Genomic DNA, 60,948 nt, shown 5'->3' on the forward strand with positions numbered 1-60,948 from the left:
TGACAATGCTGACAAGCTGACCCTTATCAAAATGAACAAGGGCTAGATTGAGCCAGACTGTTATTTCGGGAGGTGTATTCACATGCACCGCTTCACACCCACACATGGGTATACGCTTCCTCATTTTGGCTGTTTTATGTTCTTCTCTTTATCCTCAGCCTCCACCACAACTATACCACCAGGGTGACCGTGGTCCGTGTTGCCATTATTGAAAGTTCCTCCGTCCTTATTTTTGTCAGCTTTTGCTTGGAAGGCATAAGCAAAGACTGTGGGAGACCCACTCCCCAATAATGGGAATAATATTTTTAAGATGCTGTACTGTATGGCTCTTGTAAGAGGCATTAAAAGCGTCTTGTTATACCACTCTGACCTCCACGTCTCTTGTAAGGGGCAATAAAAGCGTCCTGTTATACCACTCTGACCTCCACGTCTCTTGTAAGGGGCATTAAAAGCATCTTGTTATACCACTCTGACCTCCAAGTCTCTTCTGAGGGGCATTAAAACTGTCTTGTTATACCACTCTGACCTCCACGTCGCTTATGAGGGGCATTAAAAGCGTCTTGTTATACCACTCTGACCGCCACGTCTCTTGTAAGGGGCATTAAAAGCGTCTTGTTATACCACTCTGACCTCCACGTCTCTTCTGGGGGGCATTAAAATCGTCTAGTTAGATGACTCTCACTTCCACGTCTCTTCTGAGGGGCATTAAAAGCGTCTTGTTATACCACTCTGACCTCCATGTCTCTTGTAAGGGGCATTAAACCGTCTTGTTATACCACTCTGACCTCCACGTCTCTTCTGAGGGGCATTAAAAGCGTCTTGTTATACCACTCTGACCTCCACGTCTCTTGTAAGGCGCATTAAAAGCGTCTTGTTATACCACTCTGACTTCCACGTCTCTTGTAAGGGGCATTAAAAGCGTCTTGTTATACCACTCTGACCTCCACGTCTCTTCTGAGGGGCATTAAAAGTGTCTTGTTATACCACTCTGACCTCCACGTCACTTCTGAGGGGCATTAAAAGCGTCTTGTTATACCACTCTGACCTCCACGTCTCTTGTAAGGGGCATTAAAAGAGTCTTGTTATACCACTCTGACCTCCACGTCTCTTGTAAGGGGCATTAAAAGCGTCTTGTTATACAACTCTGACCTCCACGTCTCTTCTGAGGGGCATTAAAACCGTCTTGTTATACCACTCTGACCTCCACGTCACTTGTAAGGGGCATTAAAAGCGTCTTGTTATACCACTCTGACCTCCACGTTTCTTCTGAGGGGCATTAAAACTGTCTTGTTACACCACTCTGACCTCCACGTCTCTTCTGAGGGGCATTAAAAGAGTCTTGTTATACCACTCTGACCTCCACGTCTCTTGTAAGGGGCATTAAAAGCGTCTTGCTATACCACTCTGACCTCCACGTCTCTTGTAAGGGGCATTAAAAGCGTCTTGTTATACCACTCTGACCTCCACGTCTCTTCTGAGGGGCATTAAAAGCGTCTTGTTATACCACTCTGACCTCCACGTCTCTCGTAAGGGGCATTAAAAGCGTCTTGTTATACCACTCTGACCTCCACGTCTCTCGTAAGGGGCATTAAAAGTGTCTTGTTATACCACTCTGACCTCCACGTCTCTTCTGAGGGGCATTAAAACCATCTTGTTATACCACTCTGACCACCTCCACGTCTCTTCTGAGGGGCATTAAAAGCGTCTTGTTATACCACTCTGACCTCAACGTCTCTGGTAAGGGGCATTAAAACCGTCTTGTTATACCACTCTGACCTCCACGTCTCTACTGAGGGGCATTAAAAGCATCTTGTTATACCACTCTGACCTCCACGTCTCTTGTAAAGGGCATTAAAAGCATCTTGTTATACCACTCTGACCTCCACGTCTCTTGTAAGGGGCATTAAAAGTGTCTTGTTATACCACTCTGACCTCCACGTCTCTTCTAATGGGCATTAAAAGTGTCTTGTTATACCACTCTGACCTCCACGTCTCTTCTGAGGGGCATAAAAACCGTCTTGTTATACCACTCTGACTTCCACGTCTCTTCTGAGGGGCATTAAAAGCATCTTATTATACAACTCTGATGTAACATACCTGGTGGCTTCCTTGCATAGTGGTCCATCTCCCACTGTGCAAGAGCGCGCACTTGATCTCCAGTCCAGTCTGCTAGCCTGGCTTCCCTCCATGCTGTCTGTTTGATTCTGTGTCTGCTGCTTAAGGGCGGCGCCCGATCACTTCCTGCTTTTTGTACCTGCTGCAGGCACACCCCTTGTGCGTCCTCAGCCTATTGCTGTCTGTCATCTGGTATTTAAACCAGCTGCTCCAATTAACCCATGCCTGAGCATTGTGTTCTGTCAGTTGGCTTCTGGTCACTGATATGCCAGGTCCCGTTTATGTTTCCTGCCTTCGGTATCAGTTCCCGTGTCTGAACTGTGTCCTGTCTGTATTATCTTCTAGCCTGTTGTCTTTTGCCTATCCTGGAGGCTGTATTTCCAGGCCTGTGTGAACACGCTCCTACCTGTTCGTTCCGCCTTCTAGGGGCCGCATACCTAGACCCGCTCCTGTATCTTGCTGTTGTGTCTGTTCTTGTCTGAATACTCTCCTAGCCTGTTTTGTTTTTCTCTATGTCCGTGCCTTCCCTTTTTCTGCAGAGTCTGAACTCGTACCTAACTTCTGCTCGTTGTCTCTGTACTTCCGTTTGTGAGTTTGTGGTCCACTCGCTACTTCTCTGCAAGTACCCTGTGGGTATCTGGTTCTGCCTTTCCCTTCCTGTCTGTTCCGTGTGAACTGAGCCCTGTCCCCTCCGCTCTGCCTTGCTTGCCGCTTCGGCGGTTCTTACTTGCTCAGCCCTGTCAACCGCGTCTGCGGTTTCACTTTGCTCAGCTTTGTCTACCGCGTATGCGGTTTTGCTCTGCTCAGCCTTGTCTACCGCGTCTGCGGTTCTGCTCTGCTCAGCCTTGTCTACCGCGTCTGCGGTTCTGCTCCGCTCTGCCTTGCCTACCGCATCTGCGGTTCTGCTCTGCTCAGCCTTGTCTACCGCGTCTGCGGTTCTGCTCCGCTCTGCCTTGTCTACCGCGTCTGCGGTTCTGCTCTGCTCGGCCTTGACTACCGCACCTGCGGTTTCGCTTTACTCTGTTTGTTTACCGCATCTGCGGCTCCGAATTTGTCTCCCAGTCTGTACTGGACCTTACCCAGCCTGCGCTCTAGTCTGCCTGTTCCTGTATTCCCCGGTGTGGGTCAACAGCCGTGTCCGAAGTCTGACCTGGAGTAGACCCTGGTCCCTCTGCTCGGTTCCTCCCTGGTGCATTGGCGTCGTATGCCGTCGTGCGACCTTGGTCGGATCGGGCAGATACTTAGTTACGCCCCTCCAGACACTCTCCGGTTCATGGCACAGTGGAACCACTAAACACGTGTGCATTACAGCATGCTCAGGCCATGCTTCCTGTTGAGCCCCACGGCCTTCGCTCTTTGAGACGTTTTCCAGCGAATACGTGCATTAAAAATAAATTAAAAAAAATATTTATATATATATATATATATTTTTCTTTAGCTGAGTTCCAGGCGAATTACGCAACCGTCCAGATGGATCTTTCTGCACTCGTTCCTGCGGATCCGCCATGGTACTATGGGGATCCAAGACAGAGTCGTGCATTTGTGGAGCAATGCATGCTACACTTCAAGTTCTATCCTCTTTGTTTTCCCACCGATCGGGCTAAGGTGGGATTCATGATGTCTTACCTAGCGGGTGATGCCTTGAAATGGATCACCCCCCTATGGGACGCACAGGGTCCTATCGTCCTGGACATAATGGCCTTCCTGGTGGCCTTTCTAATGGTCTTAGATGATCCTAACCCGTAGGCTCCTGCTGAAGCTTCACTTCCCAATATTCCGGAGCAGCCCCGATGGGTAATGTGTGTGGGTAGCGCACTAGTCCTCCTGCCCGAAGAGACTACTGCCCATCCAGAATCCACACAGGATGACTACGCTCTTCAGAATACTTTTCCCAACCTCAAGAGGCAGTCCAGACGTGCTAGGCATAGAGGCAAGCCGTCACGCCTGGGTCTGTCCTCCCAAAGACCTCCTGATCCCAACCTTGAATTCCCTGCTGAAGCTTCATTTCCCTGTATCCCGGAGCAGCCCCTACGGGTAATATGCGTGGGTAGCGCACCTGTTCTCCTGCCCGAAGAGACTTCTGCCCACCTAGAATCCTCCGGGATACCACCTGATGACAAATGGAGAGACTTCCCTACACCCGGTACCCGATACTTTGTCCGCTCCGTCCTGTGAGCCTGACAATGGGTACCTCAAAGCGGTAGTTAACCCCGAGTTTCTACACCCCTCCAACCAGGCGGAGGACCTCCAGTTGTCTCCAGAACCCTTCGGGGTGCTACCTGGTAGCAAATGGACAGAGTCTTCCCTATACTCTGTACCTGATACCTCGCCCGCTTCGTCCAGTGAGTCTGACCTAGTGTACTCCGAAGCAGAGGTTATCCCCAAGTCTCTACACCCCTCCGACCAGGCGGAGGACCTCCAGTTGTCTCCTGAACCCTTCGGGGTGCTACCTGATAGCGAATGGACAGAGACTCTCCTATACTCGGTACCTGATACCTCGCCCGCTTCTTCCAGTGAGTCCGACCTAGTGTACTCCGAAGCAGAGGTTACCCATGAGTCTCTTTACCCCTCCGACCTGGCAGTGGACCTCCAGTTGTCTCCTGAGCCCTTCGGGGTGCTACCTGGTAGCGAAAGGACAGAGACTCTCCTATACTCTGTACCTGATACCTCGCTCGCTTCGTCCAGTGAGTCCAACCTAGTGTACTCCGAAGCAGAGGTTACTCCCGAGTCTCTACACCCCTCCAACCAGGCGGAGGACCTCCAGTTGTCTTCAGAACCCTTCGGGGTGCCACCTGGTGGTGAATGGACAGAGACTTTCCTATATCCTGGATCTGATACCTCACTCGCTTCTCCTAGTGAGTCTAACCTAGTGTACTCCGAAGCAGAGGTTATTCCCGAGTCTCTACACCCCTCCAACCAGGCAGAGGACTTCCAGTTGTCTCTAGAACCCTTCGGGGTGCCACCTGGTGGTGAATGGACAGAGACTTTCCTATACTCGGCACCCGATACCTCGCCTGCCTCGTCCAGTGAGTCCGACCTAGTGTTTTCTGAAGCAGAGGTTACCCCCGAGTCTCTGCACTCCTCTGACCCGGCAGAGGACCTTCAGGTGTCTCCTGAACCCTTCGGGGTGCTACTTGATAGCGAATGGACAGAGACTCTCCTATACTCGGTACCTGATACCTCGCCTGCTTCATCCAGTGAGTCTGAACAAGTGTACTCCGAAGCGGAGGTTACCCCCAAGTCTCTGCCCCCCTCCAACCTGGCGGAGGACTTCCAGTTGTCTTCTGTACCCTCTGGGGTGCCACCTGAAAATATGTGGAGAGAGACTTCCTTGTGTGCTGTTCCTGGTACTCCACCCGTTTCGTCTGTTGCTGAGGATGGCTGGATAGGAAGTAACATCCTAGCTAACCAGATGAGACCAGTTTTTCCTGTGGACAGTGGAAGTGATCTCCTCGAAGTGAAGGATTGGTCCTCGAATTCCCTGCGGAACATTCTGGCAGGCCTGAAGAAGAGGGGGCGTAAGGGGGGGTACTGTAACATACCTGGCGGCGTCCTTGCATAGTGGTCCATCTCCCACTGTGCAAGAGCGCGCACTTGATCTCCAGTCCAGTCTGCTAGCCTGGCTTCCCTCCATGCTGTCTGTTTGCTTCTGTGTCTGCTGCTTAAGGGTGCGCCCGATCACTTCCTGCTTTTTGTACCTGCTGCAGGCACACCCCTTGTGCGTCCTCAGCCTATTGCTGTCTGTCATCTGGTATTTAAACCAGCTGCTCCAATTAACCCATGCCTGAGCATTGTGTTCTGTCAGTTGGCTTCTGGTCACTGATATGCCAGGTCCCGTTTATGTTTCCTGCCTTCGGTATCAGTTCCCGTGTCTGAACTGTGTCCTGTCTGTATTATCTTCTAGCCTGTTGTCTTCTGCCTATCCTGGAGGCTGTATTTCTAGGCCTGTGTGAACACGCTCCTGCCTGTTCGTTCCGCCTTCTAGGGGCCGCATACCTAGACCCACTCCTGTATCTTGCTGTTGTGTCTGTTCTTGTCTGAATACTCTCCTAGCCTGTTTTGTTTTTCTCTATGTTCGTGCCTTCCCTTTTTCTGCAGAGTCTGAACTCGTACCTAACTCCTGCTCGTTGTCTCTGTATTTCCGTTTGTGAGTTTGTGGTCCACTCGCTACTTCTCTGCAAGTACCCTGTGGGTATCTGGTTCTGCCTTTCCCTTCCTGTCTGTTCCGTGTGAACTGAGCCCTGTCCCCTCCGCTCTGCCTTGCTTGCCGCTTCTGCGGTTCTTGCTTGCTCAGCCCTATCCACCGCGTCTGCGGTTTCACTTTGCTCAGCCCTGTCCGCCGAGTCTGCGGTTTTGCTTTGCTCAACCCTGTCCACCGCGTCTGCGGTTTCGCTTTGCTCAGTCCTGTCCACCGCGTCTGCGGTTTTGCTTTGCTCAGCTTTGTCTACCGCGTATGCGGTTTTGCTCTGCTCAGCCTTGTCTACCGCGTCTGCGGTTCTGCTCTGCTCAGCCTTGTCTACTGCGTCTGCGGTTCTGCTCCGCTCTGCCTTGTCTACCGCGTCTGCGGTTCTGCTCTGTTCGGCCTTGACTACCGCACCTGCGGTTTCGCTTTTCTCTGTTTGTTTACCGCATCTGCGGCTCCGAATTTGTCTCCCAGTCTGTACTGGAACTTACCCAGTCTGCGCTCTAATCTGCCTGTTCCTGTATTCCCCGGTGTGGGTCAACAGCCGTGTCCGGAGTCTGACCTGGAGTAGACCCTGGTCCCTCTGCTCGGTTTCTCCCTGGTGCACTGGCGTCGTATGCCGTCGTGCGACCTTGGTCGGATCGGGCAGATACTTAGTTACGCCCCTCCAGACACTCTCCGGTTCATGGCACAGTGGAACCACTAAACACGCACACGCCAGTCAGTCCGGGCGTGTGCATTACATCTGACCTCCACGTCTCTTGTAAGGGGCATTAAAAGCGTCTTGTTATACCACTCTGACCTCAACGTCTCTTGTAAGAGGCATTAAAAGCGTTTTGTTATACCACTCTGACCTCCACGTCTCTTCTAAGGGGCATTAAAAGCGTCTTGTTATACCACTCTGACCTCCACGTCTCTTCTGAGGGGCATTAAAATCGTCTTGTTATACCACTCTGACCTCCACGTCTGTTCTGAGGGGCACTAAAAGCATCTTGTTATACCACTCTGACCTCTACGTCTCTTGCAAGGGGCATTAAAACCGTCTTGCTAAGCTACTGGGACCTCCACGAGTGCTCGAATGGGCATTGCTTTTCCTCCTAAATTTGGAAGCTTTTGCTTGGAAGGCATAAGCAAATACTATGGGAGACCCACTCCCCAATAATGGGACTTATGTTTGTAATATGCTGTACTGCATGGCTCTTGTAAGGGGCATTGCAAGTTGCTCTGTCCTAATTTTTGGAAGCTTTTGCTTGGAAGGCATAAGCAAATACTATGGGAGACCCACTCCCCAATAATGGGACTTATGTTTGTAATATGCTGTACTGCATGGCTCTTGTAAGGTGCATTGCAAGTTGCTCCGTCCTAATTTTTGGAAGCTTTTGCTTGGAAGGCATAAGCAAATACTATGGGAGACCCACTCCCCAATAATGGGAATAATGTTTGTAATATGCTGTACTGCATGGCTCTTGTAAGGGACATTAAAAGCATCTTGTTATACCACTCTGACTTCCACGTCTCTTGTAAGGGGCATTAAAAGCGTCTTGTTATACTACTCTGACCTCCACGTCTCTTGTAAGGGGCATTAAAAGCATCTTGTTATACCACTCTGACCTCCACGTCTCTTGTGAGGGGCATTAAAACCGTCTTGTTATACCACTCTGACCTCCACATCTCTTCTGAGGGGCATTAAATGTGTCTTGTTATACCACTCTGACCTCCACATCTCTTGTAAGGGGCATTAAAAGCGTCTTGTTATACGACTCTGACCTCCACGTCTCTTGCAATTGGCATTAAAAGCGTCTTATTATACCACTCTGACCTCCACGTCACTTGTAAGGGGCATTAAAAGCGTCTTGTTATACCACTCTGACCTCCACTTCTCTTCTGAGGGGCATTAAAAGCGTCTTGTTATACCACTCTGACCTCCACGTCTCTTGTAAGGGGCATTAAAACCGTCTTGTTAAGCTACTGGGACCTCCACGAGTCTTCGAACGGGCATTGCATTTCCTCCTAATTTTTGGAAGCTTTTGCTTGGAAGGCATAAGCAAATACTATGGGAAACCCACTCCCCAATAATGGGAATAATGTTTGTAATATGCTGTACTGCATGGCTCTTGTAAGGGGCATTGCAAGTTGCTCCGTCTTAATTTTTGGAAGCTTTTGCTTGGAAGGCATAAGCAAATACAATGGGAGACCCACTCCCCAATAATGGGAATAATATTTGTAATATGCTGTACTGCATGGCTCTTGTAAGGGGCATTGCAAGTTGCTCCGTCTTAATTTTTGGAAGCTTTTGCTTGGAAGGCATAAGCAAATACTATGGGAGACCCACTCCCCAATAATGGGACTTATGTTTGTAATATGCTGTACTGCATGGCTCTTGTAAGGGGCATTGCAAGTTGCTCCGTCTTAATTTTTGGAAGCTTTTGCTTGGAAGGCATAAGCAAATACTATGGGAGACCCTCTCCCCAATAATGGGACTTATGTTTGTAATATGCTGTACTGCATGGCTCTTGTAAGGGGCATTGCAAGTTGCTCCGTCATAATTTTTGGAAGCTTTTGCTTGGACGGCATAAGAAAATACTATGGGAGACCCACTCCCCAAAAATGGGAATAATGTTTGTAATATGCTGTACTGCATGGCTCTTCTAAGGGGCATTGCAAGTTGCTCTGTCTTAATTTTGGAAAGCTTTTGCTTCGAAGGCATAAGCAAATACTATGGGTGACCCGCTCCCCAATAATGGGACTTATGTTTGTAATATGCTGTACTGCATGGCTCTTGTAAGGGGCATTGCAAGTTGCTCCGTCCTAATTTTTGGAAGCTTTTGCTTGGAACGCATAAGCAAATACTATGGGAGACCCACTCCCCAATAATGGGAATAATGTTTGTAATATGCTGTACTGCATGGCTCTTGTAAGGGGCATTGCAAGTTGCTCCGTCTTAATTTTTGGAAGCTTTTGCTTGGAAGGCATAAGCAAATACTATGGGAGACCCAGTCCCCAATAATGGGACTTATGTTTGTAATATGCTGTACTGCATGTGTAGCACCCTGAGGATTCGGCTGCTACAGGGGTATTGCACCTCAACCCAGAGGTGTGGTATTCCACTCCCGGGTAAGGATGGAGTGTGGAACTGAGCTTAGTAGGCTGCATGCACTACATACATCCCATTTCCGGGGGACAGAACTATGGTACTCCCACCAGTAAATGTGCAGGTACGACAGCGTCTGTCCCTGGCTGGAGTGGGAGGGGGGTGGAACATCCCAGTAGTGTAGGGGCAGATAGGGGGAGTAGTCTGGGTAAAGCTAGGAGCTCATTGGGTGCTGGTCACCTGGGCTCACACATAGAGGGAGTATATAAGGTGGGCACCATCTTAGATCAGGGTCAGTCAGTCTGTCAGAGAGCCTGAGGAGAAGCCGAGCAGAGGAGCTGAGCCAGGAGGGCTGACAGGGAGCTGTGGCTCCGGCTGGGCCCAGCTCCAGGGCTGAGCCTGCAGTGAAGCAGAGGAGAGAGGAAGAGAAGAAGGACCCAGAGAAAGAGTCAGAAGGAACCCTAAGAACCTAGTCTTAAACCAAAAAGGGTGAAGGGTTGGCGGACACGGGTACCGGAACCCGAACTGGTGGAGGCCACTAATCCTCAGCCAGGAACCGGAGGTCGTGGTCAAGATTTGCCACGACCCTCACCAAATCCACCAGAAAGGCACACCAAGCATAGGGTCAGGGAACCCAGAGGAGGTTTGACCACCAAGAGACCCGAGGGAGCCGGCCAAAGGTGGATCCCTGGTGGGAATGGCCAGGAGGAAGAGAGAGAGACAGGGAAGCTCAGGACCATGCTCCGGACTGCCTGGGGGTTAGCCGAGTCCAGGACCTGGTGGACGCAGCACGGCTCGGGTGGTCACTCAAGGCCAGAGTGACTAAAGCAACATCAGTGAGTAAAAACCCTGAAACTGCATCTCCTGACTCTGCCTCTCCTTCCTGCATCATCACAACCCCCATCATCCACACCTGCTGCCCTGAGGCCATACCCCTCCCGTTGGGGGTTATACCATCACTGCTGCACATATACCACTGGCCTCAGCGGACTGCTCTGCAGCGGCGGCTTCAAAGCCGCACTCAACGGGTGGCGTAGTCGACACTTAACAACATCTACTGCCATAGACTGCCACTTAGTTTGACACCCTGGGCACGGACCGGGTCACCGCCACAAGGACTACTACCCCCATACAGATCCGGCTCCGGGTATCCCTTGAACATGGCCCAGGGGGCGCGTCACATGGCTCTTGTAAGGGGCATTGCAAGTTGCTCCGTCTTAATTTTTGGAAGCTTTTGCTTGGAAGGCATAAGCAAATACTATGGGAGACCCACTCCCCAATAATGGGACTTATGTTTGTAATATGCTGTACTGCATGGCTCTTGTAAGGGGCATTGCAAGTTGCTCCGTCCTAATTTTTGGAAGCTTTTGCTTGGAAGGCATAAGAAAATACTATGGGAGACCCACTCCCCAAAAATGGGAATAATGTTTGTAATATGCTGTACTGCATGGCTCTTCTAAGGGGCATTGCAAGTTGCTCTGTCTTAATTTTGGAAAGCTTTTGCTTGGAAGGCATAAGCAAATACTATGGGAGACCCACTCCCCAATGATGGGAATAATATTTTTAAGATGCTGTACTGTATGGCTCTTGTAAGAGGCATTAAAAGCGTCTTGTTAAGCTACTGTGACCTCCACGTCTGTTCCAAGGGGCATTCAAACCGTCTTGTTAAGCTACTTGGACCTCCACGTCTTTTCCGAGGGGCATTAAAACCGTCCTGTTAGGCTACTGCGATCTCCACCACTTTTCCGAGGGGCATTAAAACCGTCTTGTTAAGCTTCTGTGACCTCCACATCTCTTCCAAGGGGCATTCAAAATGTCTTGTTAAGCTACTGGGACCTCCATGTCTTTTTCGAGGGGCATTAAAACCGTCTTGTTAAGCTACTGTGACCTCCACGTCTCTTCAAAGGGGCATTAAAAGCGTCTTCTTAAGCCACTCTGAACTCCACAGCTCTTCCAAAGGGCATTGAAATGTTGTTTTTAATTACCTCTAACCTCCACGACTCTTCTAACGGGCATTGCATTTCCTCCTAATTTTAGTCAGCTTTTGCTTTTCAATGCAAAGGCGAAAACTAAGGGAGACCCACTCCCCAATAATGGGTAGAAGGTTTTTAGTACGCTGTAATCCACGTCTGTTTCAAGGGGCATTGCAGTCCCTCATAATTTTTGGAAAGCCTTCCATTCACTGCTTAGGCTTACAGTGTACAGGAGACCCAGTTGCTATAAATGGAAAAAACGGTTTAGTTAAGGCCCTCTGACCTCCATGTCATTTCCAAGGGGCATTGGAGTGCCTCAAAATTTTTGGTAGGCATTGCACTCACTGTATGCCCTATAACTGTGTAGCCGAACCGCTCCTTTTGTTACAGAAACATATCCTACAATACATATGTGGTTTACTGGCCTGATATTGATGTGAATGGTCCCTGTTCCTCCTGCTCTTTCTCCTTTGCCACTACCTCATCCATCATTTATCACCTGAAGCTTTGTTTTAACGGGAGTCATCTGGAATAGTAGCAGGAAAACATCCAGCAATCCTCGGAGGAGGTAGGATATGCGCCAAAACGCTGACCACCTCAGGCCTAGCCGCTACTACATACATGCGCTTGCATTCCAAGAAAACAAAGCAGATGCTAACTTGTATCATCATCATCATGGTCCTCACCTTGGCACTCTCAACTCCCCTGATGGAGAAGCCAGGGCCCACCGGAGGAGTCTGGTTCTCTGGTGGTCTCGTCCAATGCTGCTCTAAAGCAGGCCGGGCTAAGAAAAGTGTGTGAGGGGAAGTTGACAGGAGAAATAGGGGCGGCTGGGGACCGTTTATGGACACCCGGCTGCCCCCAGGTGGCTGGGGACCGTGTGTGGACACCCGGCCGCGGGGCGGCAGGGGACCGTGTATGGACACCCGGCCGCCCCCTGGCAGCTGGGGACCGAGTGTGGACACCCGGCCGCCGGGCGGCTGTGGACTGAGTATGGATTCCAGGCCGCCAACGGAGCCATGACGTGGTGGCCAGATTGCGCCTCCACATGCCTAAAAGGCCCAATTTCAAGTGCAAGCAAGCAGTATGGTATTGCAGCCTGGGGGTGGGTGGGTGATTGGCTGCATATTTGCGCTTGCATTGCAAGGAATGGGGGAGGTACAATTGAACTGTGCCCTGGGACAAGAACTTGCACTGGGATAGTTGCAGGTCTGCATCTTCTGATGCGGCAAGGATGACTTCTGATGGGCACACTTTTAGGCAGTGACCTGGGTGTCAGAGATGCTTCCAGGGGTCTTCCCCATGCTGTTCCCATGTCTTTTCAGCACTGTATGCATGTGTCACACAGCACATGGCCAGATAAGATTGTAAAATGTTAAAATGACATTTCCCGGTGCATTTGTCACGGTTGAAAGCATAAAAAATGCTACTTGAGAACATAGCCCAAGGTGTGGAGGACTATTTTTTTAGGGGGGGTTATTTATTTTACCTTATACACAAGTCTTCTTTACCCTGGAAAGGAAGTTCCTTAACATATTTCACAGGAAAGCAGCTTCAGTTTCGTTTTTGAACGTTTTATTGTTCAACGTTTTATTTAAAAAGTGGCTTAATACCTCTGACCACGTTGTTGACAGCAGTGACCTGGGCGTCAGAAATGCTTCCTGGGGCGATCCCCATGCTGTCCCCATGTCATTTGAGCACTGTCACTATCGTTTTGAGCACTTGTTAGGCTTTTAAAAGACTGCCGGGGGTGCCGCGCCAAAAATGCTCGAGTCTCCCATAGACTAACATTGGGCTCATTGCTCGGGTCGAGCACCCGAGTATCATGGGGAGCTCGGCCCGAGCTTCGAGCACCCGAGCATTTTAGTGCATTTTAGTGCTCAATCAACATTAGTGATTAGTGATAGTTTACAGTTATATAAAGATTATTTTTTTATGTGCAAATGTGCAATATGCATGAATATTGCAATAAGGCCATGTAACATTTTTGATACAAAAAATAAATAAAAATTAAGTTTTTGATTTAATTTTTCATTTGTTTATGGACAACCATGTTCTCATATAGTATAATAATGCAACAGGTATTCAAATAAAACACTTAAATTAGCTAAAAATCAAGACTTTAATATGTCCGGTCAAAAATGACCGGAACATTATAAGTGTATAGTAGACCCGAACAGAACAGCAGGGTTAAGTAAAAAAAAAATTGAGCAACTTGGAATTTGTTTTACATTTTTTAGACTTTTTAAGTTTGTGGAAGCAGTGGCACAGAGAACGCGGACTCAGTGGTACAATAAAACAAGTTGTTTATTAACTATTTACAAAATTATTAAATTATATATCAATGACAATACAGACAGTGTAGAGCGATCTCTGCGCTCTCTCTCTGTCTCGTGCTTGTGGTCACCGTCTGGTCCTGTTTCTGGGCCTGGTTATCTGAACAATGCCCTATAAAATATCAAACCCAGAGCTACAGCACTAAGAAGTTTGACACCAATAGCTTAGCTGTCGACTAGATATCCTTGATTTTCCCTGATACAGGTAACCACTGTCTGTTACGCTCACTAAACCTTGCGTGGCTCAGTTATACTCCTACTGAGCTTCACACCAAGAACATGTACTGAGTACAATTACCACTGTAACATCAATATTCACATAAAGTATATGCAACATACATCGTTGTATGAATATTGGTATAAATGCTCACTAACCTATAATAGTTAAAGATACACTGGACTGTCAGCCAATAGTGTCTGGGTCGAATCAGTATGGGCCTCCGTCAACCCGCTCTATTTTCCAATGGCAGTCGCCACCCCAGACCCTAACCGGTGCCCACACTACACTTTCCTGCAAGGATGAAAGTCTCACACTGTGGGCCACAGTCAATTTCTTCTACCACAGACCTTCTGTCCTTGCCTCCAATTTCCAGAGAGACAACTCATGCTCCCTTCTGCTCACATAACCGAATTTCTGTCCTTCCAATTTCCATTTCTGCAATAGGGTCTGCGCTATCTGCTATCTTTAGCCTCAACAATCAGGATCTCCTAGCCTCTGTAAGGACTCTGCACCCCTTGCTTAATCCACATCCAATACTGATCTTGTGTTTCTGGACACACTCATCACCTACATCAGGCCTAGCTCCCACAGGTGACCTTTTACAAGTCGGGACGACGACTGACTTCCTGGCCTGACCCCTGTGGCTTTTGTATTTTTCTGCTGCAGATCACATGTCCCCTGTGCACCTAGCTCTGCTTTCTTCTCATTCAGCCTGCCTTCTGTCCTTTGGTTCCAATACCCTTTCAGGTTCCTACACCTATAGTCTCTGATCACTACATGGCAGCATTCTGCCCACAAATACCTTACAGCTCAATACTATTATATGAGTCACTCACTCTCCTTACATTCCTCCACTCTTTAAACTCACCATTACTTGGATGAGAAAGGTTACTTATGCTCGAGACGCTCCTTAGCGGTGGTCTCAGAGTCGTCAATATCCAAACACACTCCTGTGTCTGCTGTATTACATACTGCCATAAGAAATCATCTTCCGCATACCTCCTGGGTGAAACACCAATGTTGGTACATTCAGATCTGTGAGGTCCCTCCTGACCTGTCTCTTCTGGGACACTCAGGCCCTGAGACACTCTTCCTGTGATTTTGACCTCTAGCCTACCCTCTAAGCTAGCCCCGGTCATTCTCTCTTCATCAGACACACATGGCGGTAGCATGTAAGGGTGTCGCACTCTCTCTGGTGCGACGTCTTCTCCTTTCGGGGTGTACTCTCCTTGTCACTCGATGAGGAACAGCCTCCCACGCGTAGTCCAATTTTCCCCAAGGGTGCTTCACTTGAACCAAAACTCGATTCCCCAGCTGTAATGGTGCCTCCTGCACAGGAGTTACTACAGGATGCCTTTTCCCCTGGGGCTTCTGTACAATCTTAAGTCTCAGTGTCTCTAACCGATGTTGGTGTTCCCACACCAAAGTTGTGGTGTTTATCTTTGTACAATCTTCCTCTGGATCAAGCTCTAGCTCAGTAACCTTATAGCTGTTACGTCCAAACAGCAACGTGTAACGCGTGTACCCTGTCGTGGCATGAACCTGGTTCCTGTACAACCAGACCAGTTCTGGCACAAATTCAGGCCATTTCATCTTCCTGTGTCACGGTGTAGGGGAATGCTGGTGAGGAAATAGCAGATACTGGCTGGGTGAGCAGGGAAAACTAATCTGTCCCTAGACTGGGAACCCTGAATAGCCCTGACCCCAAAGGTATCTCTGATGGTGAGAAGGTTCGGGTCTCCACCCTAAGCCCTAACTCCTTCACAAGCCCTGCACTAATTCCCCTAATCTCCCTCCTCAGAACGAAGGTACAGCAATCTCAAAGGAAACGACTTCAGCGGCACAAACAAACAGGACTGCACAGCACGGCTTCCACGTATAGAGTGAAACTCTAACAGCTGCACCACCTGGTGGAAGGGGAGGCTACTTAAAGGCTAAGGGGAGGAGACTCACACAGAAACTCACATCCATCAGGACATGGCAATAGAATTGGCATTAACCCATGCAGTACAAGAGGGAATTTCACAGTTTAAGTTACAGCGGCATCTAGAATAGACCGCAGATACACAGCGTTAGACAGCGTGTGACATCCTGTCATCTTCCTGTTGTCCTCCACAATTCTCAGAATGTAGATAAAGTTCTGTTGAAACGTTCACAGTCCCCATTTCCCTTTGGGTAGTAGGGTGTAGTTCTGGAATTCTCAATGTTGTACAGTTGGTGCAATTCATCCATGACTTTTCCATGAAAACAGGCTCCTAGCTCAGAGTGAATTCTTTTTGGACAACCGTATGCCCACATGAAGTCAGGACAGATGGCACAGGCCGCTGACTCGGCTGTTTGATTCCCAGTGGGAGTCATGGCTGCAAACTTTTTAAATTTATCCATCATCACCAGACAGTACAAACAACCATTATCGGAGCGGCTGATCATAAGATAGTCCACCATCAGCACTTCCAATGGGAAAGAAATCCTCTTCACCTATATAGATGTTCTGTGTTTAGGGGGTTTAGTCATCTTACCCTGATGGGATTTCCAGTAATCTTCTATCACCACTCGATTTACTTGTGGCCAATACAGAAACCGTTGTAGCCATTGGAAAGTTCTCTCTGTTCTGAAGTGGGTATCACTCTCATGGGCTTCTTTCTTCACTCTGGGCTTCATTCCTTGTGAAATCATTAGCAGATTACAATGAGGCAATCTGGGCTACCGCCCAGGGCCAAAGGCTCCAGGGTCCTTTGGCCATATTGTCCTCATTATAATGTTTTTTTTCACCACTGTTGGCGGTGCACATCTCCGGACAGGTAGCTTTCCTAAAGCTCAGCTTCCAGCAATTCACAATGGTTTACTGTCATCTACAAGGCTATGTGTGAAAGTACTCTTAGGAATCACAGAATCTTTGGTCCTCTCCTCCACTTTTGGCTGAGGTTTAGAGGATTAATCGGAGGCATAGAACTGCTGTTCTCCACTTTGGAATCCAACCCTTCAGATATATGGTATATGATGTATAGTATTGATATACCAAAAATATCAGTAATAATCAATTAAATTCTAAAAGACATTAATCAATTTAAAATTTGTATTTATTTAGTTTAATTAAATCTTGCAAGGAAAGATGAAGACGTGTTCTTGGAGAAGCCTTCAACTTTAACAGGTGTTTCTTGCTGGTCAGGAGGCCACGGGTAGATGGTTCAAATCATTCCATACAGTTACAGCATTGATGGTGGACATGCTGTAGTTTCTTCAGGGTGTTAGATGTGGGGGTTTGCTGTCCTCGAGATGTCTCAGGTGCCCTGGTGACAGCAGGCAAAAATGCAGCTTCCTCTGACAGCGCGAGCAGCCCTGGATAATCCACGCCAGCAAGATGATATCATCCGGTGGAAGATGGAACCTATGAGAAAAGATGTAAAACTAATGTAAGTAATGTGACTCCATATTAGAGGGTCCTACTGTGGTGTCACTGTGGGAGGACGTTAGAGGAATCTCATCACACAGAGGGCAGGGATCTTTGCCAGTAATCATGCATGTGACAATCCCACCACTGACAGATAACATCCGCTCCACATGACTTCATCTCACTGACATCATACAACATGTAGATTATTGTCACACTTACCTCGCCTACGTTCCCCCTCTTCTACTTTCTCTGTTTTTTCTTGTCTTCTCAGTTTTAGAAAATATTTTCTTTTCTTCTGAACTGGAGATTCTAATCAAAAAGTCAGAAAAAAATATTAATTATAAACTTCTAAAATATTTTCTTTGTATCTATATAGAGTTATGCAACTGATTAATATGCACCAGTAGCATTTCTGTGTGCCGCCATGTGGTATCTCCAAGGAACTATGTCCCCTTATTATCATGACATTACTTGCAGCAAGCCACTGTGTTATTATATCATCAGTTAGATAATAATTCAATGCAACTTTAAAGAGGACTTGTCACTAGATCCAAAGTGTCTGAGATTCACTCTTATCTTATGTCTGCTGCTGCCCCGAGTATTCTGATATTTGTTTTGCTAAAATCCACCCTATTGTTGTAGAGATATGGGCATTTATATTTAGTGCTAATTTTTATGGTCTTTTCCAAGGGGGCATGGCTCACAATTTTATATTGCAGAGCAACCTAAAGACACGCCCCAGAGGATCCTGTGAGCACCGCCCTCTTGGAAAAGACCATAAAAATTAGCACTAAATAAGACCCGTAACTCAAAAAACTGAATACTCAGGGGAGCAACGGGAATAAAGTAAGTAATTTTTGGAGCCTTCATGTCCTGATTCACATTATAATTTTGGATAATAGGCTATAATTGGATGGCCTATAAACCTGTTCATACCTGACAATGAGGACGAGGATGACTCGTTTTTAGCATTGAAACACTGATTGTCTCCATTAGTTTTGGAAGAGGAAGACTCTTTCTGCCTGTTTGGTAGAAGAAAGACCAGTAAATTAAAAGTAAAAACAATAGAAAAAATGACGAACACCTGTTTGTGAGGCCAATTAGGACAACATAGAGGGGATACCCTGCCCAGGGCCTCAACTAGTAATATTGGCCTGAAATGAGCTGGAAATGAATGGCTGGTCACAATGATCAACTGTTATTGCAGTGTTATCACAAGCCAGATGCACAGAGGGGTGGTGGATGCTGGATTTAGATTTGTGTTACTCGTGTCTTGTATTTGGTTCTGAACATATATCAGAACTAAATCTCATAATAATAATAATCTACTCACATGTCTGAGTGTTTTTCACTGTTCTCTTGGGAACACTGTGGAGGTGACTTAGGCTCAACGTTGGTCATCATCCCGGTATTGGTGATATTTAGCTAAAACACACGGAGAAAAATAAATTGATTTATTTTTAAGCATTTTTGCAATTATAGGTTTTAGACATATTATTAGCCACATACTTACTTTAGAAAACCTTTGATAAGATGATACAAAGTTTTTTATTTCTGGCCAGTCATTGTCCTCTCTTGTGTCCGCCTCATCTGAATTCATGTGTCTGCTACAACGAGCTACAAAGTACAAGTGTTATCAGAGATAATTAGTATAAGACCCGGTCAGACAGTCACCCTGTTATCACTAATAATAATGAGAACTTATTTTCACATAAAATGAAAGACAAGACACACAGCAGTTTTCTGCAGATGACGTCTCATTTTACTTACTGATAAAGTAGCGGGTGTCCTCATCTGACTTTAGCTCAGGAATGAACAGGGGCTTCTGACTTAGAAGGTTGTCAAAGTCTAAGTGATGCAGAAATGGATGCATTTTGATCTCATTTGCTCCTCCTGGAAAAGGAAGACAAGAGAGAAAGTGATACAGTCATTTTTAGAGAAACTGCCCCATATCGGTACTGTTTATGTTAACCTGAACTGAAGATGTAACAGCAGACTTGAAGGAAATGTACTGAAAGTCATAGCATGAAAAATGGGGAACGGATAAGTAGGTAGATTACTGAACCCCATGGACACAACCATTTGTCTGGTCACAGAGGTGTAATAAGTCATAATACTATTATAATATTACCTGTCCCAAGTCTATCTGCTGGATCTTTTCTGAGCAGCTGAGTGATGATGTCCCGAGCATCAGGTGGAGGAGAGTATTTATGATATGTCCAAATTAATTTATCTGTTATATAAAAAGCAAATATTACAGGAAATGAAACGTTTTCATTTATTTTTATAAAAAATGTCCTTAATAAGGCTAGAAATTAAACCAGAAAACCCATGAAACCAAATAACAGTGGTATCACAAGCATTCAGATTATTTTACTTACCCTCAAGGACACTGCGTAAAATATCTCTTTTTAAAGCCCCTTTAAATGGTGTACGTCCAAATAGAAATTTATGTAGGGTGATCCCTACTGACCACCAATCAACGGGCCTTCCATAGCCTTTCCTTTGGATAATTTCTGGGGCCATGTAACTAGGGGTGCCAAAAGTCTGGAAACCAACAGAAGAATGAGATGATGATCAATAAATATAATTGCGGCAAATAACATTAGTGCAAACGTTTTATAGAGAAATTGTCAGAGAAGGATAAATAGATGAAATCTGTAAAGTACAAGATCTTGTAAGTAAGGCCTACCTCTTCATCAAGGAACTCGCTGGTGATGTCCTCAGTTGAAGCTTTGTAGATATCTGAGCTTGGTCTCATGAGGCCGAGTTTTGAAACCCCAAAATCGGTGACCTTAATATGTCCTGTTGATGATATCAGGAGGCTGTGAAAGAAAGAAATGGTGTCAGACCCAATTAATAACCCATAGACTGTATAAAAAATATATATTTTTTCCCCCTTTATTATACTACTGGGGTCACTTACTTGCCAGGCTTCAGGTCTCTGTGCACCACACCATAGCTGTGCAGGTATTCCACAGCAAGAACCGTTTCCGCAATGTACATGCGGGCCAGGGGGACTGGTAAAGGACCCCTGCACTTTATAAGACTGGCACAGTCTCCTCCTATCGGAGAAAGCAAATATGAGAGGTGAGGGTTTGTTTCAATGTAAATTACACATGATGAGGGTGAAAATGAAATAAGTGGAAATATTGGGACAAGATGGCCTATATAGAGATATACTGTGTAATGTAGAGCGTATACTGTATACTACATGTAGCCATCCATGTGGGCACATTATGGTCATATATAGGTGCTAGGATTAAACAGACGTGGGCTGGATATAGATACAATGGATGTGTCCTACCTGGTACATACTCCATGACCATACACAGATGAAGTTTAGTAGGAAAAGAGCAGAACATGGAGGCCACAAAGGGACAATCGGCGAATGCTGAGATGTCCCTCTCCAGAAAGGCCAATTCAAGTCTCTTTGGCTTTTTCAGGTTCTCCTTGTCCATTGTCTTCATAGCACAAATCTGGTTTGTGTCTTTATGGCGCACTAAGTGGACGGCCCTGGAGAGGAAGAAAATCCATGATTTATTACAAATTCTTATTAACAGTCCATCTATAGACCTCATCAAATGATCCCCTGTACTAATGGTAAAAACTAGATGTGAGGCCATCACTATAAATCCATGTCTAGAAATGCATAAAATAATACTCCATAAATGATTATTAATGGAGGGTCCACATCCACGTCACATCCTAACTGACCTGACAGATAGATGTGGACAGTGATGTGGTCTCCTAATTTCTCTATGGGAATATTACATGGGCAGGACACCGAGGCATCATCATAAGGAGCCCTGGGAAATAAATATTATACCAAAGTAAAGCTCACCCAAAGGCTCCACTGCTGATCAGTTTGATCGGTTTATAGTCGCTCTTACAAGGATTTCTCACTGGGTTCAATGATCCGATCAAGGCCTAAAAAGGAATAAGAAATGACATTAAGACAGAAAATGCAGGAGAATAAAAGCTCAAGATGCAGGAACGTCTCCCTTCTATATTATGTCCCCGCTAATTACACTGTAGAGAACGTGATACAAGCCGGACCCTCCACAGACCCCATTATGTTATAAAGGGAAATCCCCCATACACATAAATCAATACTGCAGGGAAGGATAAGGGACATCACACAGAGGGGGCAGGAAGAATAACGCCATTATCACACATAATATGTCTGATCTACATGATGAACAGTGATAACCCATTGTCATATGGGATGTATAATTCACACACGTCATCTGATGATATACAGACGTCCCTCTGATACTTACACTGGCAGATTCCCGGATGATCTCTGGTGTCTCACATATTCCACCATCAGTATTTGCCGGCACAGTTATTCCTAAAATAATGAAGAAACATCATTTATTAAATGTCAGCACTTAATAACCAAAAGAAAAGGAAGCAAAAAAGCCAAATATCAAAAAACATAACAAATTTTATTGATTAATTAGAACAATTCATGATAAAAAAAATACTAAGAGAATATAAGACTCAGAGAACGCTCCCTCTTTCAAACCAAGAACTGATCAAAATCACTTCAAAACATATTCATAATGGTATTTATACAAGTTTGTGTCTGTTTAGAATGTAGAAGATATAGGAACAATCTGTAGTCCTCAAAATAAATAAGACAAATAAATAAGAGAAACCTGCACAGTCTGGGAGGGTGGGGAGCAAGACCCCGACATGCTTTTCGCGTAGGCTTCTTCCAAGGGGTATTGAAGAAGTTTTGCGTAGGCTTCTTCCAGGGGGTGTGGAAGAAGCCTACATGAAACGCGCATCAGGGGCTCACTCCCCACCCTCCCAGACCATGCAGGTTTCTCCTATTTATTTGCTTGTTTATTTATACAGAGAATGAAGAATAAATCCACATATTCTTTGCCGTTCTCAATAATGTAATATTTGAATGTAAAATATTAGATGATCGTTTTACCTTCTATCAGATCGGAGTTTGGCCCTGGCTGACTATTATCAGGGTCAGCAACATTTAGGCTTTGCCCCTCTGCGGAGTCGCCTTTTGATGTTTCCTGATGGATATAAGATATACAATTAATATAACATTTCTCAAACACTAAATTACCATATATATAAAGCAGGAAGGATTAAACCTGGATTTACTTGATAAGTTCAGTATTGGACGGACAATTCACGGCCGCTCTATCAAGTAAATTTACATTAATATTTAAGGGACTTGTATCTACAACTGTTCTCTAATAACTTCTATCAGAACTGCAGCATTTACAAGGAGGAAGATTGTGATGATCGAGTGAGACAGAGGTAGAAATACAAGCTCCGCACCGCTGAGTACAGACTGTCACCACAGAGGATGGAGCCGCAGAGACAGGCTGCCATAAAATATCCTGTGTCTGCCTGGAGCGGAGAGAGGAAGGCCTCTACCATCATAAATCTGACCTTCTGCTATATGACTGGTAATCTGGAGAAGATCAGACAACAAGGACATGAGATGTAGAAGATGATGGATCCTTACCAGGCGCTCCAGTGAGTAGGCCGGATACTCCAGTACAAGCAGGACATTTTGGGCCAGTTGTTTAAAAAAGGCCAATTCTCCACTTTGGGATTTTTCTTCAGCCTATAAAGATGAAAATAAACAAGAAATGAAAATAATCAATAAAATTCATGAACATATATGATATTGCCACGTTTGTTAAAGTCTGATCTGTTAAGATAGGTGTTTGGTATCAATAAAAATCAGAGTTCACTTCGCAAAAAAAGGCTTTACTTAGTCCTATCAGCAGAAAAATTACAATGTTATGGGTCTCTGAATATAGTGACACAAAGAACCATTTCATCTCAATTGAAATTTTTTTCACCTTGTTTCAGTACAATGTATGGTAAATAGGATGGAGCTATTGAAAGCTGCAACTCATCCCAAAAAAAACAAGCCCTCACATGTCTATGCCAATGGAGAAATAACAAAGTTATGGCTCTTGAAAGAAAGTGAGGAAAAAATGAGAGCGAAAAAATTAAAAATTCTGTGGTCCATAAAGGGTTAACCAATCCTATTCCCTCCTCCTCCCGCATCCAGGACCTTCCCACCCCTAATTCAACTAACCCTTTAGATCCCACCCTCTCCTTTGTCATGTAGCCTGATTGCCCTGTTTTGACTCCAGGCTATTCTTATCTGGGTATTTGGCACAGGTTAAACTTAAACTTGTATTCCATTATTATTTTCCATTATTATTATATATAATTTGTGCAGATTGTCTGCTACTTACCTGGTGTACTAATGTCCAGATGTTCTGCTGTAAATGCTCAAGATATTCTGAGCTTATACAACCTTGGTGGTATTTGGTCAGGCAATCTCTCACAAGCTCCATAACCAGCCGGTAAGTGAAGCTGAGGACGCCATCGGGTAGTGGTAGCACAAAGTCAGGGTCATAGGTGGTAAGAATCCCCTGGAGTAGTGCTAACACCTGAAGTCTGTCTGGAGGAATTCCAGACATTTCAAGTAATCCAAGCGCGGTTAGTATTTGACTAGCTATATGGCTTATCACACCAACAGCAATGACACCGGAATGTCAAAGTGACAACAGGAGTGTAAACACTTGTAGAAGTAGTGATGGTTAATTGTGATGTCATAATGGAATCTTGTGTTCTAATCTTAAAGGGGCATCTTACCTTATAAGGAAGTTGCCTTTCAACCCTTAAGTAGGGAACAATATAGGCTCAGCATCAGTACCAGATGCAGGTAAGGAGGAAAGCGCTATGGGTGCTTTACTCTTCTGATCAGTTAGAGTATTTTTATGTAAGATAAATTATTTATATCTATTATACACAATAAAAATTTATAGCGTTTTGTATCAATAAGAAATTCCGATTCCAGCGCTAACAGAAATATCTTTCTGTGGGAACAGGGCATGTGGGGCTGGGGCTGCATCCAACCCTGGCATATGAAGCACGCTGGCCCATGTTGCTCTGCCACAACCACTTCCAAAGATGGGGGTCTTTATTACAAATATGACCCTGCCTACCAATGGAGAAAATCAAAATTTACTACTCCCAATAATTCCAGTTTTTGAAGTTGGTCAAATAGGTCTCTTTATAATATTAATAGTAACCTCTTTACCCTCCGTATAATAATAATAGCGCCCATCTGGTTCTCCTCATAATATTAAAGGGAATCTGACAGTCGGATCAAACATCCTAAACCTTCTATATGGGCATGAAGGTTGAAGAAACCGATACCTTGATATCTGCGATCTGATGTTTTATTCCACAGAAATCCACATTTTGCTTAATATGGTAATGAGCTATTAAGATCTATGGGCCGGACATAGATTTCCCTGAGAATCTGCATCCAGAGCTTATTTTCTTCAAATTATTTTTATCAATTTTTAAGAGAAGGGTTACAATACACACATAAGGAAATATACATAGAAATAGTATATGTAACAAGGAAAATTGGATGAAAAGGGAAGGGATTCATAGCTTATTTTCGATGAAACGTGGTGTTACCAGTATGAGACCTGTAGATCAGGAGAGTAGACTGTCAGTCATTACATGTCTCATACTGGAAATGACTCCTTTTATTTAAATTAAGGCAGATTCTCAGGAAGATCTATGTCTGGTCCATAGATCTTATCAGCTCATTTACATATTAAGAAAAATGTGGCTTTCTCTGGAATAAGACACTGAATCGCAGATATCAAGGCTCTGTTTTAAAGCTTCTCGTTAACCCCCTCCCACCAATGTATCTAGTGGTAGACCCCATATTAATATAAGCCCCCTACATACCTTGAGCTGCCCCTCTCCAGCAGTCTTCTCTGGAGCTGATCCCAGCAGGTATGGCTGACAAGAGGCTGCAGCTGGAGGCCTTGTGCTTCAAGCAGCATTGTGGGGAGGAAGGATAGCTGTCCTGACTTCTGGCAAGGCTCAGCTAGTCTCCTTCACGGCTGGACTGGGCATCCGGCACTTTTGGCAAACTCGGATTGGCCGGTCTGGCAGTGGGTCACATTGATCCGCAACACTATTAACAACTGTGGTGAAGCAGAGAGCCATCAATTTCCTGCTCCGCAACTTAACTCAGGCAAGCCACAGATTGCTTCCAGCCCCGGGCAGAGACAGCAAAAGACCAGTGCCACGCAGAGGACATCACTTCTGCGCCTGTCAAGAGACTGTGGTGAGGAGGAGCACATCACTACTCGGCATGGGAGTGTCGTGAGGAAAACATTAGTTTATTCTTATATTTTGCCAGTCACTGCAGGGTACGAATATTATTACAAGGAGGCCCAAGTGGGAACTCTTATTATTATTAGGAGACCTAGGGGGGCACTAATATCATAGGAAGACCAAGGGGGTGCTAATGTTAGTACATGGAGTCCTTTGGGGGCTGTATAAGGAGACACAGGGAGTACTTTTATTATCACTAAGGGGAAACCTAGAGGGTATTTATTATTATTATAAGGAAAGTGGGCATAATTATTATAAGGACGCTCTTGGGGATTTTATTATTATAAATGAGACCAAGGGGCATTATTGTAAATATAAGAAGGTTCAGTTGGGCACTATTATTATTTCGATATTATAATAATTATAATATTATAATTGAGAGATCCAGATGGGCACTTATTTTTAATATAAGCAAATTATTACTATAAGGAGACAAAGTGGATGCAATTATTATGAGGAGGTCCAAGGGTTTATTCTTATTAGGAGGCCCAGGATGGTCTCTATTATTATTTTAAGGAAGGCAGGGGGTATTAATATTATTGCAAAAAATCCTGGGGAGCTATAACTATTATAAGGAAGCCCAGGGGTCAATTATTATTATTTTTACTATTATTATTTTAAGCAGGCCCAGGGGGTCTCTATTATTATTGTTGCAATATTATTATTATAAGAAACCCCGGGTGCACCATTATTATTAGACATAGATGGGGGCATTATTACTCAGTAGTGTCTCAGAGGGGACACTGTTATGGTGTGGTTTACAAAAGCAGGAAGCTTTTCCTGCGTAGGGCACATATGAGCCATTATTACTGTCTAAGGCAGGGGTGGACAATTAATTTTCCCGAGGGACCACATGAGAGATCATGACTGTTGTGGAGGGCCGAACCAACAAGTTGGAATTAATTCTGCTTTTACCACTTAATATTGAGCAGAATTAAATATGCTGACATCCCCCTATATATCGTATGAGCCCTCAATCAGCCCCCTGTATACAGTATGAGCCACACACAACCCCTTACATATAGTATGAGCCCCCACATAGCCCCTTTATATACAATATGATCCCCCACATAGCCCCTTATATACAGTATGAGCCCCCACATAGCCTCTCTATATACAGTATAAGCCACACACAACCCCCTATAAACAGTATGCGCTCTCACATAGCCCCTTTATACAGTATGAGCCACCAAATAGCCTCCTATATACAGTATGAGCCCCCACACTGCCCACTATAAACAGTATGCGCTCCCACATAGCCTCTCATATACAGTATGAACCCCCACATAGCCTCCTATAAACAGTATGAGCTCCCACATTGCCTCTCTATATACAATATGAACCCTCACATAGCCTCCTACAGCATATACAGTATGAGCCCAACTTAGCCCCTTATATACAGTATGAGATCCCACATAGCCCCCTATAAACAGTATGAGCCCCCACATAGCCTTTCTATGTACAGTATAAGCCACACATAACCCCCTATAAACAGTATGAGCTCTCACATAGCCACTTTATACAGTATGAGCCACCACATAGCCTCCTATATACAGTATGAGCCCACACATTGCCCCCCTATAAACACTATGAGCCCCCACATAGCCCCCGACGCTCTGCTCCTGTCTCCGGTGCACTGACTCTCCACACAGCAGATGCGATTAATCATCTCATCTGCTAGCTCACATGCCGAATGATGGAAGGAGCTGTGGCTGCTTCTCCCCCAATGTATTCACTGTTATCTGCAACCTGAGGCTGCAGATAGCAATGACAGCGGGTGGCGGGTGAGGGTATGATGTGGCTCTTAGGCCACTTTTTTCAGCCCTTCGACTGTATCGTCCGCGGACCGGACTGGAACAGCCAGAGGGCCGGACTTTGCCCAGCTCTGGTCTAAAGCATAATCCTTTAAAGGGGTTGTCTGGTTCTATAATATTGATGACTTGCCATAAGGAGAGGGCTTTATGATATCTTATCAATATCAGATTGGTTGGGTTCTGACACCCCCCCAACAATCAGTTGTTATCAGCTTTCTTGAATTGGATGTGAAGTGCAGCACTTGGCAGTGGCTGATAACAGTTAATTAGTGGAGGTAATGAGTATAAAATTGTTGTAAAAATGTTGAGACTTTTGGCGCTATTGTAAACAAACTCATGGAATCAATCGGGTCTTCCAATCAGGTCTCCGTTTCTCCTAACGGGTCTGTGATATCTGTTATCTTTATCCTTCACAATCAGTATCTTCTAACCTATGCACCAATTGCTAAGTCCACATCCGAAGCTGATCTTGTGTTCCTGGACATGGTCTCCTGGGCTTAGCTGTAAGCTAAAGAAGGCCTAGCTTCCACAGGTGACTTGTTACAAGTCTGGGTGACCACAAATACTTCACAGCTCATTCCTATTATATGATCACTCCACTTACGTTCCACTCCTCTTTAAACTCACCAGTCCATGGAAGAGAAAGGTTTCTTTTGCTCTAGACGCTCCTCGTGGTGGAACCAGCATTGCCAATATCCAAGCACACTCCTGTGTCTCCTGTATTATATACTGCCATATGAAATCATCTTCCACATACCTCCTGGGTGGAACATTACTGCAAGGTCCCTCCTGACCCGTCTCATCTCCATTATCTGCAAGCATGGTAGGTGCAGGACTCCCCTGTTCCCTCAGGGCCCATGTCACGCTCTCCTTGTCGAACACATATTGTCGTAGCATCTTATGGTGCAGCACTCTTTCTGATGCAATGTCTTCTCCTTCTGGCCAAGCCTCATTCACATGGTTTTCGGAGTGTACTCTCCTTGTCACACAATGAGGTACAACCTCCCACGTGTAGTCCAATTTGCTCCAAGGGTGCTTCGCTCGAACCAACACCCGATTCCCCAGCTGTAACAGTACTTCCTGCGCAAGAGTCACTTCAGGATACCTCTTCTGCTGAAGCCTTTATACAATCAGACGTCTCAGTGTCTGTAACCGATGTTGGTGTTACTGCACCCAAATTGAGGTGTTCATCCTCGTATAATCTTCCTCCGGATCAAGCTGTAGCTCAGTAATCCTACGGCCCTTACGGCCAAACAACAAGGTGTAAGGGGTGTACACTGTCATGGCATAAGCCCAGTTATTGTACACCCACAACAATTCTGATACAAAACTCAGGCTATTTCATCTTCTTGTTGTCATCCAGAGTTCTCAGCATAAATTTCTGTTGAATCATCCACAGGCTCCATTTACCTGTAGGTGGTAGGGCATTGTTCTGGACTTATCAATGTTTTTACAGTTGGTGCAATTCATCCATGACTCTTCCTTGAAAACAGGCTCCTTGGTCAGAGTGAATTCTTTTTGGACATCTGTACACTCAGATGAAGTCAAAAAGGATGGCATGGGATGCTGACTCGGCTGTTTGATCCCCGGTGGGAGTTGTGACTACGAACTTCAGAAAATGATCCATCATCACCAGACAGTATTGACAACCATTGTTGGATGGGCCAATCATGAGTTAGTCCACCATCAACACTTCCAAAGGCTCAGAAGTCCTTATCACCTGTATACGTGCTCTGTGTCCAGGGGGTTTAGACAGCTCACGCTGATGGAATTTTGGAAAACTTCTTCCCCCACTCAATTTAGTTGAGCCCTTGTGGAATCATAGGCAGATTATAATGAGAGCAATCTGGGCTGCCGCACAGGACCCAAGGTTCCAGGGGTCTCATCGCAAGTTTGTCCACATTATAATGTTTTGTGCACCACTGTCAGAGGTGCACATCTCCGAACAGGGAGCTTTCCTAAAGCTCCGCTGCCAGAAATACAAAATGGCACCAGGGCTCCAGGGGAGCTTCCGTCGCTTTTTCTGTGACGTGCTGGTGCGATTAAGTTATTCCGCCATGATGTACGCGTCGCCCACAAAAAGAAGTGGAGCCGCGGGAGATCGTATGGATAGGTAAATATTAAAAACATTTTTTTTTCAATTATTTAAATTAAATGAGGGTGGGAGAGAGGAAAATATAATGAATTAAGGGTGAGGGTGGGAAAGAGCACATTATATTTTAACCCCTTAACAACATTTGACATACTAATATGCGTCTGTGCCCTGGGACTTAAGAGCCAGACCCGTATTAGTACGTCATGGCGATCGCGTGCGCACACAGGCTGTGCGGGCGCGATCGCCGCCGGGTGTCAGCTGATTGTCACAGCTGACAGCCAGTACTATGTGCAGGGAGCGGTCACGCACCGCTCCCAGCACATTAACCCCCGCGATGCTGCGATCGAAGTCGATCACAGCATTGCGGAGGCAAGGCGAGGTGATCGCCGATACTCATCTTTTCTTCCGGCCTCCAGCGCTGAATGCCGTGGCTTCCAGGATGTTGCCATGACGACCCGATGTCGTCATGACAACATCCGGGTCACCAGACAGCAGGAAGATTGTTTGGACATGCGCAGTGCATCTCCAAACAATCTTCTCCCTGTCCAGCGCTGACAGCCTGCATGGCACAGGGATGGTGCTGCATTCCTGTGCCATGCAGGCGATCAGAGAAAAAAAAGTGAAAGTCCCATAGTGGGATAAAGTAAAAAAGTATAAAAACTATGAGAAAGTGAAAAAAAAAAAAAAAAAAAAATTGCAAAAATATAAAAAAAAAATAATAATAATCCACCAAAAATAAAAATATAATTGTAACGGGTCTGGGAGGTGAAACCTCTGAGCAACTATACAAAGGGGCAGTCCTTGTAAGGAAGAGTCTCTGGACAGGCAGGTGGTCACGGCACGTGACAGCGGAGCCTCCAGGTAGGCTAGCAGGCAGGTAGCAGATAAGCGCTCCCAGGTGAGCGGGCAAGAGTCTCTGGACAGGCAGGTGGTCACTGCACGAGACGGCGGAGCCTCCAGGTAGGCTAGCAGACTGGTAGCAGCTGAGCGCTCCCAGGTGAGCGGGCAAGAGTCTCTGGACAGGCAGGTGGTCACAGCACGTGCCGGCGGAGCCTCCAGGTAGGCTAGCAGGCAGGTAGCAGGTGAGCGCTCCCGGGTGAGCGGGCAAGAGTCTCTGGACAGGCAGGTGGTCACGGCACGTGACGGCAGAGCCTCCAGGTAGGCTAGCAGGCAGGTAGCAGGTGAGCGCTCCCAGGTGAGCGGGCAGACTGATCCATAGACAGACTGGCAGGGCTGGTAGGCAGACTGTCGGACCGCAGGAATGAAAGCAGATAGATAAGTATCAGGCAGGTATCAAGCAGGAATCTGGCAGGTGACGGGCAGGTAACTGGCAGGTAACTGGTAACGGGACCTGAGGGCTGAAGCAGAGTTGAAAGGCTTGGCAACAACATTGCTCGGGCACCTCCATTTTGGAGGAGGTGCCTTATATATGGTGAGTGTTATGCACACGCCCGGACTGACTGGCGTGTGCGGGTGTTGTGGTTCCACTGGACCATGGACCGGAGAGTGCCTGGAGGGGCGTGACTAAGTATCTGGCCGATCCGACCAAGGTGGCACGACGGCATACGACGCCAGTGCACCAGGGAGAAACCGGGCAGAGGGACCAGGTGCTACTCCAGGTCAAACTCCGGACATGGGGGTTGACCCACACTAGGATTACTGGAACAGGCAGGTTAGGCTGGCACAGACTGGTGGATGTAAGCAAACACGGCAGGTATGCAGATGGGTGGATACAGGCGAGTATGCAGGCAGGGAGGTACTGGCCGAAAGGATGGGCTGGAGCACAGAGAGGTTAAGACCCAGTACAGACTGGGTCACAGAACCGCAGATGCGGTAGACAACCACAGCAGAGAGGGAACGCCCGAAGCGGTGGGCAAGAACAGAGCAGGACGGGGCTGCAGGAGCAGCGAGCACAAGCAGGGCAGGACAGGACTGCCGGAGCAGCGGGTAGAAGCAGGGCAGGGCGGAAACCGCAGAAGCAGTAAGCAAGATAAGAGCAGAGCAGAAACCGCAGGAGCGGCAAGCAAGGCAAGAGCAGAGTGAAAACCGCAAGAGCGGCAAGCTAAGCAGGAGCAGAGCGGACACTGCAGAGCGGTAAACAAGGCAGGAGCAGAGCAGAAACCGCAAGAGCGGTAAGCTAAGCAGGAGCAGAGCGGACACCGCAGAGCGGTAAACAAGGCAGGAGCAGAGTAGAAACCGCAAGAGCTGCAAGCTAAGCAGGAGCAGAGCGGACACCGCAGAGCGGTAAACAAGGCAGGAGCAGAGCAGAAACCGCAAGAGCGGCAAGCTAAGCAGGAGCAGAGCGGACACCGCAGAGCGGTAAACAAGGCAGGAGCAGAGCAGAAACCGCAAGAGCGGCAAGCTAAACAGGAGCAGAGCGGACACCGCAGAGCGGTAAACAAGGCAGGAGCAGAGCAGAAACCGCAAGAGCGGCAAGCTAAGCAGGAGCAGAGCGGACACCGCAGAGCGGTAAACAAGGCAGGAGCAGAGCAGAAACCGCAAGAGCGGCAAGCTAAGCAGGAGCAGAGCGGACACCGCAGAGCAGTAAACAAGGCAAGGGGATAGGACTCTGTTCACAAAGAACAGACGGAGAAGGAAAGGCAGAACCAGAAGCACGCACAGTACTTACATAGAAGTAGCGAGCGTACACTAAATTCACAACAGAGGTACAGAGACGACGAGAAGGAATTTAGGAGCGGGTTCAGACTCTGCAGAAAGACGCAGAAAACAGACATAGAGGGAAAAGGGAGACAAGGTTAAAGTAGAAACGAGGCACAGACAACAGGGAACAGAGGAACGGGAACAGAGGCAGCAAGGCAGGAACACAAACACGACTCTGTTCAGACGGGAACAGATACCGCAAGGCAGGAACACAAACAGGACTCTGTTCAGACGGGAACAGATACCGCAAGGCAGGGACACAAACAGGACTCTGTTCAGACGGGAACAGATACCGCAAGGCAGAGACACAAACAGGACTCTGTTCAGACGGGAACAGATACCGCAAGGCACAGACAGGCAGATCTAGGAATACGGCCCCTAGAAGGCGAAAGAACAGGCAAGAGGCGTGTTAACAAGAACAGACCACAGTTCAGACACAGAACTGGAAAACAGGCAGGAAAACAGGATAGGACCTGGCATGTCAGAGACAAAAAGCCAACTGACAAGAAACAATGCTCAGGCGCCATCTTGAGGAAGAAGGTGGTATAAATACCCAAAGATGGACAGCAATAGGCTGAAGGTGCAGCAGGGGCGTGTCCGCAGCAGGTACAAGAAACAGGAAGTTCAGCGGGCGTCGCCCTATGCAGCCAAAGTGGAGCAGAGCAGAGCACAAGGAAAGAAGCCAGACCAGGAAGCTGGGCGGGAGATGAAGTTTGCGATCTTGCTCACTATGCATCTAGATAGGTGCCTTGGGGGGTCTAGTTTCAAAAATGGGGCCACTTGTGGGGGAGCTCCAAAGTTTGGGCACACAGGGGCTCTCCAAACGCAACATGGCGTCCGCTAATTATTCAAGCAAATTTTACAATCAAAAAGTCAAATGGCGCTCCTTCCCTTCCGAGCCCTGCCGTGCGCCCAGTGCTTTTTCCACACATATTGGGTATCTGCGTGCCAAGGGGAAATTGCACAACAAATTTTGGGGTCCATTTTTTCTTGTTACCCCTGTGAAAATAAAAAAATTGGGTCTAAAGTAACATTTTTGTGAAAAAAGTTAAATGTTCATTTTTTTCTTCCACATTCCAAAAATTCCTGTGAAGCACCTGAAGGGTTAATAAAGTTCTTGAATGTGGTTTTGAGCACCTTGAGGGGTGCAGTTTTTAGAATGGTGTCACTTTTGGGTATTTTCTTTCATAAAGACCTCTCAAAGTGACTTCAAATGTGATGTGGTCCCTAAAAAAATGGTTTTGTAAATTTTGTTGGAAAAATGAGAAATCGCTGGTCAACTTTTAACCCTTATAGCTCCCTAACAAAAAAAAATTTTGGTTCCAAAATTGTGCTGATGTAAAGTAGACATGTGGTAAATGTTATTTATTAACTCTTTTGTGTGACATATCACTCTGATTTAAGGGCATAAAAATTCTAATTATTTTCTCCAAATTTCCGTTTTTTTCACAAATAAACGCAAGTGATATCGAATAAATTTTACCACAATCATGAAGTACAATATGTCACGAAAAAACAATCTCAGAATCAGGGGGATCCATTGAAGCGTTCCAGAGTAATTACCTCATAAAGTGACAGTGGTCAGAATTGTAAAAATTGGCCTGGTCATTAACGTGTGTTATGATCTGCTACAAGCACTAAGGAAAGACAGGAGATCTGTCCCTACAATAGAACTAAGCTAGATCCCTACGATGTAACGGGGAACCTGATCCTGCGATCAAACCCGCTAAAGTCCTCAGCTAGTCTGAACAAAGACCTGTAGATGTGAGAGAGGGTCCCTACAAGAACTAGGGACTGGGAGAAACATGGACACCTCCTAGCAGAAATTGTAGCAGTTAAAAGACAAACAAACAACATAGAACATAGAGGTCCAAAGACCTAGCTAAACTGACTGAGAAAGGTTACAAAGCACCTGGCTAGCTTAAGAGTAGAAATTACAATGAAGTCCAGCATGGCCAGAAGGGCGGAGCAGGATTAAATAGGCAAAAAAGGTCATGTGATCAGCAAGATAGAAAAAACCTAACAGGAGAGTTCTAACAGTACCCCCTCTTCTAAGAGGATCCTCCGGATCCCCTAGGCCCAGGCATATCAGGAAACCTCTTGTGAAACGTTCTGACAAGTCTGGAAGCAGAAACATCATCCGCCCTCACCCATGAGTTATCTTCGGGACCGAAACCCTTCCACGCGACGAGATACTGCAAACTCCCTCTATACCGTCTAGAATTTAGGATGCGGGAAATTTCATATTCCCCGTCCTCCACCACCGGAGGAACAGTGGCAGTGGCGTCTCTATCTGATACATCAGCTTTTTTCAATAGAGAAACATGAAACACCGGTTTAATCTTCCAGGAGGTGGGAACCTCCAACCTAACAGCAGATTGATTAACTACCTGAAGCACCTTAAAGGGCCCTACAAACTTGGGACCCAATTTTTTATAAGGAATCCTCAACCGCAGATTCTTAGAGGACAACCAAACCATGTCACCAATAGCAAACAAAACCTCTTGAAATTTCCTATCAAAGTACCTCTTAGATTTTTTGTTAGCCTCCTGAAGATTACCACGCACATCCGTCCAAACTCTCTCCAAACACCGGAAAAACTCTCCTCCTATGGCACAGCCGTTACCAATTTGGAGAATGACCCAAAAGACGGATGTCTCCCAGAACAACAAAAAAAAGGCGAACACCCAGCAGAAGAGAATGCATGGTTGTTAAGAGCAAATTCAGCAAGTGGCAGAAACTCAGACCACCCCTCTTGATTGTCTGCCACAAAACAACGCAAGAACTGCTCAACATCCTGATTCTTCCTTTCTGTCTGGCCATTAGACTCAGGATGATATCCAGATGAAAATGACAAATGAACTCCCAAGCTGTCACAAAAGGCACGCCAAAAACGAGCCACGAACTGGGGTCCCCTATCAGAAACAATGTCAGTAAGAACACCATGGAGTCTGACAATTTCCTTGACAAAGGCCTTAGCGAGTGTCTTAGCGCAGGGCAGTTTGATGAAGGGAACCAAGTGACACATCTTGCTAAAACGGTCCACGACCACCCAGATGACCGTGAAACCCTCAGAGGGGGGAAGTCAGTAATAAAGTCCATAGCCAGATGTGTTCAAGGGGCACTAGGAACCTCCAGAGGGCAAAGCAACCCCGCAGCAGGAGCATGCGAAGACTTAGATCTAGCACACACAGTACATTGACACACCCACTTAATGACTTCCTTCTGCCATCCAGGCCACCAAAAACTGCGACCCACAAGTCTCTTGGTCTCAGAAATTCCTGGATGACCTGCCAACCTAGACTCATGACACTCAACAAACAAATCTCTCCTAAAGTTCCTAGGCACAAACAACCTCCCATGGGGAGTGTTAGATGGGGCATTCTCCTGTGCTTTAAGAATCTCATCTTCCAAAAAGGAGTCCAATGCAGCAATCACAACACCCTCCTGTAAAATGCTCTCCTCCTCCTCAGCACCGACCATGGGAGAAAATCTGCGAGACAAAGCATCAGCTTTAACATTCTTGGTACCTGGGATGTAAGTAACGGAAAAATTAAACCGCGAGAAAAAAAGTGCCCACCTAGCCTGACGGGCATTCAAGCGCTTGGCAGCATCAAGATAGATCAGATTTTTATGATCAGTGAAAACCTGAATAGGAAATTCAGCACCTTCCAAGAGATGATGCCAGTGTTCAAATGCGAGTTTAATAGCCAGCAATTCCCGATTACCAATATCGTAATTAAGGTCAGCCTCAGAAAATTTTTTTGAAAAAAAGGCACAGGGATGTACTCCATCCTTGTTTCCTGAGACAACACCGCACCGACCCCCACAGAAGAAGCATCAACCTCAACCAAAAACGGCTTAGTCACATCAGGCTGAATAAGGATGGGGGCAGAGCTGAATCTCTCCTTTAGAAACACAAAAGCTTCAATGGCCTCAGTAGTCCACTGAACCGTATTAGCACCTTTCCTGGTGAGATCGGTCAGTGGTTTAACAATAATAGAAAATTTTTTAATGAATTTTCTGTAATAATTGGCGAAACCCAAAAACCTCTGTATCGATTTCAAACCAATAGGCCTAGGCCATTCCTGCACAGCTTGAACTTTCACCGGGTCCATCTCAAAGCCCTCGCTGGAGATAATGTAGCGCAAAGAACTAATTCTCTGTACAGCGAACTCACATTTCTCTAGCTTAGCAAAAAGCGAATTGTCAATTAATAACTGTAATACCTCACGTACGCTCCGCCAATGAGACTCCAGATCAGGCGAATAAATCAAAATGTCATCCAAATACACAACCACATTTTTGCCGATCAAAGGTCTAAGGATGTCATTAATAAGATTCTGAAAAAATGCTGGAGCATTGGTAAGACCAAAAGGCATAACCAGATTCTCAAAATGACCCACAGGAGTGTTAAAAGCAGTCTTCCATTCATCACCCTCCTTCATGCGCAACAAATTGTATGCCCCCCGGAGATCAATTTTAGAGAACCACTTGGCCCCCACTAACTGGTTAAACAAATCAGGAATCAATGGCAGTGGGTAGGGATTGCGTACAGTAATTTTATTAATCTCGCGAAAGTCCAGACAGGGACGTAAACCGCCGTCCTTTTTTTTAACAAAAAAAAATCCAACAGCCACAGGTGACTTAGAAGGTCTGATATGACCGGCGGCCAAGCTCGTCTGTATGTATTCCTACAAAGCCTTTCTCTCAGGAATAGTAAGATTAAATAAACAACTTTTAGGAAGAGTCGCTCCAGGGACAAATTCAATGGTACAATCATAGTCTCTATGGGGAGGCAAAATTTGCGACTCCTCCTCAGAAAAAACTTTCCAAAAATCCTGAATAGGTACAGGTAATTCCCCTTTATCCACAGCAGCAATGCGCCCGTTACAACACTTGTCATAACACTTAGGGCTCCAGGACTTAATTTCATTGGTAGACCAATCCAGTACAGGATTGTGCAATTTTAACCAGGGTAACCCCAAAACTACTGGAGAAGGCAAATTATTTAATACCACCAAATCCAAATTCTCTTGGTGAATTAATAGTGAGGGGAAATTCATAAACCTTGTGAGTAACACATTTCAAGGGAGAGCCATCGACAGAAACCACGGCAATAGGGGATGACAAAGGTTTGGGTTTTAATTTAAGTTTTTCCAAGAATCCCCCATCAATCACATTCAGAGTAGAACCACAATCCACAAATACCCGAAATTCAATTAATTCTTCCTGAGCTGCAGTAGTAGCAGAAAGAAATACACCCTTAGTGTTTAAACAGGCTATACGGGCGTAACTGACCTTTTTTTTTCTTTGTTCATACGAAGCACACAGTTCTTAAAGAAATGGTCAGATTTACCGCAATAAAAGCACAAACCTTCAGAAAACCTGCAGTTTTTTTTCCTCAGAGCGGGGTGACATTGCCCCAATCTCCATCGGCTCTCCAATGTCAGTACAGACCCTCTGAAGACTCAGAGCTGACATGGCAGAGGATTTACTCTCATTAACCCTTGCACGCAGTCTCCTGTTCACCCGTATAGCTAATTGCATTGCCTCCTGCAAGTTTCCAGGTGTAGGATAAGCAATCAGCAAATCCTTAACCCTTTCACCTAGCCCAGCAAGAAACAAACTTTTCAAAGCTGAATCGTTCCACCCCACCTGAGCAGACCACCGATGGAAGTGAGAACAATAATTTTCCACATTACCTGATCCCTGCCTCAAATGTCTCAATTCAGTCTCAGCTGATGAGACACGATCAGGATCATCATACAACAACCCCAAAGCAGAAAAAAAAACTATCCACTGATCTAAAGCACGGATCACTAGGTTGGAGAGAAAAGGCCCATCCCTGAGGTTCTTTGCGCAAAAGTGACATTATGAACCCTATGCGCTGTGATTCATCACCAGAGGATCTGGGTCTCAAACGAAAATACAACAAACAAGCATTTTTAAAGGAAAAAAAATCTTGTTGTTCACCAAAAAATAAATCAGGCAAACGTACCTTTGGCTCCACAAAATGCGCTCCAGAACAGCTACTCACGTGTTGCTGGAGCTCGGCCACCTCCAGAGAGAGTCCCTGCAGGCGTTGAGCCAAATCCTGAACCGACACCATGATGGAAACTGGAGATCTTTCCTTAGAGATATTTTTGGGCTGGACTTACTGTTATGATCTGCTACAAGCACTAAGGAAAGACAGAAGATCTGTCCCTACAATAGAACTAAGTTAGATCCCTACGATGTAACGGGGAACCTGATCCTGCGATCAGACCCACTAAAGTCCTCAGCTAGTCTGAACGAAGACCTATAGATGTGAGGGAGGGATCCCTACAAGAACTAGGGACTGGGAGAAAGATGGACACCTCCTAGCAGAAATTGTAGCAGTAAAAAGACAAACAAACAACAAAGAACATAGAGGTCCAAAGACCTAGCTAAACTGACTGAGAAAGGTTACAAAGCACCTGGCTAGCTTAAGAGTAGAAATTACAATGAAGTCCAGCATGGCCAGAAGGGCGGAGCAGGATTAAATAGGCAAAAAAGGTCATGTGATCAGCAAGATAGAAAAAACCTAACAGGAGAGTTCTAACAACGTGCAAACCACCCTCGGGGGTTAAGAGGTTAATGAATTGAAGGTGGGGGTGAGAGAGAAGACATTACATAATGAATTGGTGAAGGGGGCATGTAATTATAATGAATTGGGGGAGCTGGAAGAGCACAGTGGGGGGCATTGAGGATGCATGAGAGTGACTGGTAATGAATTTGGGGATAGAGTACAGTGGGTAATTCATTTATATATTTATTGGGCAAGGGAAAAGTGTCAAATTATAGTTAATGGGGGGCATGGTGGTGAAATATCAATTTACATTTGGAATGGTTAGTTTCATAATAGCTAATTATTTATTAATGGTAGGTGCATATCTATATACAGTGGCACAGTGTGGGGGGATTTATAATTCAGGAAACACAGTTGTACATATATATTACCTTTTTTATTTTCAGGGGTGCGGTAATCAGCAGGGCAAATTCTGCAGTTACTGTGTCCATGCGTTAGGACATAGACATGAAGGTTTGACAAGATGAAGAAGGAAAAGGCAATAATCAGATGAGATGTCAGCGGATGCAAATATTTATTCTGTATATGGGTACTGTTTAAACAGACCAACCGGCGGTCACTACCGCAGCCTCAGCCCCCTCCGTGAAACGAAAAGTCTTTAGTGGCCTACGTTTCAGAGCCTGGGCTAGCCCCTGCCGGTCATGTGTCGGTTTTCAATTCTGACGGCTGCTCAGTGGATTTTTGTCACTGTGCACTGTTCTTCACATCACCTGCGGGAGCAGCATTGGTCTCTGCTTGCTCGTTCTTTACTTACACTGTGCAATGACAGTGCGCTCTGTTGCCAGTTGTTCAATTCTGATCAGAGCTGGTGAGAGAGCGCATTGTCACTGTGCACTGAGAAGAACAGTGTACAGTGACAGGAATGAATTGAGCACCCGTCGGAATTAAAAACTGACACATGCTCAGTAGAGTAGGGACTAAGAGAGCCCCTGAAATGGAGGTCATTAATGACACTTTGTTTCAGTGATGGGGCAGCAGTGACCGCTGTCTCTGCCCCTTGATGACGCTTTATTTGAGTATCCCAGCATGCACTGGGGATTCTCAAACGAAGCGTTATCAAAGACGAAGTAGGTAAAACAAAAAAAAAAATAAAGCAGTTAGCTAGTGTAGTTAGAGAAGGATAGGAAATTTGCAATTAAAGTATGCTAGAAAAAAGATTAGATTACGACATTATATAGATAGAGTTTAGGACAAAAAGAAAGTTTAGTTTCGGACCTCCCCTTTAAATGATGCGCCCTGAGCGATCCGTCCCATATTACCACCACAAGAGGGAGCTCACTGCATGCAGTTACAAAGTTCCAGTGGTGTTTATAATACTTATGCAGTGACCTCTCTCTAGTGGAAGATGCATGGAACTCCAATTTTATTTTATCATTATCAAGTTGCAAACAAATTCTCACTTATAAAGATATACTATGACATTAATCAGCACAAAAATGTAGAATTAAAACTTTTGCTATGTAGCCATATGATTTCTAAGTACACCCCTGACTCTGAAGGTCACATTTGTGACCTATTTAAGATTAACGCAGAGCTCCTTAAGTTGTGACTCGAACCTCTCTCTCATGTCCTTTATGACTGTGCTCGCTCTGTACTTTTACTGCACAGAAATAACTTATGTCAGCAGTTTGTATATCGTATAATGTCAGCTGATGTAAAATATGGAACTACATGACCTCAGTGATGTAAGCCTCACACCCCCAGGAACAAACATTCAGCAGATGCAATACACGTAGAATAGGAGATCGCGGCCGGTGACAGCTTCTCCCATCCATTGCAAAATGAACAGCACACAGATGACACAGACTGGCCCACAAACTTGTATGAGCGATTCTGATCCATAACTTGGATCAAAAATGGACATCTCCGTTTTTTGGGCTTTTTGCGGACACACGATACGTGTTCTATCTGTGAAAAACATGTATAGATCTAATTCGCGAAAAATGAGATAGATGGGGTCTAAGTGGTTAAATCTAAGAAGGGCTGCACCCTATGTAAGACATATCCGTGAACTGTTTTATATTATGCTGATCCAGTAGCATAACTGGGCAGCCGGACTTATGTTACAGCATGTTCTGTTCTGTTCATGTTTCCCAGTTGCCCTTTAAAAAGAGCTATGTAGGCACCGACTGAGAACTGCCCTGTATGATCTAAGTGTTACAGTATTAAACAAAATTATTCACCCCCACACCCTCCTTTGCAAACTAATTTTATTAGCAAAGGTTACAAACTTTCTGCTGTTTGCAATAAGCCATTCAAGAAAATTTTAAATAGCTCAATAAATCAAATATAACAAGTAGTATCTCTAAAATCGGCACAAAATACTACTATTTAGTACTTAGTACTTAGCCCCTCTGGCTGTTTTGACCTGCTGCAAATGAGATGCATAGCCAGAATCCGACTTCTGGAGCGTTCCTGAGGAATCTTAGCCGATTCATCATGGGCAATGGCCTCCAGGTCAGTAATATTCCTTGTGTGCTGCAGTTGCCTTCAATCCCACCAAAGATTTTATATGGGGTTAAAGTCAGGCGACTGTTACTGCCACTCCAGAATCTTCCAGGATTTCTGAAACCAAGCCTTTGCGGGCTGTGAGATATGCTGGGATCATTGTCCTATTGTAAAGTCCTATGACACCCAAGCTTCAGCTTCCTGACTGAAGGCATGATGTTTTCTCCTAGGATTTACTGTTACTTGATTGAATCCATGTTGCCTTCCACATTCTGCAGGTTTCCAATGCCAGCAAAGCAGCCACAGATGAACACCAAGCCTCTGCTTTGATTTATTGAGGGCAGGGCATCACCAAGCCTCTGCCATGCTTCACTGTAAGCATCACCGAGCCACCACCATGCTTCATTGTATACATCACTGAATCTCCGCCATCCTTCATAGTAGGTGTTGTAAGATGCCTGAGCAAGGTAGTCATGGGCAAGCTGCTGTTTCTGCTCGCCCAGGCTCCCTAAAGACAAATAGTGTCCCTGTCCCGGTGTGCTGCTGTGTGTGGGGTGCATCACACTTACTTCTGGCCTGCAGGCCTCCACTGGCTCCAGGATTCCTCTTTTGAAACCTTTGCAGCAATCAATCCAGGGGACATGGAATTCGTAAAAACAATCAAACTTTTACTTGGCAACTGGCAGTCTTTACAAACAGGCATAAAAGATAAGGCCCAAAGTATTATGGTCTTTCTCGCAGGTACCTAACACAACTTCAGCCCTGGTTCTCGGTATGGGTAGAGTATCCCTCTTGCTAACTTCCCTAGCAATAGGAACTCTTCACCACTAGCAATGCACCCGGATCCCAGCACCCTCCGCCTCTGAGACTTTGAGTCCATCTTGCCCTGCAGCTTCGCAGCCTGAGTGTGCCCAAAGGCCCGACATTCATCTCGAGGTTCCCAGACCGACAGAAGGACTCGCAAGAAAGGGTTCTTTGGCAATCTACTGCCCCGAGTATTTAGGCTCATGTTGTCCCTAGCAGCCTAAAGTCTGTAACTAATGCTGTCACCTCTCACTACTTCTCTCAACTGAACTGACACTTCCTGAACTTGACACTGAATCTCTGTTCCCCCTCCACTATCTGGGACAGCCATTACAGTTAACCCTGTCTAGGCTAAACTGCAGCTCCAGAGGGTTCTACCTTCAAAAACATGCATTCATATAAAACACATTTGTAACATACCTGGCGGCGTCCTTGCATGGTGGTCCATCTCCCACTGTGCAAGAGGGCGCACTTGATCTCCTGTCCAGAATGTCTCTCTGGCTTCCCTCCATGCTGTCTGTTTGTGTCTGTTTCTGCTGCTTAAGGGCGGCGCCCGATCACTTCCTGCCTTTTGTACCTGCTGTGGGTCACACCCCTTGTGCGTCCTCAGCCTATTGCTGTCTGTCACTTGGTATATAGCTCAGCAGCTCCCTTCTATCCCTGCCTGAGCATAGTGTTTCCTTCAGTGTGTGCTTGCACTCTGAAGGTGCCAGGTCCCGTCTCTTGTCTCCTGCTTTTTGTATCAGTTCCCGTGTCTGAACTGAGTCCTGTATTTCTCCTGCTTTTCGGTATCAGCTCCCGTGTCTGAACTGAGTCCTTTCTTGTTCTCTTGTCTGTCCTGTCTGAACACGCTCCTAGCCTGTTCCTCTCGCCTTCTAGTGGCCGATTTCCTAGACCCGCTCCTGTGTCTGGTCTGTCCTGTCTGAACACGCTCCTTGCCTGTTCGTTCCGCCTTCTAGTGGCCGATTTCCTAGACCCGCTCCTGTGTCTGGTCTGTCCTGTCTGAACACGCTCCTTGCCTGTTCGTTCCGCCTCTCTGGGGGCCGTATTCCCAGACCCGCTCCTGTATCCCTCTGCAGTGTCGGTCTCCTCCGTACACTCAGTTCCAGTCTGAACTCTCTCCTGTCCTTTACCTGTTTTGCCTCTATGTCCGTTCCCTTCCTTTTTCTGCAGAGTCTGAACTCGTACCTAACTCCTGCTTGTTGGCTCTGCAAGTACTGTGTGAGTATCTGGCTCTGTCTTTCCCTTCCTGTCTGTTCCGTGTGAACAGAGCCCTGTCCTCCCTGCTCAGCCTTGTCTGCACTCTAGCTGTGCTTGCCTGTAACCCTCTGCCTGTATTGTTCCTGAGTCCCGGTGTGTACTGGGTCCTATCCCGCCTGTGTTCCTACCTGCTAGTGCCTCCCTGTCTGCACACTAGCTGTGCTTGCCTTTACCCCCCTGCCTGCATACCCGCCTGCCTGCATACCAGTCGTGCCTGCCTATACCCACCAGTCTGTGTGCCAGCCTACCAGCCTGTTCCTGTATTCCCCTGTGTGGGTCAACAGCCGTGTCCGGGGTCTGTCCTGGAGTAGCACCTGGTCCCTCTGCTCGGTTCCTCCTTGGTGCACTGGCGTCGTATGCCGTCGTGCGACCCTGGTCGGATCGGGTGAATACTTAGTCACGCCCCTCCAGGCATTCACTCTCCGGCACGGTCCAGTGGAATCACTACCAATCACACGCACACGCCGCTTAGCCCGGGCGTGTGCATAACAGCATGCTCAGGCCATGGTTCCCGTTGAGCCCCACGGCCTTCGCTCTTTGAGAAGTTTTTCCAGCGAATACATGCATTAAAATAAAATAAATAAATTTTTTTTCCCCCTTTAGCTGAGTTCCAGGCGAATTACGCACCCATCCAGATGGATCTATCAGCCCTCGTTCCTGCGGATCCGCCACGTTACTATGGGGATCCAAGACAGTGTCGTGCATTTGTGGAGCAATGCATGCTACACTTTAAGGCCTACCCTCTCTATTTTCCTTCCGATTGGGCTAAAGTGGCCTTTATGATTGACTACCTAGCGGGTGATGCCTTGAAATGGGTCACCCCCCTATGGGAAGCATGGGATCCTGTCATCCTTGACCTGCAGGCCTTCCTGGTGGCCTTTCGTATGGTCTTCGAGGACCCTAACTCTGAAGCCCCTGCTGAAGCTTCACTTCCCAATATCCCGGAGCAGCCCCGACGGGTAATGTGTGTGGGTAGCGCAATAGTCCTCCAGCCCAATGAGACTACTGCCCACCCAGAATCCTCACAGGGTGACTACGCTTTCCGGAATACTTCTCTCAACCTCAAGAGGCAGTCCAGACGTGCTAGACTTAGAGGCAAGCCGTCACGCCAGGGTCTGTCCTCCCTGAGACCTCCTGACCCCAGCCTTGGAGTCCCTACTGAAGCTTCATCTCCCTGTATCCCGGAGAAACCCCAATGGGTAATGTGCGTGGGTAGTGCACCAGTTCTCCTGGCCGAAGAGACTTCTGCCCATCCAGACTCCACACAGGAGAACTTCCTGCACCCGGCATCAGATGCTTCTTTCTCTTTAACCGGTGTGCATGTCCAAGGATGCTCCAAAGCTGTGGTTACCTCAGAGTCTGTGCACCTCTACTACCTGGCGGAGGATCCCCTGTTGCCTCCTGAACCCTCCGGGATACCACTCGATGACAAATGGAGAGAGACTTCTCTACACCCGGTACTCAATACTTTGTCCGCTTCGTCCTGTGAGCCTGACAATGGGTACCCCAAAGTGGTAGTTACCTCCGAGTCTCTACACCCCTCCGACCAGGCGGAGGATCTCCAGTTGTCTCCTGAACCCTTCGGGGTGCTACCTGGTAGCGAAAGGACAGAGACTCTCCTATACTCTGTACCTGATACCTCGCTCGCTTCGTCCAGTGAGTCCAACTTAGTGTACTCCGAAGCAGAGGTTACTCCTGAGTCTCTACACCCCTCCGACCAGGCGGAGGACCTCCAGTTGTGTTCAGAATCCTTCGGGGTGCCACCTGGTGGTGAATGGACAGAGACTTTCCTATATCCTGGATCTGATACCTCGCTTGCTTCGTCCAGTGAGTCCGACCTAGTGTACTCTGAAGCAGAGGTTACCCGTGAGTCTCTACACCCCTCTGACCAGGCGGAGGACCGCCAGCTGTCTCCAGAACCCTTCGGGGTGCCACCTGGTGGTGAATGGACAGAGACTTTCCTATACTCGGTACCCGATACCTCGCCTGCTTCCTCCAGTGAGTCCGACCTAGTGTACTCTGAAGCAGTTGTTTTCTCTGAGCCTCTGCACTCTTCTGACCCGGCGGAGGACCTCCAGTTGTTTCCTGAATCCTCCAGGATACCACTAGATAACAAAGAGACAGTGACTTTTCCTCATTATGTACGTGATAACCCGTCTATTTCTTCCTGTGAGCTTGACAAGATGTACCTCGAAGCAGAGATTACCCTTAAGTCTCTGTCCCCCTCCAACCCAGTGAACGACTGGCCCTCGAATTCCCTGCGGAAGATTCTGGCAGGCCTGAAGAAGAGGGGGCGTAAGGGGGGAGGTACTGTAACATACCTGGCGGCGTCCTTGCATGGTGGTCCATCTCCCACTGTGCAAGAGGGCGCACTTGATCTCCTGTCCAGAATGTCTCTCTGGCTTCCCTCCATGCTGTCTGTTTGTGTCTGTTTCTGCTGCTTAAGGGCGGCGCCCGATCACTTCCTGCCTTTTGTACCTGCTGTGGGTCACACCCCTTGTGCGTCCTCAGCCTATTGCTGTCTGTCACTTGGTATATAGCTCAGCAGCTCCCTTCTATCCCTGCCTGAGCATAGTGTTTCCTTCAGTGTGTGCTTGCACTCTGAAGGTGCCAGGTCCCGTCTCTTGTCTCCTGCTTTTTGTATCAGTTCCCGTGTCTGAACTGAGTCCTGTATTTCTCCTGCTTTTCGGTATCAGCTCCCGTGTCTGAACTGAGTCCTTTCTTGTTCTCTTGTCTGTCCTGCCTGAACACGCTCCTAGCCTGTTCCTCTCGCCTTCTAGTGGCCGATTTCCTAGACCCGCTCCTGTGTCTGGTCTGTCCTGTCTGAACACGCTCCTTGCCTGTTCGTTCCGCCTTCTAGTAGCCGATTTCCTAGACCCGCTCCTGTGTCTGGTCTGTCCTGTCTGAACACGCTCCTTGCCTGTTCGTTCCGCCTCTCTGGGGGCCGTATTCCCAGACCCGCTCCTGTATCCCTCTGCAGTGTCGGTCTCCTCCGTACACTCAGTTCCAGTCTGAACTCTCTCCTGTCCTTTACCTGTTTTGCCTCTATGTCCGTTCCCTTCCTTTTTCTGCAGAGTCTGAACTCGTACCTAACTCCTGCTTGTTGTCTCTGCAAGTACTGTGTGAGTATCTGGCTCTGTCTTTCCCTTCCTGTCTGTTCCGTGTGAACAGAGCCCTGTCCTCCCTGCTCAGCCTTGTCTGCACTCTAGCTGTGCTTGCCTGTAACCCTCTGCCTGTATTGTTCCTGAGTCCCGGTGTGTACTGGGTCCTATCCCGCCTGTGTTCCTACCTGCTAGTGCCTCCCTGTCTGCACACTAGCTGTGCTTGCCTTTACCCCCCTGCCTGCATACCCGCCTGCCTGCATACCAGTCGTGCCTGCCTATACCCACCAGTCTGTGTGCCAGCCTACCAGCCTGTTCCTGTATTCCCCTGTGTGGGTCAACAGCCGTGTCCGGGGTCTGTCCTGGAGTAGCACCTGGTCCCTCTGCTCGGTTCCTCCTTGGTGCACTGGCGTCGTATGCCGTCGTGCGACCCTGGTCGGATCGGGTGAATACTTAGTCACGCCCCTCCAGGCATTCACTCTCCGGCACGGTCCAGTGGAATCACTACCAATCACACGCACACGCCGCTTAGCCCGGGCGTGTGCATAACAGCATTTAACCCTTTAGAGTGTCAGGGAGCAGACCATCACCTCAACCACTCCTACAGTATTGCCAAGCCTCCACCATGCTTCATTGTAGACACCACTGAATCCCTGCCATGCTTTATAGTAGGCATCACCAAGCCGCCGTCATGCTTCATAGTAGACATCACCGACCTGCCGCCATTATTTGTATGTATTACTAAGCTACTGCCATGATTCACTTTAGGTGGGGTGTTTTTTTCACCATATGCTTCATTCTTCCTTTTCCAGACATATTGCTGATAAAATTCCAGTTTTTTTTCATTGCTCCACATAACAGAATCCCAAAACTCCTGTAGCTTATTTATATGATTTTACACATATTAGAGCTGAGTTTTGGGTCCATAGAGGTGATCTTGGAGTCTGGACATGGAGACCTTCATCGTTTAGTATGTGCCTTACTATGCAAACTAAAACCAGCCTGATACCACCATATCTCGCTGTAGGTCTATTGCAGACACATGAGGATTATTAACCTCCTGCCTCCTCTGAAATATAATGGCAGCCGGTGACAGCGTCCTCTTTCTGCCATGTCCAGTGTTTTGAACTTGTGAACTTTGCTTCCAGCTGCATCTCCAGGAACATTTAATGCCTTTGTACCTTTTATGTCCTTGTCTTTTTTTGCAAGACACTGATCATTTCTCTTAACTTTTTGGACCACTCTCTTGACAACCTAAGAATATTAGTGAACTGGAGGCCATTGCCCATGAGGAATGGGCTAGAATTTCTCAGGAACACTGCCATAAGCTGATGTCTGGCCACATGTGCAGCAGGTCGTAGCAGCCAGCAGGATTCTACTTCGTGAAAGTTGCATTTTGTGGTAACTTTGGAGAAACCACTTGTTAAATTAGTTGTGTTGAGCTATTTAAAATGCTTGTTTCACTGATTTACAGAAAGTTTGTAGATTGCAACTGTATGTTTACAGTATATGTAAGGTTGCAGTGGCAACCTGATGCGTATGGGCAATATCAAAATCTTTTACACTCATTATGCACATTTTGCATGGTGGACATAAGGAAGGATAGTTGGACTGTCCTCATTCAAACATCCATGATTTTTTTGATAAAAACACGAATCAACGTTTATCAGTGTTTTGGATCTGAGTTTTATCAGTGTTTGGTCGGTGTGTCTGTTTTTACTATCAGTGATTTTCTACTGCTGTAAAAAGAAATTCATGAATAAATTATAAAGCTTCTCCTTTTCATTACAATGTTGTTAATCACGGACAGCGCATGGATCATACACTGATGTCATCCGTGTCCTGTCCATGATTTTCATATAGTTACATAGTTACATAGTTACATAGTTTATAAGGCCGAAAAAAGACAAGCGTCCATCCAGTTCAGCCTATTTCTTGTGCACTGCAGCTATTCCGCAGCGTTGATCCAGGGGAACGCAAAAAAAAACAAAACAAAACAAAAAAAAAAAAACATGCGGTATAGGCCAATTGACATCATTGAGGAAAAAATTCACTTCCCGACACCAATCTGGATTAATTAACTATCACTAAGCATAAGATGTAATTTTATTGTTCTCAAGAAAGGCGTCCAGGCCTCTCTTGAACTCATTAAGTGAGTTGGACATCACCACTTCCTCTCCCAGAGAGTTCCAGAGTCTCACGGCTCTGACCGTAAAGAATCCCCTTCTATGCTGGTGCAGGAACCTCCTTTCCTCCAGACGCATAGTGTGCCCCCTCGTCTTTGTCACCATCCTTGGTATAAACAGGTCATGGGAGAGATCTCTGTACTGCCCCCTGATGTATTTATACATGTTTATGAGGTCTCCCCTAAGCCTTCTCTTTTCCAACGTAAATAGGCCTAATTTTGACAACCTCTCTGGGTATTCTAGTCCCTCCATTCCCTTTATTACCTTAGTCGCCCTCCTTTGTACCCTCTCTAGCTCCAATATGTCTTTCCTGAGCACCGGAGCCCAGAACTGTGCACAATATTCTAAGTGCGGCCTTACCAGCGCTTTATACAGAGGAAGAACAATGTTCTCATCATATGCCCCTATTCCTCTTCTGATGCATGCCATGACTCTATTTGCCTTCGCAGCTGCTGCCTGACACTGGGCACTCCAATTTAATTTGCTATTAACCAAGACGCCCAGGTCCTTCTCCATGTCAGATTTCCCCAACGGTTTCCCATTTAATATGTATGGGTGACTGCTGTTTTTCTTTCCCATGTGCATGACTTTACATTTATCGGCATTGAACCCCATTTGCCATTTTTTGGCCCAACTCCCCAATTTATCTAAATCCTCCTGTAGCTGTGCCCTATCCTCATCTGTGTTAACTACTTTACAAAGTTTAGTATCATCTGCAAATATTGCTATTTTACTATGCAACCCTTCCACTAGATCATTAATAAATATATTAAATAATATAGGGCCCAAGACAGACCCTTGAGGCACCCCGCTAGTAACCCTGACACCCCCTGAGCTTACTCCATTGATAACCACCCTCTGCTTTCTATCACTCAGCCAGCTATTTACCCACTTACACACATTATCCCCCAGACCAAGCATTCTCATTTTATATACCAACCTTTTGTGTGGCACGGTATCAAACGCTTTGGAGAAGTCAAGGTATACAACATCCACTGACTCTCCCCGGTCCAGCTGTGAGCTCACCTCCTCGTAGAAGGCAATCAGGTTTGTTTGGCAGGAGCGATCTCTCATGAATCCATGTTGATATGGAGTTAGACAGTTATTATCATTAAGATATTCTACAATAGCATCTCTAAGAAATCCTTCAAACAATTTACCCACAACAGACGTTAAGCTGACTGGTCTATAGTTCCCAGGGTCACTTTTAGACCCCTTTTTGAATATTGGTACCACATTTGCTTGGCGCCAGTCTAGTGGGGCAGTCCCTGTCCATAAAGAGTGCTTGAATATAAGATACAGCGGTCTGTCTATCACATTACTTAATTCTTTTAGTACCCGGGGGTGTATGCCATCTGGGCCTGGTGACTTGTCTATTTTGATATTATTTAGGCGTTTCTGAACTTCCTCCTGGGTTAGGTGGGTGATATTTAGCGGAGGGTTTACTTTATTACTTTGCATTTCCTCCGATAAATTGTTTTCTTTTGTGAAAACAGTGGAGAAGAAGCTATTGAGTAGGTTTGCTTTACCCTCATCGCCCTCTATGATTTTACCCAGGTTATTTTTCAATGGGCCAACTCCATCAGTTTTAATCCTTTTACTGTTTATATAGTTAAAGAACAGTTTGGGATTCGTTTTACTTTCTTTGGCAATTAGTCTCTCTGTCTCCTCTTTTGCTATTCTTATTTGTTTCTTACAGATTTTGTTTTTTTCCCTATAAGTTATTAGCGCTTCCTCGCTGCCTTCTTGTTTAAGTTTACCGAAAGCCCTTTTTTTGTTTTTCATTGCCCTCTTGACTTCCTTATTTAGCCACATTGGCTTCCTCCTATTCCTAGCCCTTTTATTCCCATAAGGTATGTACCTTCTACAGTGACTATGTAGGACTGTTTTGAAAATTTCCCATTTTCTATCCGTGCTCCTATTACTGAAGATACTATCCCAGTCTATAAGGTGAAGGGCATCTCTTAGCTGATCAAACTTTGCCCTCCTGAAGTTCAGTGTTTTTGTGACTCCCTTGCTGGGCACCCTACTGAAGCACATGTGGAATTGTATAATGTTGTGGTCACTATTTCCCAGGTGCCCCCCAACCTGCACCTCAGTTATTCTGTCTGGCCTGTTAGTTAATATTAAGTCTAAAAGGGCCGTCCCTCTAGTTGGTTCCTGCACAAGTTGTGACAAATAATTGTCTTTGATAATTGACAGAAACCTGTTTCCTTTCTGAGATCTACAGCTTTCGGTTTCCCAGTCTATATCGGGGTAGTTGAAGTCCCCCATAATAATCACCTCGTTATTTTTTGCTACTTCGTCTATTTGTCTCATTAATAGACTTTCCGTGGCTTCTGCTATATTTGGTGGTTTATAACAGACTCCTATGATAATTTTATTATTGTTTTTTGCCCCATGTATCTCCACCCATAAGGACTCGACCTCCTCATTTCCCTCCCATACATCCTCCCGTATTGTAGGCTTTAGACACGTCTTTACATATAGACAGACTCCACCCCCTTTCCGATTTCTTCGATCCCTTCTAAACAGACTGTAACCCTGTAAGTTAACTGCCCAGTCATAGCTTTCATCCAACCATGTCTCGGTTATTCCCACTATGTCATAGTTACCTGTAGATATTTCTGCTTCCAGTTCATCCATCTTGTTTGTCAGGCTCCTGGCATTTGCTAGCACGCAGTTTACACGATTTTGTTTTGTTCCAATCTTCTCCCTGTGGATTGTATTAGAAATTTTCTTACCTTCCTTCCAAGTATCTTGTCTTGGACCTTCTTTGTCGCACTTCATATCTTTCATTAGTATGTCCTCTGGTTGCATGTTCGTGTCCGGCGTTTTTCTTCCCATCCCCTCTTCTTCTAGTTTAACGCCCTCCTGATGAGTGTTGCGAGTCTCCTGGCGAATCTGTGTTTCCCGGGTTTGTTGAGGTGTAGTCCGTCTCTGGCAAGGAGTCCATCATAGAGGTAATTCACACCGTGGTCCAGGAATCCAAATCCTTGTTGTCTGCACCATCGTCTCAGCCAGCTGTTCACATCAAGGATCCTGTTCCATCTCCTGACGCCATGCCCGTCTACTGGAAGGATAGAAGAAAAAACTACCTGCGCATCCAGTTCTTTTACTTTCTTCCCCAATGCTTCAAAGTCCTTGCAGATTGTCGGTAGGTCCTTCTTTGCCGTGTCATTGGTGCCAACATGTATCAGAAGAAATGGGTGGACATCCTTGGGACTGATGAGCTTTGGTATCCTATCGGTAACATCCTTGATCTTCGCCCCTGGGAGGCAGCATACTTCTCTTGCGGTTATATCCGGTCTGCAGATAGCTGCTTCTGTTCCTCTCAGTAGTGAGTCTCCCACCACCACCACTCTTCTTCCCTTCTTGGCTGTCCTTTTTCTTGTCGCTTCTGGGTGTTTCTGGGTGCTCTTTTCTTTTTTGCTTGCTGGTAGTTCCTCATCCTTAGGTGTGCCATCTTCGTCCTCCACAAGTCCTTGGAATCTGTTTCTCAGTTGTGTGGTTGGTGGTGTCTCCATGGTCTTCTTGCTTCTTTTGGTCACTTGCCTCCACTTGTCTGCCTCTGGAGGTTCTCTGACGCTTCCTTCACTTTCTGTGACCAGTAGTGATGCTTCTGTTCTGTCCAGGAAGTCTTCATTTTCCTTGATGAGTTTTAATGTCGCAATTCTTTCTTCCAGTCCCCGCACCTTTTCTTCTAAAAGAGCCAGTAGTCTACACTTCTGGCAGGTGAAGTTGGTTTCAGCTTCTGGTCGATCTGTGAACATGTAGCACATGTTGCAGCTCACCATGTAGGTTGTCACATCTGCCATGCTGCTCCTTGTCCCTGCTGACTTGATGTCTGTCTTCTTTCTTGTGATACCCTAGGAGAAACAAATTTGCGCGCCGTCAGGCGCGCGGTTTGGCGATGCTTTCCAAGCAGCTGGTCCCGGCTGTACCCAACGATCTTCTAGCTGAAGGAGACTCTTCGCTTTTCCCAGAAGGCACCTGGAATATGCAAATTGCCCTCTTCAAGCTTCAATCCCTGGTTTGGCGATGCTTTCCGAGCTCCGAGTATTTACAGCTGCTCGGTGATATGGTTGAATCGCTCCCGTGTGCATGATTTGCAACTGTTTGACAGCTTTATTACATATGAGTAGGGTTGAACGAGTATGTTCTGTCCGAGTATGCTCGGGCCGAGCTCCTAGTATTTACAGCTGCTCGGTGATATGCTTGAATCGCTCACGTGTACATGATTTGCAACTGTTTGGCAGCTTTATTACATGTGAGGAATGTGTAAGAAATAGACATTCACATGTAATAAAGCTGTCAAACAGTTGCAAATCATGTACACGTGAGCGATTCAAGCATATCACCGAGTAGCTATAAATACTCGGAGCTCGGCCCGAGCATACTCGGCGAAAGGGTTAATAGAACATACTCGCTCAACACTAAAAATGTGATCTAATTGGTTGTTTATGAATCCTCCGATAAGAAATGGATCAAACTGACAAGTGAATGGCTCTACATCGTCTTTGGCCGGACTTATGGGGGCCCGTTATTTTGTTAGATCATGGGCTCACCGTAGCATCTTCTGCTACTCTGTTGGGTCAGTTTAACCCTGTGGAATAAAGTATTTATATATGGAGGAAGATGCCCACTGTTTAATCATGCTACTACAAGTCCCATGGCAATGCGATAAGCTTGTACCATGACCAGTAGATGAAGATTGTTGGGTCGTGCATACAATATAATAATGGTGGCATGCTCTGGTAATATACTAGGTTACACACAGTTGCGTTCTTCCTGAGAAGTGGTTTTGAGAACTAAGCTGGTGTTTGAAGGCCCCCACAGGGCATGATGTGGGCATAGTAAGGGGAGAGAGGTAAGTCAGGGCCACAAGGGCAATATGTCAGATGCATAACGCCTTTGTATGTTCTGAGGGATCTCATACAGGAATGGACTGTTCGTGTGTGAGAGCAATGAGAGGAGGCTTTGTGCTCTATAGATCGGCATATACAGCATGGAGGCTTATCTTCCTGGGAATATGGGACATGTAAATCAGCATTACAGTTCTCCCTTGGAACATACGGTATTTAGTGTGACCGGGTGGGCTCTCAATGAGTAGTGTGATTCTCAGAACAAGGGGACATACATACATAAAGGAAATAGGAAAAAAAAAATTTTGAAAGGGTGAAAGATATGTAAAGTGTCCTCAACGATTTGGGGGGTTGGGTTCAAGATTTTATCCATGTATAACAAAATCATTGAGTTATTTGGAATATGGAAAAGATGACATGATCTATATGTTTTACTTTTATATATTGTTATGGATTAGATAAAAATCCAATATCCCTGGACACTTGGCAGCATTTCCTCTGATGATTAAATTATTGAGAAGTCAGCCAGTCAGCAAAGGTGTGCTAATATATTCAAGGAAGATATTTGCCTCTAAGGTAGACAGGACGTCTCTAGTTCATACCAGGGACATCATGGTACAATAGAAAAGCAATATTTTCATGCAAAATTGATAAAAATCTGCTGTCAGCACAATCCGCAGAAATATCTGTGTTCAGTAGACGTAATCACTTCTGTGGTTCCAAGCTCCAAGATGTTTGGCCTTAGGAAAACACAGAAATGTAATATCAACTTGGATTATGGATATATCATAGTCATGTTTGGTGTTTCTAGGATAGTGAAAGTATGCTCAGAAATAGCAGGGGACTAGCGGTCTCCTCTGCCACTGAGAACTGTCACAATTTCACCAAGCTGTGAGTGACAGCTCAGACGCTCTTTTGGATAAGGGAATACTGAGCTGTCAGTATTGTGAGTGACAGCCCAATCACCCAATCTGAGGCAAGGGCATGCTGGGCTGTTGGTATTGTGGTTGACAGCCCATCTGCCCAATCTGGCCTGGCCCAGCAGGGTCTTCCAGGTGTCACCCGTTCTGGGTGATTACCTGGCTAGCTATTATCAGACTTTGCAGTTGTAGCATAGCTCAGGTGGTGTGCTCTGAATTCCGGTTTTCTGATCTTTGTTGACCAACCTTGGATTTGTCTTTGACCATTCTTTGTTTTGATCCGCTACGTTCTTGGAATTCTGACCCTGGACTGTGATCAGACTACCCCTTTGTTTAGGCTATGTGCCCACGATGCTGAATTGATGCGGATTTTTCCTGAGCGTTTCTGCCGCGTTTTTAAGCGTTTTTGCATGCATTTTCGCATGCGTTTTTTCAAGCGCTTTTCCAAGCGATTTTGAGCATCACTTGGAAAAGTGTATGACAAGTTGGTCACACAATATAAATCCATGCAATTAGCATGGATTTATATTGTGTGACCAACTTATGCTGCTTTAAATGCAGCATCAATAGTTAAAAAAAGAATTAAAATGTAAAAAATAAAAAAAAACATTATACTTACCTCTCCGGCGGCCCCCGGTCTCCTCTCCAGTGACGCCCTCTGTCCTCTGTGTCCCGAGGTGTTCTGAAAGGACCTGCGTTGACGTAGTTTAGTCAGCTGACAGGTCACGTGACCGCCGAAGTCAGCGGTCGCGTGACCATCCCATGAATAAATGACGTCACCGCAGGTCCTTTTAGAACACCGCGGGACGTCGAGGACAGAGGACGCCACCAGAGAGGAGACCGGGGGCTGCTGGAGAGGTAAGTATATATATATATATATATATATATATATTTTATGCTTTAATTCTTTTTTTTACTAATTGTACCCAGGTCTGGAGGAGAGTCTCCTCTTCTCCAGACCCGGGTACCATCCGCGCATTGAACCGCACAACATCCGCATGCATACATGTATGATGTTATGCGGTTCAATGCAAGTCAATGGCAGCGATTTCGCAGCGATTACGCACAAGAAATGGTTGTGCTGCGGATTTTTCTGCAATGACTTTCCACGGCATGTGCGCAGCACATGCGGATTATCATTGGGAAACATGGCAGACAACTTAACAAGCGTTTTTAATCCGTTTTCGAGGCGGAAATGCCGCTACAGAAACGTATTAAATACACATCATGGGCACACAGCCTTATAACAAGCTCTCTTGGTATCTGACCCCAGACTATTTGACTACCCTGCATCATGGCTTGTCTGTGAGTAGTGACTCAGCATCACAAGAACTGCTTGTCTCCTTTGGTTATGCTGGTCTCGTCTGCCACTGAGGACTGCTGGTCTCCTGTGTATCTATCAAGTGCTTGGGAAATTTGGGTGTGCATGTGTACTAGTTTGTCAACTAGGGCAGGCATCTTGCTGGTCTAACAAAAAGGCAAATGATTTCATTCAATAAGTGTGGTGTGAATATGTAAACTGGCTATGGTGTGCGCTTAGCTCATTGGCAGCTTATGTTACAATACTTGCGTAGTACTGCTTGAAACCAGTGGCCAAAGGAGCACAAGCAGGAACAGCAAGCAGTAGTAAAAGTTTTTGGATAAAGCAAAGGAGTTGTAGGAAACAATCCATAGATGAATGAGAACAGTCTGAGTAAGAATGTTCATGAGCTGGATACTGAAACTAGGCTAACAGCTAGACACAATACTCAAGCAATGAAGTAGAGATCTATATGGCTTTAAGTAGGCCAAAACAAGAAAAAGATGAATTTCACAGCTTCAGAATCTGCCATATTAGTAAGGGGCAATTGCAGAACACAACAGCAGCTTCCAGTGGTAAGGAGTGGAACTGCAGCACAATTATTAAGGTGAACAATAGCAGCCATTAGTGATCAAACTGTAGAAGGACAACAGGAATCCTGATAGCTTATTGTGATAGCAGAGTGAGATGAGTGAGTGTGAGAAGCAGGGTACCCCATTACAGTCGCCTCTAAGACACTATGAAGTGAATGGGCACTATGACACTATGAAGTGAGTGGGTAACTATGAATTAACACATGTGGAATTATATACTTAACAAAAAAGTGTGAAACAACTGAAAATATGTCTTATATTCTAGGTTCTTCAAAGTAGCCACCTTTTGCTTTGATGACTGCTTTGCACACTCTTGGCATTCTCTTGATGAGCTTCAAGAGGTAGTCATCGGAAATGGTCTTCCAACAATCTTGAAGGAGTTCCCAGAAATGCTTAGCACTTGTTGGCCCTTTTGCCCTCACTCTGCGGTCCAGCTCACCCCAAACCATCTCGATTGGGTTCAGGTCTGGTGACTGTGGAGGCCAGGCCTGTGAGGCTGGTGACTTGGATAAACTTATCCTCAGAAGCAGAGGTGACTCTTGGTCTGCCTTTCCTGGGGCGGTCCTCATGTGAGCCAGTTTCTTTGTAGCGCTTGATGGTTTTTGCAACTGCACTTGGGGACACTTTCAAAGTTTGCCCAATTTTTCGCACTGACTGACCTTCATTTCTTAAAGTAATGATGGCCACTTGTTTATCTTTACTTAGCTGCTTTTTTCTTGCCATAATACAAATTCTAACAGTCTATTCAGTAGGACTATCAGCTGTGTATCCACCTGACTTCTGCACAACACAACTGATGGTCCCAGCCCCATTTATAAGGCAAGAAATCCCACTTATTAAACCTGACAGGGCACACCTGTGAAGTGAAAACCATTTCCGGTGACTACCTCTTGAAGCTCATCAAGAGAATGCCAAGAGTGTGCAAAGCAGTCATCAAAGCAAAAGGTGTCTAGAATATAAGACGTATTTTCAGTTGTTTCACACTTTTTTGTTAAGTATATAATTCCACATGTGTTAATTCATAGTTTTGATGCCTTCAGTGTGAATGTACAATTTTCAAAGTCATGAAAATACAGAAAAATCTTTAAATGAGAATGTGTCCAAACTTTTGGTCTGCACTGTATATACATATATATATATATATATATATATATATATATATACTAGATGGTGGCCCGATTCTAACGCATCGGGTATTCTAGAACATGTATGCGGCCAACCGGGCGCAATTAGCAGAGCAGTGTTTAAATTGGGCGCCAAAATCGCTGATTGGTCGCGTTCGGCAACCGCGACCAATCAGCAAAGCGGTGTTTAAATTTGGCGGCAATATCGGAGATTGGTCGTGGGCGGCGGCCGCGACCAATCAGCGATCCGTGCTAGTGAGAACTGGAGAGCGTGTTTAAATTTGGCACCAAAATCGCTGATTAGTCGCGACAAATCAGCAGAGCGGTTTTTAAATTTGGCGCCAATACTGCTGATTGGTCGCGACCGCCGACCGCGACCAATCAGCAGAGCGATGCAGAGCGTTGTTTAAATTTGGCGCCAAAATCGCTGATTGGTCGCGGATGGCGGCCGCGACCAATCTGCAGAGCGGTGTTTAAATTTGGCACCAATCTCGCTGATTGGTCGCGGCTGGCGGCCGCAACCAATCAGCAAAGCGGTGTTTAAATTTTGCGTCAAAATCGCTGATTGGTCGCAGGTGGCGGCCGCGACCAATCAACGAACCGTGTTAGTGAGGACTGGAGAGCGTGTTTAAATTTGGCACCAAAATCGCTGATTAGTCGCGACCGCGACCAATCAGCAAAGAGGTGTTTCAATTTGGCGACAATACTGCTGATTAGTCGCGGCTGACGGCCGCGACCAATCAGCAGAGCGTTGTTTAAATTTGGCACCAAAATCGCTGATTGGTCGCGGCCGGCGGCCGCAACCAATCAGCAGAGCGGGGTTTAAATTTGGCCCCAATACTGCTGATTGGTCGCGGCCAGCGACCGCGAGCAATCAGCGGAGCGTTGTTTAAATTTGGCACAAAAAACGAACATTGGTCGCGGCTGGTGGTTGCGACCAATCAGCAGAGTGAGGTTTAAATTTGGCGCCAATACTGCTGACTGGTCAAGGCCGACAACCGCGACCAATCAGCAGAGCGGTGTTTAAATTTTGCGTCAAAATCGCTGATTAGTCGCAGGCGGCGGCCGCGACCAATCAACGAACCGTGTTAGTGAGGACTGGAGAGCGTGTTTAAATTTGGCACCAAAATCGCTAATTAGTCGCGACCGCGACCAATCAGCAAAGAGGTGTTTAAATTTGGCGACAATACTGCTGATTAGTCGCGGCTGACGGCCGCGACCAATCAGCAGAGCGTTGTTTAAATTTGGCACCAAAATCGCTGATTGGTCGCGGCCGGCGGCCGCAACCAATCAGCAGAGCGGGGTTTAAATTTGGCACAAAAAACGAACATTGGTCGCGGCTGGTGGTTGCGACCAATCAGCAGAGTGAGGTTTAAATTTGGGGCCAATACTGCTGACTGGTCAAGGCCGACAACCGCGACCAATCAGCAGAGCAGTGTTTAAATTTTGCGCCAATACTGCTGATTGATCTCGGCCAGCGACCGCGATCAATCAGCAGAGCGTTGCTTAAATTTGGCGCCAATCTCGTTGATTGGTCGCGGCTGGAGTCCGCGAACAATCAGCAGAGAGTTGTTTAAATGTGGCGCCAATCTCGCTGATTGGACGCGTCCGACATCCGCGACCAATCAGCAGAGCGTTGTTTAAATTTGGCGCCAAGCTCGCTGATTGGTTGCGGCTGGCGTCCGCGACCAATTAGCATAGCAGTGTTTAAATGTGGCGGCAAGATCGGTAATTGGTCGCGGGCAGCGGGCGCGACCAATCAGCAGAGCGGTGTTTAACTTTAGCACCAAGATCACTGATTGGTCGCGCTCTCCGCACGCGACCAATCAGCGAATCGTATTGGTGAGGAGCGGGGAGCGGAATCGTATTAGTGAGGACCGGGGAGCGCCGCTGCCTGTGCGGATACTTCCGCTGCGAGAACCCGGGACATGAGCGGGCGCTCGGAGCAGAAGTATCCCGACCCGCAGCGCTGCTCCCCGGTCCTCCCTTCACACCCTAGCTGCTGATGTCCCCACAGTATCTGCATGGTGTTACAAAGGTCCGGACATTTGTGTTAAAAATCGCTGATTGGTCGCTGGCGCTTCCCGCGACCAATCACTGATTTGGGCGCCAAATTTAAATATCGGCCGCGACCAATCACCGATCTTGGCTCCACATTTAAACACCGCTGTGCTGATTGGTCGCCGACGCTGGGCGCGACCAATCACCGATTTTGGCGCCACATTTAAATAGCGTCCGCGACCAATCCGCACAGCGGTGTTTAAATGTGGAGCCAAGATCGGTGATTGGTCGCGGCCGATATTTGAATGTGGCGCCCAAATCGGTGCTTGGTCGCGGGCAGCGTCCGCGACCAATCAGCACCGTAGTGTTTAACTTTTGCGGCAAGATCCGTGATTGGTCGCGGGCCAAGACAGCGACCAATCACCGATTTGTGCGGCACATTTAAATAGCGTCCGCGACCAATTGGATGTCAGCGCCGCTCCCCGGTCCTCCCTTCACACCCTAGCCGCATGGATGTCAGCGCCGCTGCCTGTGCGGATACTTCTGCTGCGAGAACCCGGGACATCAGCGGGCGCTCGCAGCAGAAGTATCCTGACCCACAGCGCCGCTCCCCGGTTCTCCCTTCACACCCTAGCCGCTGATCTCCCCACAGTATCCGCATGGTGTTACAAAGTTCCGGACATTTGTGTTAAAAATCGCTGATTGGTCGCTGGCGCTGCCCGCGACCAATCACCGATTTGGGCGCCAAATTTAAATATCGGCCGCGACCAATCACCGATCTTGGCTCCACATTTAAACTCCGCTGTGCTGATTGGTCGCGGCCGATATTTAAATTTGGCGCCCAAATCGGTGATTGTTCGCGGGCAGCGCCAGCAACCAATCAGCGATTTTTAACACAAATGTCCGGACCTTTGTAACACCATGCGGATACTGTGGGGACATCAGCGGCTAGGGTGTGAAGGGAGGACGGGGGAGCGGCGCTGCGGGGCGGGATACTTCTGCTCCGAGCGCCCGCTCATGTCCCGGGTTCTCGAAGCGGAAGTATCCACACAGGCAGCGCCGCTGACATCCATGCGGCTAGGGTGTGAAGGGAGGACCGGGGAGCGGCGCTGACATCCAATTGGTCGCGGCCGCTATTTAAATCTGCCGCACAAATCGGTGATTGGTCGCGGTCTTGGCCCGCGACCAATCACTGATCTTGGCGCCAAAGTTAAACACTATTGTGCTGATTAGTCGCGGACGCTTACCGCGACCAATCACCGATTTGGGCGCCAAATTTAAATATCGGCCGCGACCAATCACCGATCTTGGCTCCACATTTAAACACCGCTGTGCTGATTGGTCGTGGCCGATATTTAAATTTGGCGCCCAAATCGGTGATTGGTCGCGGGCAGCGCCAGCGACCAATCAGCAAATTTTAACACAAATGTCCGGACCTTTGTAACACCATGCGGATACTGTGGAGACATCAGCGGCTAGGGTGTGAAGGGAGGACCGGGGAGCGGCGCTGCGGGTCGGGATACTTCTGCTGCGAGCGCCCGCTCATGTCCCGGGTTCTCGGAGCGGAAGTATCCGCACAGGCAGCGCCGCTGACATCCATGCGGCTAGGGCGTGAAGGGAGGACCGGGGAGTGGCGCTGACATCCAATT

At 46.5% G+C, this 60,948-nt stretch overlaps 1 protein-coding gene and 1 long non-coding RNA gene across 2 annotated transcripts; both read right to left on the bottom strand.

Moving 5' to 3' along the window:
* Positions 1–17,529: 17,529 nt before the first annotated feature.
* Positions 17,530–18,736, bottom strand: LOC141257969 (uncharacterized). Its single transcript, XR_012318149.1, has 3 exons — positions 18,646–18,736; positions 18,249–18,334; positions 17,530–17,621 (listed from the first exon to the last, which is right to left on the bottom strand). It is a non-coding gene; the product is annotated as an uncharacterized lncRNA (long non-coding RNA).
* Positions 18,737–19,274: 538 nt separating this feature from the next.
* Positions 19,275–39,128, bottom strand: LOC141258489 (microtubule-associated serine/threonine-protein kinase 3-like). Its single transcript, XM_073673481.1, has 6 exons — positions 39,069–39,128; positions 22,261–22,354; positions 21,596–21,666; positions 21,157–21,242; positions 20,687–20,828; positions 19,275–19,289 (listed from the first exon to the last, which is right to left on the bottom strand). Exons 1-6 carry the CDS (start codon positions 39,126–39,128, stop codon positions 19,275–19,277), a joined length of 468 nt encoding a protein of 155 aa, XP_073529582.1.
* Between the last annotated feature and the right edge of the window lie 21,820 nt (positions 39,129–60,948).

The sequence above is a fragment of the Phyllobates terribilis genome, unplaced genomic scaffold (assembly GCF_046119375.1).
Source record: "Phyllobates terribilis strain yellow unplaced genomic scaffold, ASM4611937v1 Scaffold_3__8_contigs__length_932513732, whole genome shotgun sequence".
Taxonomy (NCBI): Eukaryota; Metazoa; Chordata; class Amphibia; order Anura; family Dendrobatidae; genus Phyllobates; species Phyllobates terribilis.

Excerpts from the sequence above, each read along its gene's own strand:
- LOC141258489 (XM_073673481.1), bottom strand. The coding sequence starts at position 39,128 with ATGGACACAGTAACTGCAGAATTTGCCCTGCTGATTACCGCACCCCTG. Across the intron at positions 21,667-22,260 it reads AAACTCCGATCTGATAGAAG|GAATAACTGTGCCGGCAAAT; the intron begins GTAAAACGATCA and ends TCATTATTTTAG. Across the intron at positions 20,829-21,156 it reads ATCAGCAGTGGAGCCTTTGG|GGCCGTCCACTTAGTGCGCC; the intron begins GTGAGCTTTACT and ends CTTCCTCTCCAG.